At 35.9% G+C, this 72089-nt stretch overlaps 2 protein-coding genes, 1 non-coding gene and 4 pseudogenes across 6 annotated transcripts in view; 1 reads left to right on the top strand and 6 right to left on the bottom strand.

The window, feature by feature from the left end:
• Positions 1-18140: 18140 nt before the first annotated feature.
• LOC114190823 (flowering locus K homology domain-like) lies at positions 18141-23962 on the top strand. 4 transcript variants are annotated; one of them, XM_085675808.1, is made up of 8 exons: positions 19073-19336; positions 20106-20285; positions 20583-20741; positions 21316-21568; positions 21848-21996; positions 22414-22710; positions 22810-23004; positions 23548-23962. In XM_085675808.1, the coding sequence occupies exons 4-8, from the start codon at positions 21319-21321 to the stop codon at positions 23731-23733; spliced, it is 1077 nt and encodes a 358-aa protein (XP_085531934.1). In that variant the 5' UTR covers positions 19073-19336; positions 20106-20285; positions 20583-20741; positions 21316-21318; the 3' UTR covers positions 23734-23962. The 4 variants fall into 4 exon arrangements, with proteins under 4 accessions (XP_027935675.1, XP_085531934.1, XP_085531936.1 ...); XM_028079874.2 differs by lacking the exons at positions 20106-20285; positions 20583-20741 and adding an exon at positions 18141-18297 and having other exon boundaries at positions 18822-19336; XM_085675810.1 differs by lacking the exon at positions 20583-20741.
• Positions 23963-28289: 4327 nt separating this feature from the next.
• Positions 28290-30405, bottom strand: LOC114191254 (glycosyl hydrolase 5 family protein pseudogene; annotated as a pseudogene).
• Positions 30406-32284: 1879 nt separating this feature from the next.
• Positions 32285-34400, bottom strand: LOC114191253 (glycosyl hydrolase 5 family protein pseudogene; annotated as a pseudogene).
• A 1878-nt stretch (positions 34401-36278) lies between these two features.
• LOC114191252 (glycosyl hydrolase 5 family protein pseudogene) lies at positions 36279-38394 on the bottom strand (annotated as a pseudogene).
• A 1878-nt stretch (positions 38395-40272) lies between these two features.
• On the bottom strand, positions 40273-42381 carry LOC114191251 (glycosyl hydrolase 5 family protein pseudogene; annotated as a pseudogene).
• A 6802-nt stretch (positions 42382-49183) lies between these two features.
• Positions 49184-49290, bottom strand: LOC114192847 (small nucleolar RNA R71). The gene has a single exon (XR_003606166.1). It is a non-coding gene; the product is annotated as a small nucleolar RNA R71 (small nucleolar RNA).
• Positions 49291-71951: 22661 nt separating this feature from the next.
• The window catches only part of LOC114192004 (pfkB-like carbohydrate kinase family protein), a 5470-nt gene continuing 5332 nt past the window's right edge, over positions 71952-72089 (bottom strand). The window contains exon 5 of the mRNA XM_028081506.2: positions 71952-72089. This exon is cut by the window's right edge and continues 471 nt beyond it. The gene's annotated coding sequence lies outside the window, so the exon portion shown is untranslated.

Raw genomic sequence — 72089 nt, 5'->3', positions numbered from 1 at the left:
CTAACCCTAATTTTCTCCTCTCCTTCCATCACCATGGCAGCTGCCGCCACCATCCCCTCGTCGGCCACCACTGAAACTCGCCGGAAACAGCAGCAACCCCGCGTCGCACCTTCTCTGCACCACAGCAGCAACCAATCCGAACACCACCATCTTCTTCCATTCGCGCCGCCGTTTTCTACCACCATCGCAGCTCCGCGCACCACCACCACGAACCTGCATCTGCGCGAACCTTCTCCGCAGTGCCACCATCATCGCGACGCCATTTTCTTCTTCCCGCGAGCGTTCAGCCACTTCACGCGCAGCACACCTCCATCTTCTCGCGTAGAACAGCACCGCAACACCACCACAGGTCGCGCGCTTCACGCCATCTCCGTCAACCACCATGAGCACCGCAACTCCACCATTCACGTTCTCTGCACCTTGCGCATCGAGCTTCACACGCCACCATTGCAGCGCCGTCCATGCCACCATGAGCGAGAACGAACCATGGCAGCCACCGCACTCATCGGAAAACGGCAGCAGCTGCCGTCAGCCGCGCCGTCACGAGGGAGGGAGGAGGGTGTGAGAGTGAAACCCTAATTCTGGAGAGAGAATCTGCACTGTCACGTGTCAGCATCTGATAGGACAGTCAAACTGGTCAACTGGTCAACTCTGGTCAACTGGTCAAAGTCAGCAGTCAACTCTGGTCAAAACTGCAAATATGGTTAAATGAGAGGGGCAGAATTGGAAATTAGACAGGAATTAAGTTGCTAATTAATTAAATAAAAATAAAAGATTTTAGCAACTGACAGATAAAGCCCAAAGTCCAGTGGAAGCCTATATAAAGAGACTTAAGGGAGCAGAAGAGGGGGACACACAACTTACAGCTTAGACACTTAGAACTCTCTGGTTTTGGCAGATACCGTCTCCACCACATCTCTCATTCTTTCTTTTATTTTCTTTCTTTCATATCATCATGTATTCCATCAAAGCCATGGAGGGCTAAGCTTTTAGGGTTGATTCCACTGTAATTTCTTAAATGGATTCTGAGGTTAGATGAATTTATATGTTTTGTTATTTTGATTATTGTTGTGGTTTTTGTTTATCTATGTCCTTTGCTTCTTAATCGAATAGAAAATAATGATTTTAAATCTACATGCATGCTAATCATATGAGTTAAAAGGTTTTTAAATTAAATTGAGACTTTACTTTGATTTTGTTTAGAAACTTTCATTTGATTAAATAAGTTTTTGCCAATAATTGAGACTTTAATTTGATTAGAGGTAATTACTTTAACTAAAATTAGTCAAGACTTTACTTTGATTAATTAAGTTTTCTATTTGGTAAAGAAGCAAAGGAATAGACATGATTAGGCATAGTAAAATTAATTGAGACTGTACTTTGATTAAATTTACTATGGACAATCTAAACAATTCTCACTTTTAATTGAGACTGTACTTTGATTAAAAGTGAGGATGCCAACAAATGAATTGAGTCTTTACATTGATTTATTTGTAAATCAACAACAATAATTAATTTAACAATAATCTCTAGATAACCAATGAAGAATCTTATTTAGAAAAAACAGTGGAATTGACCTATTTACTATTACTGTGTTTACAATTTTCCGTGTCATTTTCTTTGCATATCAAAACCCCCCTATTTTATAGTTGCTAGTTTTAATTGCATTTTTGAGAATCAAATATTTGAGATCAATTCCGTATTCGTTGTGAGACAACTCAGGGTTATCTTAACCCTAACTATTTTCTTCACTACAAACTGGCAATACTGAAGTTGCTAAATAGTGATAATTTGATCGCCTAACGACAGCGATATCAGTAAGATGTTATGAGTGTCATTATGCGTAAAAGTGGTCGAGAGTGTTGATGGTGGGGCAATCAGCCAGAGCTCAAGAGTGATCAAGATAGTTGAGTGATTCTTAAAGGGGAGAACAAAGTGATATGAAGTGATAACTACATGTTTTAATTTGAGATTTGAAGTCATATGAGACTTTGATAAAAACCTACCAGAGGTAGCGGAGAGCATATGGTAGATGAGTCAGTATATCAGATACAAGTTAGTGGGGCAGGTATGGAGCAGCATTCCAATTTTAAAGTTAGAGGATTAGGAGTGCTTCGAAAGTAGTGACTAAACCAATCTACACAGTTGAACACACATCGCTTAGCACAGAGGCAAAGTTTCCAGTGACTATAGGTGTTGGAGTCGTTATATCAGTCGGGTTTAAGTGGTGGTTCTCAGAGGGTATAAGGAGAACATAGTTCCATCCTACCACATCGATGAATTTTCGAGGACGAAAATTTTTGTTGTTGGGGAGAATGTAATGTCCACTTTTTCTGCCGTAATTTAAAAAGGGCTGCCCCATGTGAGTTGGGCCTAAGGGTTGGCCCAAAGGGAAAAATAGACCCTAAGTCTGCCCTAACCCTAACCCTCTTACTCACTTTTAGAATCTGCCCCTTTGTTCTAAGAACTGCAGCCGTTACTCTGCTAGGGTTTGGAATCGTCATCGCTTAGCAAGCTCAGCCTCATTCTTCCATTCCGCGTAAGTCTCTCCCAACTCAAGCTCTATGTTCATTTTGTCTCTCCTTTATGTTCTCAGTTAGAGCTTTCTAATGAGCTCATTTTGGAACTTGTCCCACTGTTTTTCAGTTCGCGAAGCTGTTCCTTAAGCTATTGTCCTTCACTGTTCGAGTATCAAAGCCTTAGTTAACGTTTTCTAGGTACGGGAAAGTTAGAGCTTACTATTTTATTTCGTGTTCTTATATGCTTGGTCTTGTTTCGTGAGTTGAATGTTGGGTGCCACTATAATATGTGTGGGAGTTGTTAAAAACATGTTTTGGTCTGTTTGGATGCATCTGCTTGCGTGAATAGGGACAGGTTCTGGTTGTCTCGCCCAAGCGAGTACATCTCGCCTAGGCGAGATTAGCAGTAACTCGCCCAGGCTGCTTGATCGAACGGTCGCCCAGGCGACGAGCACCAATTTTGAGCGAGAACCCATCTCGCTCAGGCGAGGTGGTCTCGCCTCAGCGAGCGGGCGCGATAGTGCCTTTGTTCCTGACTCGAGCCCTCGCCTAGGCGGAGGGTGCTCGCTTGAGCGAGGCTCTTCTGCCTGAGTGAAGGGCTGAGTGAGGAGTATGTATGTTGACGAATTTCCTTGTTCTTGGATGTTGAATATATGTATGAATTTTGTATGCCCTTCTAAGTATGAATTGAGTGGCTTTGCATGAATAAGATGAATGATGAATTGTGATTCATGAGTTTTAACATGATATGAGTGTGCTTTTGGTATGGGATGATTCATGGAATTAAAGTGATGTGTTGGTATGGATTTGGCATGAGACATGAGTGAAGATTGGTTAATGAACGTGGCATGATGTCGGTATGAAACACACTCCTACTTTCGTGGTTTGAGATTGGTGAATGAAAGACATTGACATGGGATACAACGGAGGATGGAATTGCCAAGGTTGGCATGGGATATTTACATATGTGTGTGTTGAATAATTACTTGTTTTGATAATGTTTTGGTCTGTGGTCAGTGCGTAATTCCTTAAAATCCCTAGGTGGGGTTTTTCAGGGTTGTGCTTTAGTGGTCGGGACGTAATTCCATGGCCCCTGTTAGTGGGTGTCCATGGTGGTGCCCCATCTGTATAACTAGGTAAGGATTCAAGGTAAGGTTGCATCCTGACACTCTAAGGAGTCAGTTAGTCTCACCTAGAGCGGATTGGCTCCTGTGGTGAGAGTAGTAGGAGGCCTAAAATTCATTAAGGGCTAACCTTGTGGTGAGGGAAATTGATTCATTGTAACACTTGGAACACATAGCTGGAGGGTGAGCAGCTCGGGGGTGAGTAGAGGTATCCACCACAAGTGCAAGCATTCACTGAATCCGACCAGGTTATATGTATCCGGATGAGTCGAGTCGCGTCTTAGTGTATTGCTTGAGAAGTCATAACATGCTTGGTTGATATGTGTATATGGAGTGGTGAATATGTATTTGATCGTGTGGATGAAAACTTTTATGCTCTAGCTTACCCTACTTTTATTGTTGTGTGTTCTGTTGTGTGGTACTCTCTTTTGCGATGATCATCAACTTATTGGTGTGAGCAGATGCGAGGAACACCCGTGGACAACAAGGAGGTGATGGTTCTGTCGCATAGTCCGCTTGGACTGGACTTTAGTTCTTTGGGCTTTTCTTTAGGGCTTTGGCCCATGTATTACGACATGCTTTAATACGCTATCTGTATTATTGAGACTCTTCAACTGGTTTTCTTTCGGCATCGTGGTGTGCCTAGCTTTGTAGGGGTGGTGTTAAGTACCCCAAGACTGCGTTGTTGTACTTTTGTGTGTGGCGTTTCTTTTAATTACGTTTATAAATTAAATGGGACGTTACACAAATGATATATTATCAATTTCAGTGAATAAAATATATTTTAGATCTCACATTTGATTATTTTTACTCCTTCTTAATATTTTTATTTATTATTTATCTTGGTCACGCAAAAATGTTTGACTATTAAATGTTCAATCGCACAAGTCATTTATTTTCTAGGTAATATAAAAACTTATCTTCTTTGATCCTTAATTTTTGTTTTATTTGAAAAACTTTTGTTTTGCTTAAACAAATTTCATTATCTCTCATCGGTTCGACTATTATGATATTTGCAAAGCTTTCAAAGATCGTCAAAGTATTTGTATCTTATCATACCCTTAATTATCTAATTTTCCTTGGTGCAATTTTATTCAATGGCATATCAAATTGTTTTATCTTTTATACAATTTTTAATATTTTTATTTGTTGTTTATTTTTATTATGTAAAATATTGTTTTGATGATTTTATATTATTATTTTATTTTCTAATTATTTCTCATAAATGTAATTTTATCATCGCAATTGCATAAAGATCTTTCATTTATTATAATATAAATTTACTCTATACGACTATGTTATCCCTTGGACTCGACAAGAATCACCCATAATCGAGTACATATCGACCTACTGAACCAACATGTATTCAATCCTCTCTTATCTTACTAAGTTAGCATTATACTAGGTAATTGAGCCCACGTATAATTGGGCCTATCAGACAATTGGACTCATAAGTAATTGGGTCACGGGTAATTGTAGCCTCTTAGTTGATTGGACTTTACAAGTAATTGGGCCTTTTGGCTCAGACCCATCCAGGTAAAGATATACAAAATATAATAATAAATAACACGTCACACGAGGTAAATAATTACGTTTTCATTAATCACCACATTAATTGCTTGTTTAAGCAGTTGACTAACTTGAGCATAGGAGTGTTTACTGTAGGCACAACCCTACTCGGTGTTAGGAGGACGAGTACCCAAAAGGAGAGAAAGGAGTACCCAGAAGAAGAGAGACGAGTACCTAGAAGTTGAAGGTCAACAATGCTTTTGGAGTCTCCACAAAGTATATTCGATCCCGTAAGAACAATTGGCACCCACTGTGGGGTTCACCACCTACCACCATATTTTGTTGACTGCTTTTATACTCTGACTAAGTCTTTTCATAACGCAGTTTGCAGCAAGCAAACATTGCCACCTAACCTCTTTGGCACTTCTCAACATCGGGCAGAGAAGGGAAAGTCCCTCCAAACCTTCATAAACAAGTTTGGAAAGGTGGCCTTGAAGATCAGGAATCTGAATCTTTATGTACTATTATCTTTTTTCTTGTGTTTCTTTCTTCTTCCTTCACAAATATTTTACGATTTTTACAAGTTTTATTGTTCTGTGAGTATATTAGTTCTTCTAAAGTGAAGAGTTATCTTTCTAACTAATTAGAAGTTAGAATTGGGTAAGTTCATTTGCAAGCCTCCATTTTAGGTTAAAATGGTGTGGTGGTTTCATGTTGTTGGATCCTACTTGCTTATGGCTCTATTAGGTTCCAAATGAGTCTCTACATGTCAAATATCTTTAGGCATATTCATATCGCTGCTATGAGGGTTTTTTGTAAGTAGAGTAGAATTTTCTCGAGTTACGCTTTCGAATAAAGTTTAAAAGACAAAGGTTTCTAAGCCAGTGATGTTTGTAATGTTATGAAGTGTGATGATGATGCATTTTTTGTTATGGTGATTTACTTATTGAGTTTTTAAAAAGCTTTTGTATGTTTATTTGTTTACTTTTTATGCAAATTTGTTGAGATGTGATGTGTGGTGTAATAAAGATTATAAATATTGTTTGAGAATGATCAATGTGATGAATGAAAAGGATACTAATGTTCGTATGGTGGGTTTTCTAAATCTGTTATGCAAGTATTTATGAAGAACTCAAAAAGTTGAGACCTTAAGAATATCAAGTGAATAGGGTGGATTTATAGTAGATAGAATTTATTCCAAAGGCTTTAAGAAAAATCTTTTGAAACTTTGGAAACGGTTTGAAAACATACGCATAAATCACCGATGTCTTTCAAGAGTGTGTGGCTATTGCACAAGGAGGGAGTTTTAGTTTTGCATTGTTAAATTGATTTATACCTTTTAAAATGATTAAGACAAATGCTTTTGAAAATATTCAAAGAGGAGAAGGCAAGCAGAACTGATAAAGCCAAATTGATAGAAAAATAAAAATGTTAACCTATTTTTCTAAGCATTATTATAAAAGAAGTAACTAAAAATCAATGTGTTAATCCATATAATGGAATAGGCAAATAAATTAAGCATTTAAATAATTGAAATATAATTTAACAACATTGTAGTCTTTAATAACATCAAATTATCAACCTAATTATAGAAGTAAAAATAATTATACAAAAAAATTGATAAAAAAATGATAAAATCAATGACAAAGGGAAGGGTTATTGTTGTTGAATTATAGCTCAACACACTTTGAGTCCAACTTAGATCTACTTACATGTGAATTAAGTGATTTGGATTCAATTTCATCTACGTTTACAATTATTGTATTTTTTTCATTTCAACCCGGCTAAAACTCGTAATAAGTTTGGTTGCTCATAAATTTAAACCTACTTTGAAACTTCTATTATTAGAAAGAAAAAATACTATCGAGAAAATTTAATGAAACACAAGTTATTTGAAATTAAAAAAAAAACAAGAAAAAGTAATTAAATTTGAATTCCCTGTTAAATTTTTGAATTATTTTTTTATTACTTTCAAAATACAAATATATTGGTGAATATTGATATTGATGTTTTAAAATATATTAAAATTATTTTTAATATACTAACATTAGAATATTTTAAAGCTCAGTGTAGTGATAACTTAAAAAACATAGCAGAGGATATGGAATAAACAAAGATCATTAGTTAAATTTTGTACATTAAATGAAAAAGGGTGTATTTAATAAATTGGGTGTAAATAGTAAATGCCTTAAAACTTAATATTTAATAACTGATAGCCCAATAGAAATTTGACAGCAATTACTCCGTGTACCCTAATGTTTTCTTTTTCACCTTTATAAGGTGTGTTAAAGACAAAAGTACCCCTATCTTGATATATAAATTTTAATATGCCTTTTCCTTTTTGAATACCATAGTAACTTATTACATTCCATAAGGCATCTCATATCATACGTAAGTCATCGTTGTTATTGTCTTTGTCATATCTATTATTGATTTGGTTGTAATTGGTAGTCTTGAGTTCATGATGTTCATTTTAATTTTTTTGGTTGAGTTGTGTTGTTTAGACATCGTTTTTGGATTGATTGATTTGTAAAATTTATGAATTACACAATTTATTATATTGTTATATATTTTCTAATCAACATGCTTTTAACTTGTAAATATAATATTAACGAATCCTAAACTTGATATTTGTGTTTCACAATACATAATTCAAATGTCAATTTTTCACTTTCAGATTGAATAATATAAAAATTAAAATATATATTTTGTAATCCAAAGTATATTGAAGGATTAGGTTTAGTGTGTGTTTCTTGATTAGGATGTATTTGGGGTAGGATGGATTTTGGGGAGAGTGTGAAGATGGATTTGAGTGGATGGATATATGTATTTTCTTGAGTGAATTTAGAGGATAAAGTGAATGGATTTGGAAATGAATTTTGCGAAAGTTAGTGAGTAATGTGATAAATTAAAAACCTTTTAATAGATAGAATTTGAAGATTACTAAAATACCATTGATGGTAAAAATATATGAAATGATTTTTTGATTAGTTAAAAGTATTAAATTTTTAAAAATATTATTTAATAAATTTTAATAAAAAAATTAATAAAAACATAAATTACATTAAATTATTATTATTTCTTTTATAATAATTACTATTATTTGAAATATTATTATTAATTATTATATACACTATTTTTATTATTTATTGTTATATTTAATTACTATATATTATTTATTATTATTATGTAATTATATATAATTTAATATATTAATATTATATATTTAATTATTATACATATTTATATATTTTTATTATTAATTATTATTAAATATATATATATATATATATATATATATATTATTACACACACTACACAGTACACACAACATCGGTTACGTAATCAGTGTCACTCTAACACTGCACCGGTTACATAACTGGTGTCACACACACACATCACCGCACTGATTATGTAGCCAGTGAACAACCACCTCAAAAAGCACCAGTGTGCTCCCACTCACACCACCCAATCTTCCCACCCCACACTAGTTCACTCATACCCACACCCAAACATCTTCTATTCTTGACACTCACACCAATGCATGTTGCAACTTCATAGTCGGTTCACCTTAAAATAACACCAACACTCACCTTCAAACTTGAATGAGAGACAAACATGGGAATGTCCAGCTCCAAACCCTTCCAAGAACATTCACAATCACACACGCACAAAGCTTCCCATTTAATGGCAAACTTCAAACCCAACCAACCCAAGCAAATTCAAATAGGAATCTTGAATATGGTTGTATCACGAATCTTCAGGTAGAGCAGAAATCTTGGCATCGAGAAAAGGAAGCTAGGAAAAGACGTAGCAGCAACTAGTACACACTCACGTGCTTGGTCAAAATTATCCACCTACAAGGTTAATTTGGTAAAATAAACGATAATACTATCAAATCGTGGCATATCAACGAAGATGAAATATGGAACCCATCCCGCAAATCTGCTCTTGCAAATCAATGCACATCCCCTCTTGCAAATCAATGCACATCCCCTCAAAAGAACAATCGATTGTCCACAAATCCATTCGTACAAATCAAGGCAAATAGTGTGATCCATGCATTGGAACACTGCGTTACAGATATCAATAGGGCGGGTAGAGTACAGGTAGTAGCTCCCCCATACCCTACCAATAGGATAAATATCTATCTCATACTTGTACCCATATTCGTGCAGGTATCCATTATGCGAGTATCCACATATTTTTTTAATATTCACAAGTATCCACGGGTACCCGCGGGTATTTACAAAAAAAAAATTAATATTTAACAATATATTTTAACCATAAATTCAAAGAAAAAATACAATGCATAACATTTATAAATTTCACAAATAACTCGTTTAAACCGTGTTGAATGACAATTTACAATGAAATGGAGATTTTTAAAACCAATTGATAAAAAATAACCCATTCAATTTCAATGTGTTAATGTTTTAATCATGTTTTTTTTTTAATTTAAATTAAAATATAGCAGGTACGGGTATCCATGGGTACGAATACTATGATACATGTATCTGCCTCGTTAACATGCAAGTATAAAAAATACATGTAGGTTTTATCCACGAATATTTGCAGGTACGAATATTTTTGACATCCCTGATCTACTATAACTACAAGAAATCAAAGTACTATGGATAATTCCAATTTACCCTTACTTAAAATTTTGACACGTGTACATACTTTTGGTTATTTGGTCATTTTGCATCCCAATACTATCTAATTTACTAAAACGTCATTCCTACTTTTTCTGAATATACAAAAATGCCACTAATAAATATCCTTCCTACCATCCACTATCTACAAAAATGTCGCTATCAATATTTACAAAAATGTCACTACGATTATTATTATTATTATTATTATTATTATTATTATTATTATTATTATTATTATTATTATTATTATTATTATTATTATTATTATTAGATTACTTTTTTTTTATTATAATTGTAATATTATTATTGTTACAATTATTAATATTATTATTATAATTAATAATATTATAATTATTAATTTATTATTATTACTACATTGTAATTATTATTATTAACATTATTATAATTATAATAATTTTTGTTCTATTATTTTATTCATTATAATAATATATTATTATTGTTATTACGAATATAATAACTATTGTAATAATAATAAATATTATAGTTATTATAATTATTATTTTTATTATTATTAATGTTATTTTTTTATTATAATTATTACATTAATAATAATATTATTATTATTAAATAAAATTGATATTATTTATAATAATAATATTTTTCTTATTAATATTATTATGATTATTACTATTATATTTTTGTTTTATTTACTGTAACAAAAATTATTAATATTATTATGATTTTTTTAAAATAATTATTATTATAATTATAATATTATTATATTAATTTTTATTGCCATTATTATTATTTATATTGTTATTTTTGTTTTTAATATTATTTTTAATATTAATATATTAATTTTATACCTCAAATCATTATAATTTTTTTTAATATTGGGCAGCTTTTAAACTAAAATGGACAGAAACAATTGGACCTTACAGTAATACTATCATAATAATTATTATAATAATATTTGTAATAATAAAAATAACAATAAAAATATTATTATAAATAATATTAGTATTAACAATTCTAATAATAATAAAACAATATTAATAATAACAATAAAATTAATTGTAAAAATAATCTTAATAATAATAATAAAATAATAGAAAAAAATAACAAAAATACAAAAAATATTGAAATAATAATAATTATAATAATATTAATAATATTAAAAAGAATTATAATGATTTGAGGTATAAAATGAATATATTAATAATAAAAATAATAGAAAAATAAAAATAACAATATAAATAATAATAATGACAATAACAATTAATATAATAATATTATAATTATAATAATTATTATTTTAAAAAAATTCATAATAATATTAATAATTTTTGTTACAGTAAATAAAACAAAAATATAACAGTAATAATCATAATAATACTAATAAGAAAAAAATTATTATTATAAATAATATTAATTTTATTTAATGATAATAATAATATTATTATTAATGTAATAATTATAATAAAAAGAATAACATTAATAATAATAAAAATAATTATTATAATAACTATAATATTTATTATTATTACAATAGTTATTATATTCGTAATAACAATAATAATATATTATTATAATGAATAAAATAATAGAAAAATAATTATTATAATTATAATAATGTTAATAATAATAATTACAATGTAGTAATAATAATAAATTAATAATAATTATAATATTATTAATTATAATAATAATATTAATAATTGTAATAATAATAATATTACAATTATAATAATAAAAAATAAAAAGAGTAATCTAATAATAGTATTAATATTAATAATAATAATAATAATAATAATAATAATAATAATAATAATAATATAATCGTAGTGACATTTTCGTAAATATTGATATTGACATTTTCGTAAATAGTGGATGGTAGGAAGGTTATTTATTAGTGGCATTTTTGTATATTCAAAAAAAGTAGGAAGAACGTTTTAGGAAATTGGATAGCATTCGGATGCAAAATGACCAAATAACCAAAAGTATGTATATGTGTCAAAATTTTAAGTAAGGGTAAATTGGTATTATTCATAGTACTTTGATGTCTTATAGTTATAGTAGATAGTAGATAATAGATAATTTATTAAAAAATTATAAGATTAAAATTTATTACAATTTAAAATTGTAACATCTCATTTAATAGTATAAAACTACTAAATAAAACATTATAAAATCCATAAATTTAAAACAATGTGATTATCCAAAAAAATATATATAACTATAATAATAAAATATACCCAAACGAACTTTAAATAACATTGGTTTTTCAAAAAGAACAATCTCTTATATAGAATAACAATTAAGAGCCTAAAGAACTACTCAGCGACATCTCTGTCTTCCACCAAAGGTGCATCATCACTTAACTCCTCATATGCTCACATCGTGAAGTGATTATCGCAAAAGAAACAAACAAAACAAAACACAAGAAACACAAAAGAATCAACAAGGTAAACTAGTGTGCAAAAGAATTATCTTAAGACAATTAAAGCATATCAAATATAAGTTAAGCAATGGTAAAACACAATAAATCATATATGCACACAAACAATTGACATTAAACTCAATTGTCGTGATGCATGTTCTTGACATAGGAATTCACTCGAGGCGCGCTCTTGTAGTAGTACTTATGTTCTGCAGAGCCATAGACAAAGGAGTTATCACCATATTACTCACAAGGCTAATCCCCTTCGTGTCTAGGACTAAACAAGTCTAGTGGTTAGAATCTCTTGTGACTCTCACCACATAACCCACTTTAATCTACATGAGAGTGAATGGTTATAAGAGTTTAGGATGCCCCATTACTGAATCCCATACGTCAATGCATACACTAGACTTACCACTACTAAGAATTTCTCTTTGAAATTCCTTAAACACCTTCATCATTATACATGCTCACAACAACATTTTGCTCTCAATTAAACACAATCACAACCATAAACATACATAAGGTCCATTGTAGATATATCTCAAACAACTAAAGAAAAGAAAAACAAAGCCAACATACAAATTGGAGCTCAAAGGTGGCACTTGCGCCAAACCTCTCGCAGAGAGTGGCATTCAATGATAGTTTTGGCGCTCAATGTTACTCTTCCAGCAAAAAGGTTGTATTGAGTGACACTTTTCGATGCTCAATGTACTGGAGCTAGAATGCTCAAGACTTGTAGTACAAAGATGACGCTTAGTAGTGCCTAGGGATGGCAAAACAGGTCAGCCCGACCTGCACACCCCGCCAAAAATAGGTCACCTAGGTTGGCCTGCCATTGTAAAACGAGCCAAGAAATGCAACCTATCCCGCCATAGGACGGGCCGACAGGTTGGCGTCCTTGCCTGCCACTTTTTACTTTTATTTTTATTTTTTTAAAATGTTTATTTATAATATTTGTTTGTTTATATATACTTATAAAATAATATTTAAAGCATATCTAATCATACAAATATTTTTTAAGATTTTAATTGATCAATTAATATTTTTAATTTGATAAATTAAAATAATTTTTTCATTTACATGTTAAATTACTTTATCATAACTAATAATTGGAACTTAGTTTGTAAGAGTTAATGATTTAAATTATAATAGTATGCATATTTACATCTTTAGAAAATATAATATAAAAAAATAATTTTTTAATTTAAAAAAATAAAAAGAATAAAAAATGGGCCAGGGATGGGCTAGGCGGGTCGGGTCAAAATGGGTTAGTAGGTTAAAAATGCCAACTCAATCCATCCCATTTTCACGGGCAAACCCATCAAGCCCAACACATTTTGCCACCCATAGTGGTGCTTGCTACCGCTCAACGCCAAAGCATTCATAAAATAGGACGCTCAGAGGACTGAAGCTAAAATGCTCCCAGACTTGCACAATGAAATTGGCGCTCAACGCTTGTCTATTACCACTCAATGTTTTATCTAATATCAACAATGTTATTTTGTGTTTTTTAAGGAACTTGGATATGTTCAACTGATCAAATTGGTATTACTTTCTCAGTGCATTGATTCAAAACAATTTTAAACATGGAAACTCGTACCAATTTACTCAATTGCTTAAATTATAAACTCTCTCAATCACAAAAAACCAAGTCTAAACGAACAAAATTCTTGAATCAAGCATTCAAACCATACAAGTCAAATCAAATATTCTCACCCCAGATCCAATTCATAAAAAAAAACAACTAAAGTTCATTCCCAACATGAATTTAATCCTCAACATCCATTCATCAAATTTGTAAGAACACTACAAAACAATTAAAGACTAGCTTCCTTTACTTTGAAAAAGTTGCTCAACAAACCCCAGAAGCCAAAACGCCTCCTAACTCTTAGGGTACCTGATAATTGGAATTATCATGTTTTTATTATGTTTAATTTTTTTTTTATCTTTTATTGGTATTTTTATTATTATCTTTTTAATAATTATGGGTTTATTAAATAATTTTATGAAAAATAACTATTTTATCTTTTATTAGATAATTAAGGTTTTGTTTAATAAATTGGGAAATATAAGTATTTGGTTTATATTTTGCACATAAGTGAAATATCATAGATTTAAGAAGTTATCAACATAATCAATTGACAATAGAGTTAGTTACTTCAATTACAAATTCAAGTACAAATTCCAAGCCTAGTTTAGTTCCAAAAGTCTCTAAACAGAAAACCCTACATATTTTAAAATTAACACCCTTTTAGGGAATAAACCTCCCCTTTTGGGGGGAGAGAGGGAACTTAATTCCTTGATGAAGACTTATTCTAGAGGCTGGCATTCATCATTATTTTTTTCCCAGTGTTCATAATATACAAGAGTAACTTACTCCCTTATTTAAGGGGTTGGACGTAATGTATCTTCAATTTGTGTGGTTTTCACTATTAAATATATTTCTTTTCCATTACTCTTGTGTTCTATTATTGTTCTTAGCTGCATGAATTGGTTGATTGCATATTTGTGGGTATCTGATCATTGAACACGATATTAGAACCTAAACTAGAATAGAACAATTAATTGATTGAGCATTTAGACATGGAGTTCATCATTGGTCATTCCTAACACCTGAATTTGATGCTTAATGAAAACTTTTAATAAGAAAAGGTATAAGACATTAGGGTTTTTATTAACAAGTTTAGACTTGTCTTTAAGACATTAGTACTTGTTAAATAGTGGTCTGAATGCTAAAGTAAGAATTTGAGGTATATTGTTTAATGTTTTCATCTGCATGAAATCTAGCCCCGGTGAAGTCTCTACCATATATTTTAATTTCATAAATTTAATATCACTGCAAGGAGAAATTCTACCGTTTCCAATCTTCAAAATGATGAACAGATCATGAGCAAACTAGAGAGATTGGAGAGAGTTCTTTGAGAAGAGTTTCTAAATAGATAAAGTGTTTTTATGTAATGAGAGTCTTTATGAGTTTTTCATTTATATAAAGATGTTTTATCATTAAAATAATAAAATCTCATTATCTTAAAACACTGTCACTCTAAAAATACATTTTTTAGGTTCCCACATAATACAATTATTTTTAAACTTATTAAATTGTCAATAATTACAAATTTGAAAGTGGACGTGGGAAGAAAAAGCAGCATATAATGTTGTTATTTAAAAATAACCTATATAAAAAGATAAACCTTTTTCCAAAGACAAATAAATTATTGTAAGATAAATTTGTATTTTATTAAATATTAAATATTTTCTTAAAAATCATGTTGTATGATAGTAAAAAGGGGTTATATATATATATATATATATATATATATATAATTTTTTTCTTTTAAAACGAATAATGTATACATACCAAAACTTCATGCATATCATACACAAAATTTTACTCTTATACTGTATATCTTGTTTAAAAGAATGGATAATATATGTACAATGTACATAGCAAAACTTCATCCATATCATAATACAAGATTTTACTCTTATAATATATATATATATATATATATATATATATATATATATATATATATATATATATTTCGTAATATTTTAATATTTAAAAAGACTATTTAGTTTGATTTGACTTAAATAATAACTTGTCTAGTTTAAAAGAGTGGGTAATAGTCTAAAATTCAATAGTTTAACTCGTTAAAATTTTATATAATTTTCAGTTATTTCTTCCACTAAATTAAAAAATAGTTCTCTTAACTTATGGAAATGTGTTTCCTGTAGTGAACGACTTATTTTAGAAAGTAAAATTGTAACATCCCAAAAACTGGATAACCTCAGATTAATAATACGTCACATACATGAATATTCAAAGACTATAGAGTTTGAAGTATGAAGGTACACAGGACATCAAACATACCCATTTTACATAAAAAGAGGTCCTACACGGCCCAAAACAAAATACACAGGTGAAAATTAATTATACTAGGTCTTGTACGGACAAGAGAATCATAACTAATAAAATCCTTTAGCGATGGGCCCCATAGTGGGCCCAATACCCGTCCCATCCATCAAGCTGCAACATCTTTATTATCATTACCACTGCCAGGGGTTCTCATATCTGCTCACATCAATAGAATCGATGATCATCGCAAAGGAGTAAACCACACACAATCATATAAACAAGCAAAAGGGTAAGCTAGTGCAAAAATGATTCTTATATCATAACACTCAACACACGAGTTCAGAGTCAAGCATAATTAACGTACATTCACACAAGAAGTACCAAACTACATAAGACACCAAGACTTGACTATCCGGATACATACGATGAGGTACCACCACCAAACTGTGGAATTACGTCCTAGCAGTGAGGCATCACCACGAGGCCTTCGCGGAATTACATCCTTACATGAGGCACCACCACGAGGCCTTCGTGGAATTATGTCCTGACCTTGAGGCACCACCACGTAATCTCGTGGAATTATGTCCTGGCCTTGAGGCACCACCACGTACTCTCGTGGAATTATGTCCTGGCCTTGAGGCACCACCACGTACCCTTGTGGAATTACGTCCATTAGATGAGGCACCACCATGAACACTCCTTACGAAGGTCATGGGATTACGTCCTACCCACACTTTACCCATGTTTCACTGACCACTCTTAGAGTTCTCATACACATCAATCTCAAGCCAATATGTATATATATTTACCAAACCAATCAAGCATATATCACACCATGCCCATGCTAAACACATCAACTTACAGTCCCAATATACCATATACAATACATATAACATCATGGCTTAAACTGTCTTAAGCGTACATCAGCCAATCATGTGAGACATACATACATACATATATATATATATATATATATATATATATATATATATATATATATATATATATATACACTTAGAAATGCCCAAATCTCGCTCAAGCTAAAGAGACCTCGCTCAGGCAAGAGGAACCCATCGCTCATGCTACCTGCTCTCGCCTGGGCGAGACTGCAATAGGGAGCACGTCGAGGTCTCACTCAAGCTAGCCCAACTCGCTCAGGCGAGAATACTCTCGCTCAGGCGAGTGACCTTAGCTTAGGCGAGCTCTCGAAACAAAGATGGGAGTGAGCTGTTGCTGTTCTCGCTCAGGCGAGAGCTTTCGTTTTGAGCAACCAACCCACTCGCCTAGCCGAGTTCAGCAGAGCTCACCACTCTCTCTCGCGCAGAAACAGATCCACATCATTATAGCAGTATAATCCATGCATTGTCACACAACCAATAACATATATCAACCTTTCAGTACATAAAATCAACCAAACAGGCATCGAAAACTTAAAACAATAAAGCCCTAGCTTCCCTTACTTGGAAAGAGGCTAATAACAGACTATGACCTTAAGCCGATGAATCCAGCAGCTCCAAGAGCAAGGTTACGAACTCAAACAGCGGCATAGAAAGAATAACAGGGTTACTACGGTGAACCCTAACAGAAACCCCAAAAACAAACTTAGAAAGGAGGGAGTACGATTCAAGGATCAACTTACGTGAGACGAGGTGAGCTTTTGAGCTAGCACGAACAAGAGGGAACCAAACTCTAACAGAACTTCTGTTGATAGGAACAAAGGAGAGAGGAAGGTACTGTTTTTGCAAGAATGGAAAAATTGAGAGGGTTAGGCTGTCTTATGGGCTTTGGACACCCTATGAGCCAGTTCTTAGGCCCAACAAATAAGGCTAGGCCCCTTCAAATTTTAGGGCAGAAAAAGAGGATTTTATAAAAATTATGCACACATTAGTATATATATATATATATATATATATATTTATTTATTTTATCAACAATTAGTTAAATAAATAAAGGTTTAAAGCAAATTATTTTATTTACACTTAATTTTTTTGCATTATTTTTAAAAATTCAAACATCAATACTAATAAAACATAAAAATAAAAGAACCGCCAAAGTTGTGAATACGAGTAGGTTAAAGGCGAGGAAAGCAAATAAAATAAGATGTGGAGGTGTCTCCGTCTCTCATCCTTTACGAAAACCTAAATTCTGCACAGCACCGTTCTCTTCATATCCAAACGCCACCGTTGTTATTTTCTCTCCGTTATCCGAAGCTTCGAGAATCAAAGTAAGTTCTCTAACTCCGCTCTACTCGCGTGAGGGTTTCCACATTATCCTTTGTTTTCACTTTGCAATTTATTTATTTTTCGTTCGCTAAGAATATTCAAATGCGAGTTCTACAGTTTTCACTGTTCGTTAGGGTTGAATAACTGCATTCTGTCTCTTTGCTTTCGTATCTGAGCTTGTGCTCTTCGTCTTGTTCGGTTAAGTTGTTATTCTGCACTTCTTTCTGGTGTGGATGAACGGTGGATTTGATTATTTTTGTGTCGATTTGGGTTTTTCTTTTATTCAGCTGATGCAGGGTCTTGTTTTAGGGCATTGGAAGTTACGGAGTTTGATTTTAGGGTTTTGTGGATTTCAAACGGTGATTCTTGTTGTTAACTAGTCCTCTTCTTGATGAGTGTGTGTAGATGGAACAATTGATGTATTCTTTGCCCTCGTTTTATTTTTGTGTCATTTAATTAATTTGATTTTTGTGTTCTGTTGAAAAGGATACTGATGAGTTGTTGTTTCATGTGTTTGGTTTCGTAGTTGCTGGGATGTCTGGAGAAGTTTATGACGGACAAGATGCTGGCTATGTGCCCGAGAACCCTGAGTTTCCTCAAAATCATTCTGAGGAACATGATGGAGGAAATGTGATTGATGACTCAGGGTTTCAGCAATTGCAGCCTGATGAACACGATGAGGCCAATTTGGCCGTGGATGCTGATGTTCCTGAAAATAATTTTGATGGGAATGATGGAGAAGGTTTGCCTGAAAACCCTGATTTTCCTCCGCAAGAACATGCTGAGGAACAGCATGTTGAAGGAGATATGCCTGAGAATTTTGTCTCTGAGGAGAAACAGGAATCTCAGGAGGAGTTGAAAGTGGGTGAAGTAAAAAAATGGCCAGGGTGGCCTGGGGAAAATGTTTTCAGGATGTTGGTTCCCGTGCAAAAGGTTGGCAGTATTATTGGTCGTAAAGGCGAGTTTATTAGGAAAATTACTGAAGAGACTAAGGCTCGTATAAAAATTCTTGATGGCCCCCCTGGAACTGCAGAAAGAGCTGTGAGTGTATATTTTTCAGTTTCTTGTTATTCATGCAGTGATTGATGATGTTGGATTTTAACTGTTTCAAGCACATTATGTATTTTTCCTATCTATCTATAGGCTTATTAGAATTATTTGAATGGATTTATTTTATGGTTTTCCTGCAACACCCTCCCTACAGTTAAGCTTTATGATCTTCCCTTTTCTTCATTGATCCATTGTCTTATTGAATATGTGCATAGTTAACAATACGGAATGCCTTACATGACCTACATCAAAGTTGCTATAGTGGGTAGGGGATTGGTTACTTTTGCTGAACTATAGATTCAGGATAACTGATGCATAATTTATAGTATAGAATATATACAAATGCTTAAATATAAAGTATTATCTAAAATAATGATATATTCTTAATTCTTAAGCAAAAAGTTAGTCTAACGCACATTGTTCATTAATTTGAGCTATAACATTGTGAGAAATGAAACTACACGAAATTAAATGAAAATTAGGAAGATGATGGAGTTTATAGAAAAACAGAGGGCCATGACAAAAAAGATAGTGGAATTTGATGTACTATGAATAATACACTACACGAATAAACAGTGGTAGTCATATATGTCTTAGTTAAGTTGCAGCAGTTAAGTGTTTTTTGAATTGCAAAAGAGAATGGAGGTGAACTTGGCAAGAAAATGAATGGGCATTGCAGAAAAGGGGTTGATTATGCAAAATGTTAATATATGTTGTAGTTAAGTTGCAGCAGTTAAGTGTTTCTTGAATTGCAAAACAGAGATTGGAGGTGAACTTGACGAGAAAATGAATGGGCTGGAAAAGTGGTTGATTGTACCAGAAAGGGTGGATCCTGCCATCATATGGAACATGGCCACTATTGTTTCACGCAAAAGTGGTGTACTATGAGTTTCTTGTGGCCACCAGCTGCTCTGATGCTCTGCTGCAGTGTTATAGTACCGTATGAATTCTTTGCTCGATCATTATGAATCAGAGTCCTATATTTGTTAGTATCTTATTAGTACCTTGATGTAGAAAACATATTTTGATAAAACGAAGTTACATACTAGATTCGAGTCATGATAACAAATGAATATTATTGCTAAGAAATTATTTTATAAAAATAAAACAAACCATTAAGAAGGAGTGAAAGCAAATAATAAAAATAATCTAGTTGAACCCAATAAATAATAAATAATCAAAATTAATATATAAAAAGAGATGTCTTTTGTCACGATGACCAAATGGGTGTGTGCAGGTGGTCAGCTAATATGAATGACTAAAGTGACATCAATTGAAGTGCCAAAGTTCAAGTTGAAGGAAACGCTCATGAGCATTTACAACTGCTGAAACTGTTTTTGACTTAAGAATCAAATAGTCTGTGCAGATTTTGGTGGAAAGAAGCGTTCACTTCCTGGTAACTTCAGAACTTGGTCGATTGGTGTCTTGCCACACTCCCTGAAACACTTTCCTCGGAACATTCTTAAGTTACTAAAATAAGAATTAAAAAAGCTTATGAAATTTGAAATATATCTAATGTGTAGATCTGAAACTATATGGAAAAATTGTAAATCTGAAATATATCTAATTAATAAAACTGAAATATGTCTTGGTCCATTTAATTACTTCATATCATTATCAAATTCCTCTTAAGATTTACAATTATTAAATACAGTGTTTATGCTAATTTTTGGATTAAGGGATGATGCATTCTTCCTAAGAAATATAAATAATGTTAAAGAAAATTTAGTTTAGTAGAGTTGCTTATTTGTGGAAACAAAGACACCGATTGTTAGAAATGAAAATAAGGTTAACAGCTAGCATATTTGTTTTTTCTTTTTTTGCTAGTTATGCAATATTGATATGTATTTTTGCACCGAGGTGATGAATTAGCCATGGGTCAAGTATATAAAATTAGCTTGCTTTAAAATTTAAAATTTAGCTGCTTATGTTGTGTTCCTTTCTCAATTCTCCTTTTACGCTTTTTAAAGGTAATGGTTTCTGCAAAAGAAGAGCCGGATCGCACCATCCCACCTGCTGTGGATGGTTTGTTAAGGGTTCATAAACAGGTTGTCAATGTAGAGCCTCAATCTGCTGATGGTGGTGCATCAGGTGCAGGACGCACAGTTGTTACAAGGCTTCTAGTGGCAGATACTCAAGCAGGGAGCTTGATTGGGAAACAGGGAGCCACTATAAAATCCTTTCAAGATTCCACGGGTTGTAATATACGTGTTCTTGGTTCAGGTGCGCCTTCAAGCACTGTAAATTATATTAGGAAGTGTTACTTTTGTTTGTCAATGAACACATTTTCCTTATCAATATTTCCCCAAGTTTCCTACATATGTTATCAGTACCACTAGATCTATGCTTAGTAGGTTGGCTTTAGTTTTGTTCTGCTAGTCTTGTTATGTATGTGAAAAGTTGGATGTGTTGTCAAGTAATGAACTAATATTTTAGTAAACATATATTTATGATATCCAAGTTAACAATTATGGTACCTGAATCATATATTATATACAACAGAACACCTCCCAGTATTTGCTTTGCGAGACGACAGTGTTGTTGAAATACAAGGAGAATCCTCTGGGGTTCACAAGGCAGTTGAACTTGTTGCAGTTCATCTACGTAAATTCTTGGTTGACCGCAGCATAGTTGGTGTATTTGAAACACAGGTGAGTTCATTTTACTTTCAGTTTTTTATTCAAAATTGAAAGGTGCCAATTACCAAATTAAGAATGTAAATTGAGAATTTATCTCACGAGTTTAATCATGTCATGATAATTAAGTCTGATTTGAACACTCTAAGCTATATACAGAATGTTGTTTTCAAGCTTGGGTTATTGTTGAGGATAATTGATTGTGATAGGTTAGTCATAGGGTTGGATGGAAAGCGTTAGACTAGGCTTCCTGTAAATTGTATATGTATTCCTGTTTTTTTATCATTAGTTGTCTATGTAGTTTGAGAAGGAGTTTCAATGTTTTCCAAGTGTCATCACTTTATTTTCATGTGCTTTGAATTTAAGGGAACTTTTCGATTTTATACCATTCGTTTTGTGGATAATTTTTATTTTCTTCCCCCAAAACTTCAGATGCAAAGGCCAGATGTTCGGGCAAACCAGAATGTGCCACATGGTCCACCACACCAACCTTGGGGTCCTCCTCAAGGTTTTCCAGCTCCTGGACCTGTTAGTGGTGGTGGACCTGCTTTCCCACCCAATCCTCAGTATATGCCCCCTTCGCATAACTATGATAATTACTACCCACCTGCTGACCTGCCTCCCATGGACAAGCACCTTCATCAGGGTCCTGCACCTGCCTACGGAAGAGATACTTCTATGGGAATTCATTCATCCAGTGTGCAACCGCAGCAATCTGTTGTGACTAAGGTATCCTTTTTGCCAAGCTTGACTATTTCAGAGAGAGAAACATTGATTTTAAAACATTTTTTTTTTTGTGGTTTATATGATTTCTTTTGTACTATGTAGGTCACGCAGCACATGCAAATTCCTCTGTCCTATGCTGATGCTGTTATTGGAGCATCAGGGACAAACATCAGCTACATCCGTCGTGCCAGTGGAGCAAGTATTACAATTCAGGAGACCAGGGGTGTGCCCGGAGAGATGACTGTTGAGATAAGTGGTACTGCTTCACAAATACAGGCTGCCCAACAGCTAGTGCAGGTATTTTGTTTTAAAGGCTTTTGGCATTGTTTGATAGACTAGCTGGTTTTTTTTTTGGTAATTGGAAGTGGGAATGGTTAAATTTGTTTGGTATGTCTTTTCTTGTACGCATTACTAGCTTCCAAACTAGTTAATTCGCGTGGGTATATTAATTTCAAATACAAGTATGTTGGGGTTAACTTAAAGTTTATGTTTTCAATATTCATTCTTTTACATAAGATTATAAGTGAATGGTATAAAGAAAGTGTCCCACGAGGAGAGGAAATGTAGTTGACATCCAAGTATTTGTTGATGTCTAGTGTTTGTCATGAGGTTTGAATGATAACTGCTGTAGTTAGGCTTAAAAGAATATTGTTAATGCTGCGCAGGATAGAATAGATTGTAATTATGATTGTCCTGTTAATTATTTTTTTCAATGAACATGGAGTTAATGAATGCTTTATCTTAAGAAGTTTAAACATTGTTGGGGGCAAGGAGTGGATGGTCGTTGTTAGTTACGAGTGTTTTTGTTGTCATTATTATGGTTGCTTTTTTCTGATGCAGAATTTCATGGCTGAAGCTGCTAGTGCAACTCAGGAACATATGGGGGGATCAATGAACCAAGGTTACAATTCCTATCCTACCAGTGCTCCTGTGTACGCATCTCCGCCCTCAAGCGCTGCTGCTCATGCAGGCCATGTACCTTCAGCAGATTATGGACCCGTTTATGGCACCAATTATGGCTATTGAGAATATCACATTCAATTTTAGATGAGGGGCCATATCATTTGTAAACATTGAGCGTTCAATTTTAGCTGTACTAGTTCTCTTCCAGTCTCAGCTCCTATATTTTCACTGTATTACAGTTCGTATAATGACTCGATAGGATTTAGAGGATATGATAATGTGCTAGTTCTTTTTGTGGGCTTAACTAGCTTTCTAATCTTTATAAAGTAGGTTTTTTTGTTTTCGTCTTAAATTATTTCCCCGTTTGATCTTTATTCAAATGTTCATGCCGTATTTATAAAGTTTTTCTAATATTGGATGATTTATATTTAATCTTTATTATTAAAAAGGGAGATGGTTGATGTCATTACATAAAAGATATTTTAATGAGTACAGTAAAAAGGAAAAGTTCTTAGTGCCTGTAAAGTTTCTAAATTTGGGTAAATTGTGTACTTTTAGTTCATGGCTTATTTTATGTCAACAATATTAGTATTAAAACTAAATTATAATATTTAAATGCCTGGAGCTGCACATGTCGACCTGTGCGAAGTGGGATTGTACATTGGATATTCCATGAGGCTGTCACATAAAGGTTTCATCTGGCATTTGCTATCTGTCTTTTTAGGAAAGCAGTGCTTAGAAGATTTTCAAAATTTTGTTTGCTATAGAAAATGTTATTTTTTAAGTTTTATTTTAATCCTTATAAAAGTCAAACTTCAGCTTTACCTTTTATTTTTTGTCTCTGGTTATCATTACACTATCGTTAAAAGTATTATTAGGAATACACAACGAAAGTAAAGTGCAGGGCACAATACAAAAAATCAGTTTAACATGTCTGAACTTGAAAAGAAATATTTCGGACTACCTCATATGTCCCACCATTTTGGAATATTAACATTATTTATAAAGATTGTTTATTGATTGATTTTGTTTGGTTGAAGTTTTTATCTACTTCCTCCTTAACTTTCCGAAAGTAAAGAACGCTCTTATAATAGATATTGAAATCGGATCTAATATTTATATATGAGAAGTATCTTATGGCACTTAGCTCAATGTATAAAATAAATACATGCATTATCTAAATAAAGTATTAATTATTTATCTCTTTTTTTCAATATTATTATTGTTTAATGTTCTTAGTAAATAAAGTGTTAAAAATGTATTTTGAGTAATTTTTCATTTGGTATCTGTGTTGAAGTTCATTCTTAAAGAGTTTACAGTTTAACAAGGATTGTTTTTCTCTCCACAACTCATCTTAAGACTCTCCATTACTTAATAAAAACATTTGGAGCTCATGAGATTTGGACAAAATTTATTCACGCTTCTTTGGATTTATGATTCTTACTAGAAATCATAATATAATCTCTTTTTCATCCAATAATGAGACAAATCCCTCAACAATAATTAGCAATCTTAAAACACAAATGAGACACCTACTTCAAAAGAACAAAATAATACAAAACATAATTGCAACTATGTAATAGAAGAGTGATGATAATATTTGAATTCAACTAGCTAAAGACCAAAGTCTTGTTTGTCGTATTAGTGTATATAGGTTTATATTTTACAATTTGTTTTGACTCAGATTTCGTTTTTTTTTATATTTTTTATTTTGTTATACGGTTATAACAACTTTGACAACTCACTTCTAGGGATTATAATCCATTTTCTTCTAAGTTCTTTACATTTAGAGAGCCTTTCGTCTATGATTAATAAGAATAACTTTTTTATATTCACTACTTGTTTTGCTTTATCTATTATAGTAGATTTAATTCTAATATGGTATCTAGAGCGTGAAACCTAATTTATGAGCATCAATTTTGAGCTCACGAACCCTCCTTCTCCAATGGTGTCTTCGACTCCGGTCATGTTCTCGTATGCTATATCCAAAAAAATATTTGATACTAATTTTTTACTCTGGAAGCAACAAGTTGAGCTTCATCAAAGCGCATCGACTTCATCGATATCTTGTCAATCCTTCCATCCCTTCCCAATTTCTATTCCTCTCTAATCATGATTTAGGGATTAAAAATCTAGAATATACTACTTGGGAGACCCAAGATTAACTTTTACTTTCATGGTTGTAGTCCTCTTTATCTACCCTATTCTTAGTGCGTATCTTTAGTTGTAACCATGCGTTTCAAGTTTGGGATAAAATGCATACCCACTTCAATTCTTAGACAAAGGCTAGTTGCGTACAAAACTACGTACCATGAAGAAAGGTGATAACTCTATCAATGAATTTCTTCTACGTATCAAGGCTCTCGTTCACTCTTTTAATTAAATTAGTGATCTTGTATCTAAGCACGAACAAATAGATGTTCTCTTTGAAGCCTTTCCTGTTGAGTATAAAGCCTTTCTTTCTTTTATGCATAGAACACCTGAACTATTCTCGTTCACCAAAATAGTCACTACTTGTTGCTTAAGAAGCACGCCTTGAGAGATTCAAACATGATAATGATAGTGTCTCTCTTAATCTCACTCACGCACATTCACAAATAGCTTCAAACCCAACTGTTCAAGTCACAAAGATAAGCTCGCAATCTACTCCGCATTTTCCCCATCCCCCTTTACATGGGGGTGGTTATCATTAGTGTAGCAGATCCAGTTGGGGTCGCAGGGGTGGGCGCTCTGGTATGTGGTTTAGTCATATACTTTTCATCCTACGCCACCTTAATAAAAAAATTATTCCTTTTATCCACCTCATTTTCAAGGAAATCAATTTACAAGGACCTGTTTCTCACCACATCCTCATCGACCATAGGCGTATTCTCATCATCCTATGCCACATATTCCATTGCCTAAACTGCATGCATATGTTACTCATGCCACACCTATCCCTGTTCCTGCACAACACTCTTAAAACTAGTTTGCTGATTTTGGAGCGTTGCAACATATAATCCCTGATGCCACCAATGTTATTGACCCTATGCCCTCTTCTAGGAAGACCAATCTTCCTTAGTATTCGACAGGGTTTAATCGTACATATTGTTGGTTCACAACCTTTTCTTCTCCTCACAATCCACACATTTCTTTACAGCTTAAAATTTTGTTACATGTTCATGCCCTTAATAAAAACCTTGTATGTGTCAGTCGGTTTGCCAAACATAATAATGTGTATTTTGAATTTCATGAAGTCCACCTTGTCAATCTAATATAAAATAATTCATCTTTAAAATGTACTGTTTTCATACTTCTTTTAATCTTTTTTAAGTGTTACATGAATTACATTTAAAGTAAATTAGTTGTCAAAATAGTGATGAAATAATTTTAATACTAATAATTTGTGCAGTGACCAAACTGGCAATCAATTATGTTAGCAACTAAAATATTTGTCACTAAATTAATGATTATATAGGTGAAAAATGAAAGTCATGCTTTTTGCAACCAAAGTTCTTTTTATCTTAGCGGCGAATTTAAAGATTAGTCTGATTTATTGTCTTTATCTTGATCGAGTTTCTGTCAAACCATGCACTATATCTACAATGTGTAAAGTGTTACGTGCCACATGTCCTTTGATCCACCAATTAAGGATATCTAGACCTAGATCTAGAATAATTGTGCACATGCCTAATTAGTATGGTTAGCCAATATACTCGGCTATGTAATCAAGCCTCCACACTCTTTGTAAGTTTACTCTTGAATTATTAGTGCAAAATACATGTCGAGATCACTCCATGACTTGCATTTTGAGAGTGCAGATTGCTAGAGCCTTCTCTTAGATTTTTCCTCTAGCCCTCCTCCCTATGTTGGCCTTACTCTTAGGAACCTTCTCCAAATCACTTTCACTGCCATTACCTCTCCAATCTTCGGTGCATCCTCCTCCTTGCTGCAAGGAAGCTTCATTCAACCATCAAAATCATCCATGGAGCTTCATTATCTACTATATCAAACTCGTAGCATTATATTTATTTATATAAAAAATGATAAAACACATTTAGCTAAAGGATGGTAGATTATTCTTTTTCTTTTTCGAAATTCAACTCCCTTATTTTATTATTTCACTTAGGAAGTTTTAATATTAGGTAATACAAATAAAAGTTAAATCCTCCTAAGTTTAAATTCAATCATCTAAAAAATCTTATGTTTTTTTCTTAACATAATACATGTTCTCCAAGTTAAGTTAAGTTCAATAGTTTTTTCATCTCAATATTTTTTAAAATGCTTGCAACACTACAACAAGCATTTCAACTCAGAATAGGTGGCCAAGTTGGTTTTGGTTTAATATAAGGTAATTTTTATTTGTCAAATGTTCGTCGTACTCAAAGCCATGGAAGATGCAAATGAAATGTTTCGTTGTGAGATTAGATACTCCCTTTTAAAGGTAATGAGATATTTATTCTCTATTAGTATTGTATCAATTTTGGAAACAAAATACTTGTAAAATAACCTTGATCCAGCTAAAGAAAATTAAATACTTATTTTATTAGAGATTTAACTTAATTATCCTAAACATATTACCCAAACACATTAGTAAATGCTGAATTGAACTAGGCAAAATGAAAATAATAAAAACAACATAAAAATTGAAAAAGGTTTATGCAATACTAATCTTAAACTCTTAAGGTAGATAACCTAAGCTACACATTGGTTTGAACAAGTTGGAACCACTGGCTTTGAGGGTCATCAAGACATAAAGAATCATCTTTTACGCAAATACACTTTGAAGTGACAATGGTGGATGAGTTAGAATCCTTTTGCAAGCAAAGTTGTCCCTTGTGTTGATTCATAGTTGCCAAGTGAAGTTTAGACAGAGATACAAATTTCCAAGAGCTGATATTCCCTTCACAATCGGAAACTACAACTGCAATCCCTTCACCAGCTGCTGTTAAGCACTTCTTAGTGCCATGTAAAAGGATTTTAGTCGCATTCTCTCCACGAACCCATCTGTTTTTGGTCTTACAACTTCCAAGTTCAACTTCATTCTTGTCATTCACTTGAGCACATTGACCAGATAGTGGGTGGTACAAGATATTTACAATGGGGTCCTTAGAGATAGGTTCTGCATCAAGAGCACACAACTTAGAAATAAGATAGGATATTATGTGTTTGAAAAAAAATGATAACTGATATCATAAGTTATTGAAATTTGATGATAACTATGTTATTTTAAAACCATCTTATGAGTGATGTCAATCTAAGAGTGCATGATATAACTGAACTTATTCGTTTAACTCAAAAAGCTTACCGAGATTCTTCCTTTGCAAAAGCTGGAACTTGTCAGTGAAGTTGGGATATCTAAGGTGATGCCATGTTTCATCCATTACACCAAATGACTCATCAACTTGAACCTGGTCTTTCTTAATATAGTAGGTACCCTGGAAAGCCCAAAATCCCCAGTCCAAATCCTTTCCAAGAAGATAGGTTTGGAGGCATGTCAAGAACCTGTTGTCTTCCACTGAAGAACCTTCCTCGTTGAACCCAAACTCTGTAAAAATCAAAGGAGTTGCATTCTTGCCCGTGGTAAGGAATCCAGCTCTATAGTCTATCGCTTTAACGTTGTTGGCACATATCCTATTCAATGGTTGCTTTGTCCATATCTCTTTCAATTTGAGTGTCCCAATTCCAGACCATGAATACAAATGTGTCTCAAACACCATTTTCTTACCCAAGTCTATCTTCAATGGTTTTCTCCTTAAGAACTGCAACTCAGTGTCATAGTTCAAACCTGAGATAAGCACAAGCACATTTGGATTTGTCTTGTGAATAGCCACTGCTCCTTGGCTCATGTACCTGTACCAATCCTTCAAATTTTGGCGAGGACCATGCAACTCATTCCTCAAACTCATTGCTACAACCTGTTAGTAAACCAAAAGTAATAACAAAGTCATCTTGTATTCAATTTTATCCAAAGAGAAGGTAAAAAGTCAAACTATTATCTCTAAGTTCAGCCCTATACTAAAATCTGTGAACTTTTAGTCTATAAATATAAAGGTTACCTGCAAAACTTTGGCAACACGTATGAAAACTTTCTAACAGAGATAAAGTTCTAACAGGTCGTGTAAAGAATAAAACTTCTACTTCTTTTTTACAGGGATTAAAACTAAAAAAATAGAAAAATTAATAGAGATCAAAGAGCATAGTTGAGCGAAAAAAAGGAAAAAGAAAAGTACATACGACATGATTTTCGCTGAAGTGTTTGGCTGCCAAAGTAAGGCCATGCACCCATTCCTGAGGATTGAAATGTCTGTCATGGAAGAAGCCATTCTCATCATCATCATCGCAACACCACATTGGCTCACTCACATGGTTATCAAGCAAGACTTTCATGTTCTGAACTCCAAGTTCATGAACAACAGCATCAAAGGCCTGAACATGTGTCATGGACAACACAGAAGGATTGTTCTTGGCAATGCCTTCAACCACTTCGGGTACATCCAACGAAGCAAAGGTGGCATTCACATTCTCATCGGCATAGCGTGTCCACATGTAGATTGCATAGGTGAGACGTACGCAGTTGAACTTGTGCTTCACAAGTTCACCAACAATGTCCTTCATGGCCCTTTTGTCAAGACCCTCAGGGATCATTGGTTGAAGGTGGCCAGCCCAATTGGCACATACCAACTTGACACGTTGTCCTGTCGCTTCATCCATGATCCATCTGTTGTAAGTAGATAAAGGGTATGCATTGCAATGCGACACATAGATGACTACAAGGAGGAGAATAAAGACAAAACATGAACGTATTCTAGACATTTTGGCTTTGAATTGAAAAGAACTTTGATGTTTGAGAAGAAAGCATGCAAAATAAATATATAGAGTTTTTGTGTTTACATTTAGTAACAATGGTAACAATATTTTTTCATCCCAATCCTTTTTTGTTAACAAAGTTTCGTTGTAACTTATTAACTCTTTATTTTTCTATCACCGTCATCTACTTGTTATTCATGTTGAAAAACAATAAATTGTATCCTTTGTTTAGGTCATTAACTACCTGTTAAGCTTAAACATGGCATTCAAAAAAAGTATTAGGTTTGAATTATGTAACATAGTTTCTAAACATATCAATGACATTTTGAGTTTCCTAGTTTCCGTTGTCAGGAATTCAATTAGTCAATGTTGTAAGCAATTTTCCATGTTATATGTTAGAGGCTTAATCATCAAAATTATAGATTATTTAGTAAGTATATACGTTTTACGTTTATATAAAATAAAAAAAAAATGTTATTTAATGGTCGAAATAAATAAGTTCCAATCTATGATAAAGAGTCGTCATTAAATTACATTTAAAGTAAATTAGTTGTCAAAATAGTGATGAAATAATTTTAATACTAATAATTTGTGCAGTGACCAAACTGGCAATCAATTATGTTAGCAACTAAAATATTTGTCACTAAATTAATGATTATATATGTGAAAAATGAAAGTCATGCTTTTTGCAACCAAAGTTCTTTTTATCTTAGCGGCGAATTTAAAGATTAGTCTGATTTATTGTCTTTATCTTGATCGAGTTTCTGTCAAACCATGCACTATATCTACAATGTGTAAAGTGTTACGTGCCACATGTCCTTTGATCCACCAATTAAGGATATCTAGACCTAGATCTAGAATAATTGTGCACATGCCTAATTAGTATGGTTAGCCAATATACTCGGCTATGTAATCAAGCCTCCACACTCTTTGTAAGTTTACTCTTGAATTATTAGTGCAAAATACATGTCGAGATCACTCCATGACTTGCATTTTGAGAGTGCAGATTGCTAGAGCCTTCTCTTAGATTTTTCCTCTAGCCCTCCTCCCTATGTTGGCCTTACTCTTAGGAACCTTCTCCAAATCACTTTCACTGCCATTACCTCTCCAATCTTCGGTGCATCCTCCTCCTTGCTGCAAGGAAGCTTCATTCAACCATCAAAATCATCCATGGAGCTTCATTATCTACTATATCAAACTCGTAGCATTATATTTATTTATATAAAAAATGATAAAACACATTTAGCTAAAGGATGGTAGATTATTCTTTTTCTTTTTCGAAATTCAACTCCCTTATTTTATTATTTCACTTAGGAAGTTTTAATATTAGGTAATACAAATAAAAGTTAAATCCTCCTAAGTTTAAATTCAATCATCTAAAAAATCTTATGTTTTTTTCTTAACATAATACATGTTCTCCAAGTTAAGTTAAGTTCAATAGTTTTTTCATCTCAATATTTTTTAAAATGCTTGCAACACTACAACAAGCATTTCAACTCAGAATAGGTGGCCAAGTTGGTTTTGGTTTAATATAAGGTAATTTTTATTTGTCAAATGTTCGTCGTACTCAAAGCCATGGAAGATGCAAATGAAATGTTTCGTTGTGAGATTAGATACTCCCTTTTAAAGGTAATGAGATATTTATTCTCTATTAGTATTGTATCAATTTTGGAAACAAAATACTTGTAAAATAACCTTGATCCAGCTAAAGAAAATTAAATACTTATTTTATTAGAGATTTAACTTAATTATCCTAAACATATTACCCAAACACATTAGTAAATGCTGAATTGAACTAGGCAAAATGAAAATAATAAAAACAACATAAAAATTGAAAAAGGTTTATGCAATACTAATCTTAAACTCTTAAGGTAGATAACCTAAGCTACACATTGGTTTGAACAAGTTGGAACCACTGGCTTTGAGGGTCATCAAGACATAAAGAATCATCTTTTACGCAAATACACTTTGAAGTGACAATGGTGGATGAGTTAGAATCCTTTTGCAAGCAAAGTTGTCCCTTGTGTTGATTCATAGTTGCCAAGTGAAGTTTAGACAGAGATACAAATTTCCAAGAGCTGATATTCCCTTCACAATCGGAAACTACAACTGCAATCCCTTCACCAGCTGCTGTTAAGCACTTCTTAGTGCCATGTAAAAGGATTTTAGTCGCATTCTCTCCACGAACCCATCTGTTTTTGGTCTTACAACTTCCAAGTTCAACTTCATTCTTGTCATTCACTTGAGCACATTGACCAGATAGTGGGTGGTACAAGATATTTACAATGGGGTCCTTAGAGATAGGTTCTGCATCAAGAGCACACAACTTAGAAATAAGATAGGATATTATGTGTTTGAAAAAAAATGATAACTGATATCATAAGTTATTGAAATTTGATGATAACTATGTTATTTTAAAACCATCTTATGAGTGATGTCAATCTAAGAGTGCATGATATAACTGAACTTATTCGTTTAACTCAAAAAGCTTACCGAGATTCTTCCTTTGCAAAAGCTGGAACTTGTCAGTGAAGTTGGGATATCTAAGGTGATGCCATGTTTCATCCATTACACCAAATGACTCATCAACTTGAACCTGGTCTTTCTTAATATAGTAGGTACCCTGGAAAGCCCAAAATCCCCAGTCCAAATCCTTTCCAAGAAGATAGGTTTGGAGGCATGTCAAGAACCTGTTGTCTTCCACTGAAGAACCTTCCTCGTTGAACCCAAACTCTGTAAAAATCAAAGGAGTTGCATTCTTGCCCGTGGTAAGGAATCCAGCTCTATAGTGTATCGCTTTAACGTTGTTGGCACATATCCTATTCAATGGTTGCTTTGTCCATATCTCTTTCAATTTGAGTGTCCCAATTCCAGACCATGAATACAAATGTGTCTCAAACACCATTTTCTTACCCAAGTCTATCTTCAATGGTTTTCTCCTTAAGAACTGCAACTCAGTGTCATAGTTCAAACCTGAGATAAGCACAAGCACATTTGGATTTGTCTTGTGAATAGCCACTGCTCCTTGGCTCATGTACCTGTACCAATCCTTCAAATTTTGGCGAGGACCATGCAACTCATTCCTCAAACTCATTGCTACAACCTGTTAGTAAACCAAAAGTAATAACAAAGTCATCTTGTATTCAATTTTATCCAAAGAGAAGGTAAAAAGTCAAACTATTATCTCTAAGTTCAGCCCTATACTAAAATCTGTGAACTTTTAGTCTATAAATATAAAGGTTACCTGCAAAACTTTGGCAACACGTATGAAAACTTTCTAACAGAGATAAAGTTCTAACAGGTCGTGTAAAGAATAAAACTTCTACTTCTTTTTTACAGGGATTAAAACTAAAAAAATAGAAAAATTAATAGAGATCAAAGAGCATAGTTGAGCGAAAAAAAGGAAAAAGAAAAGTACATACGACATGATTTTCGCTGAAGTGTTTGGCTGCCAAAGTAAGGCCATGCACCCATTCCTGAGGATTGAAATGTCTGTCATGGAAGAAGCCATTCTCATCATCATCATCGCAACACCACATTGGCTCACTCACATGGTTATCAAGCAAGACTTTCATGTTCTGAACTCCAAGTTCATGAACAACAGCATCAAAGGCCTGAACATGTGTCATGGACAACACAGAAGGATTGTTCTTGGCAATGCCTTCAACCACTTCGGGTACATCCAACGAAGCAAAGGTGGCATTCACATTCTCATCGGCATAGCGTGTCCACATGTAGATTGCATAGGTGAGACGTACGCAGTTGAACTTGTGCTTCACAAGTTCACCAACAATGTCCTTCATGGCCCTTTTGTCAAGACCCTCAGGGATCATTGGTTGAAGGTGGCCAGCCCAATTGGCACATACCAACTTGACACGTTGTCCTGTCGCTTCATCCATGATCCATCTGTTGTAAGTAGATAAAGGGTATGCATTGCAATGCGACACATAGATGACTACAAGGAGGAGAATAAAGACAAAACATGAACGTATTCTAGACATTTTGGCTTTGAATTGAAAAGAACTTTGATGTTTGAGAAGAAAGCATGCAAAATAAATATATAGAGTTTTTGTGTTTACATTTAGTAACAATGGTAACAATATTTTTTCATCCCAATCCTTTTTTGTTAACAAAGTTTCGTTGTAACTTATTAACTCTTTATTTTTCTATCACCGTCATCTACTTGTTATTCATGTTGAAAAACAATAAATTGTATCCTTTGTTTAGGTCATTAACTACCTGTTAAGCTTAAACATGGCATTCAAAAAAAGTATTAGGTTTGAATTATGTAACATAGTTTCTAAACATATCAATGACATTTTGAGTTTCCTAGTTTCCGTTGTCAGGAATTCAATTAGTCAATGTTGTAAGCAATTTTCCATGTTATATGTTAGAGGCTTAATCATCAAAATTATAGATTATTTAGTAAGTATATACGTTTTACGTTTATATAAAATAAAAAAAAATGTTATTTAATGGTCGAAATAAATAAGTTCCAATCTATGATAAAGAGTCGTCATTAAATTACATTTAAAGTAAATTAGTTGTCAAAATAGTGATGAAATAATTTTAATACTAATAATTTGTGCAGTGACCAAACTGGCAATCAATTATGTTAGCAACTAAAATATTTGTCACTAAATTAATGATTATATATGTGAAAAATGAAAGTCATGCTTTTTGCAACCAAAGTTCTTTTTATCTTAGCGGCGAATTTAAAGATTAGTCTGATTTATTGTCTTTATCTTGATCGAGTTTCTGTCAAACCATGCACTATATCTACAATGTGTAAAGTGTTACGTGCCACATGTCCTTTGATCCACCAATTAAGGATATCTAGACCTAGATCTAGAATAATTGTGCACATCCCTAATTAGTATGGTTAGCCAATATACTCGGCTATGTAATCAAGCCTCCACACTCTTTGTAAGTTTACTCTTGAATTATTAGTGCAAAATACATGTCGAGATCACTCCATGACTTGCATTTTGAGAGTGCAGATTGCTAGAGCCTTCTCTTAGATTTTTCCTCTAGCCCTCCTCCCTATGTTGGCCTTACTCTTAGGAACCTTCTCCAAATCACTTTCACTGCCATTACCTCTCCAATCTTCGGTGCATCCTCCTCCTTGCTGCAAGGAAGCTTCATTCAACCATCAAAATCATCCATGGAGCTTCATTATCTACTATATCAAACTCGTAGCATTATATTTATTTATATAAAAAATGATAAAACACATTTAGCTAGAGGATGGTAGATTATTCTTTTTCTTTTTCGAAATTCAACTCCCTTATTTTATTATTTCACTTAGGAAGTTTTAATATTAGGTAATACAAATAAAAGTTAAATCCTCCTAAGTTTAAATTCAATCATCTAAAAAATCTTATGTTTTTTTCTTAACATAATACATGTTCTCCAAGTTAAGTTAAGTTCAATAGTTTTTTCATCTCAATATTTTTTAAAATGCTTGCAACACTACAACAAGCATTTCAACTCAGAATAGGTGGCCAAGTTGGTTTTGGTTTAATATAAGGTAATTTTTATTTGTCAAATGTTCGTCGTACTCAAAGCCATGGAAGATGCAAATGAAATGTTTCGTTGTGAGATTAGATACTCCCTTTTAAAGGTAATGAGATATTTATTCTCTATTAGTATTGTATCAATTTTGGAAACAAAATACTTGTAAAATAACCTTGATCCAGCTAAAGAAAATTAAATACTTATTTTATTAGAGATTTAACTTAATTATCCTAAACATATTACCCAAACACATTAGTAAATGCTGAATTGAACTAGGCAAAATGAAAATAATAAAAACAACATAAAAATTGAAAAAGGTTTATGCAATACTAATCTTAAACTCTTAAGGTAGATAACCTAAGCTACACATTGGTTTGAACAAGTTGGAACCACTGGCTTTGAGGGTCATCAAGACATAAAGAATCATCTTTTACGCAAATACACTTTGAAGTGACAATGGTGGATGAGTTAGAATCCTTTTGCAAGCAAAGTTGTCCCTTGTGTTGATTCATAGTTGCCAAGTGAAGTTTAGACAGAGATACAAATTTCCAAGAGCTGATATTCCCTTCACAATCGGAAACTACAACTGCAATCCCTTCACCAGCTGCTGTTAAGCACTTCTTAGTGCCATGTAAAAGGATTTTAGTCGCATTCTCTCCACGAACCCATCTGTTTTTGGTCTTACAACTTCCAAGTTCAACTTCATTCTTGTCATTCACTTGAGCACATTGACCAGATAGTGGGTGGTACAAGATATTTACAATGGGGTCCTTAGAGATAGGTTCTGCATCAAGAGCACACAACTTAGAAATAAGATAGGATATTATGTGTTTGAAAAAAAATGATAACTGATATCATAAGTTATTGAAATTTGATGATAACTATGTTATTTTAAAACCATCTTATGAGTGATGTCAATCTAAGAGTGCATGATATAACTGAACTTATTCGTTTAACTCAAAAAGCTTACCGAGATTCTTCCTTTGCAAAAGCTGGAACTTGTCAGTGAAGTTGGGATATCTAAGGTGATGCCATGTTTCATCCATTACACCAAATGACTCATCAACTTGAACCTGGTCTTTCTTAATATAGTAGGTACCCTGGAAAGCCCAAAATCCCCAGTCCAAATCCTTTCCAAGAAGATAGGTTTGGAGGCATGTCAAGAACCTGTTGTCTTCCACTGAAGAACCTTCCTCGTTGAACCCAAACTCTGTAAAAATCAAAGGAGTTGCATTCTTGCCCGTGGTAAGGAATCCAGCTCTATAGTCTATCGCTTTAACGTTGTTGGCACATATCCTATTCAATGGTTGCTTTGTCCATATCTCTTTCAATTTGAGTGTCCCAATTCCAGACCATGAATACAAATGTGTCTCAAACACCATTTTCTTACCCAAGTCTATCTTCAATGGTTTTCTCCTTAAGAACTGCAACTCAGTGTCATAGTTCAAACCTGAGATAAGCACAAGCACATTTGGATTTGTCTTGTGAATAGCCACTGCTCCTTGGCTCATGTACCTGTACCAATCCTTCAAATTTTGGCGAGGACCATGCAACTCATTCCTCAAACTCATTGCTACAACCTGTTAGTAAACCAAAAGTAATAACAAAGTCATCTTGTATTCAATTTTATCCAAAGAGAAGGTAAAAAGTCAAACTATTATCTCTAAGTTCAGCCCTATACTAAAATCTGTGAACTTTTAGTCTATAAATATAAAGGTTACCTGCAAAACTTTGGCAACACGTATGAAAACTTTCTAACAGAGATAAAGTTCTAACAGGTCGTGTAAAGAATAAAACTTCTACTTCTTTTTTACAGGGATTAAAACTAAAAAAATAGAAAAATTAATAGAGATCAAAGAGCATAGTTGAGCGAAAAAAAGGAAAAAGAAAAGTACATACGACATGATTTTCGCTGAAGTGTTTGGCTGCCAAAGTAAGGCCATGCACCCATTCCTGAGGATTGAAATGTCTGTCATGGAAGAAGCCATTCTCATCATCATCATCGCAACACCACATTGGCTCACTCACATGGTTATCAAGCAAGACTTTCATGTTCTGAACTCCAAGTTCATGAACAACAGCATCAAAGGCCTGAACATGTGTCATGGACAACACAGAAGGATTGTTCTTGGCAATGCCTTCAACCACTTCGGGTACATCCAACGAAGCAAAGGTGGCATTCACATTCTCATCGGCATAGCGTGTCCACATGTAGATTGCATAGGTGAGACGTACGCAGTTGAACTTGTGCTTCACAAGTTCACCAACAATGTCCTTCATGGCCCTTTTGTCAAGACCCTCAGGGATCATTGGTTGAAGGTGGCCAGCCCAATTGGCACATACCAACTTGACACGTTGTCCTGTCGCTTCATCCATGATCCATCTGTTGTAAGTAGATAAAGGGTATGCATTGCAATGCGACACATAGATGACTACAAGGAGGAGAATAAAGACAAAACATGAACGTATTCTAGACATTTTGGCTTTGAATTGAAAAGAACTTTGATGTTTGAGAAGAAAGCATGCAAAATAAATATATAGAGTTTTTGTGTTTACATTTAGTAACAATGGTAACAATATTTTTTCATCCCAATCCTTTTTTGTTAACAAAGTTTCGTTGTAACTTATTAACTCTTTATTTTTCTATCACCGTCATCTACTTGTTATTCATGTTGAAAAACAATAAATTGTATCCTTTGTTTAGGTCATTAACTACCTGTTAAGCTTAAACATGGCATTCAAAAAAAGTATTAGGTTTGAATTATGTAACATAGTTTCTAAACATATCAATGACATTTTGAGTTTCCTAGTTTCCGTTGTCAGGAATTCAATTAGTCAATGTTGTAAGCAATTTTCCATGTTATATGTTAGAGGCTTAATCATCAAAATTATAGATTATTTAGTAAGTATATACGTTTTACGTTTATATAAAATAAAAAAAAATGTTATTTAATGGTCGAAATAAATAAGTTCCATTCTATGATAAAGAGTCGTCATTAAATTACATTTAAAGTAAATTAGTTGTCAAAATAGTGATGAAATAATTTTAATACTAATAATTTGTGCAGTGACCAAACTGGCAATCAATTATGTTAGCAACTAAAATATTTGTCACTAAATTAATGATTATATATGTGAAAAATGAAAGTCATGCTTTTTGCAACCAAAGTTCTTTTTATCTTAGCGGCGAATTTAAAGATTAGTCTGATTTATTGTCTTTATCTTGATCGAGTTTCTGTCAAACCATGCACTATATCTACAATGTGTAAAGTGTTACGTGCCACATGTCCTTTGATCCACCAATTAAGGATATCTAGACCTAGATCTAGAATAATTGTGCACATCCCTAATTAGTATGGTTAGCCAATATACTCGGCTATGTAATCAAGCCTCCACACTCTTTGTAAGTTTACTCTTGAATTATTAGTGCAAAATACATGTCGAGATCACTCCATGACTTGCATTTTGAGAGTGCAGATTGCTAGAGCCTTCTCTTAGATTTTTCCTCTAGCCCTCCTCCCTATGTTGGCCTTACTCTTAGGAACCTTCTCCAAATCACTTTCACTGCCATTACCTCTCCAATCTTCGGTGCATCCTCCTCCTTGCTGCAAGGAAGCTTCATTCAACCATCAAAATCATCCATGGAGCTTCATTATCTACTATATCAAACTCGTAGCATTATATTTATTTATATAAAAAATGATAAAACACATTTAGCTAGAGGATGGTAGATTATTCTTTTTCTTTTTCGAAATTCAACTCCCTTATTTTATTATTTCACTTAGGAAGTTTTAATATTAGGTAATACAAATAAAAGTTAAATCCTCCTAAGTTTAAATTCAATCATCTAAAAAATCTTATGTTTTTTTCTTAACATAATACATGTTCTCCAAGTTAAGTTAAGTTCAATAGTTTTTTCATCTCAATATTTTTTAAAATGCTTGCAACACTACAACAAGCATTTCAACTCAGAATAGGTGGCCAAGTTGGTTTTGGTTTAATATAAGGTAATTTTTATTTGTCAAATGTTCGTCGTACTCAAAGCCATGGAAGATGCAAATGAAATGTTTCGTTGTGAGATTAGATACTCCCTTTTAAAGGTAATGAGATATTTATTCTCTATTAGTATTGTATCAATTTTGGAAACAAAATACTTGTAAAATAACCTTGATCCAGCTAAAGAAAATTAAATACTTATTTTATTAGAGATTTAACTTAATTATCCTAAACATATTACCCAAACACATTAGTAAATGCTGAATTGAACTAGGCAAAATGAAAATAATAAAAACAACATAAAAATTGAAAAAGGTTTATGCAATACTAATCTTAAACTCTTAAGGTAGATAACCTAAGCTACACATTGGTTTGAACAAGTTGGAACCACTGGCTTTGAGGGTCATCAAGACATAAAGAATCATCTTTTACGCAAATACACTTTGAAGTGACAATGGTGGATGAGTTAGAATCCTTTTGCAAGCAAAGTTGTCCCTTGTGTTGATTCATAGTTGCCAAGTGAAGTTTAGACAGAGATACAAATTTCCAAGAGCTGATATTCCCTTCACAATCGGAAACTACAACTGCAATCCCTTCACCAGCTGCTGTTAAGCACTTCTTAGTGCCATGTAAAAGGATTTTAGTCGCATTCTCTCCACGAACCCATCTGTTTTTGGTCTTACAACTTCCAAGTTCAACTTCATTCTTGTCATTCACTTGAGCACATTGACCAGATAGTGGGTGGTACAAGATATTTACAATGGGGTCCTTAGAGATAGGTTCTGCATCAAGAGCACACAACTTAGAAATAAGATAGGATATTATGTGTTTGAAAAAAAATGATAACTGATATCATAAGTTATTGAAATTTGATGATAACTATGTTATTTTAAAACCATCTTATGAGTGATGTCAATCTAAGAGTGCATGATATAACTGAACTTATTCGTTTAACTCAAAAAGCTTACCGAGATTCTTCCTTTGCAAAAGCTGGAACTTGTCAGTGAAGTTGGGATATCTAAGGTGATGCCATGTTTCATCCATTACACCAAATGACTCATCAACTTGAACCTGGTCTTTCTTAATATAGTAGGTACCCTGGAAAGCCCAAAATCCCCAGTCCAAATCCTTTCCAAGAAGATAGGTTTGGAGGCATGTCAAGAACCTGTTGTCTTCCACTGAAGAACCTTCCTCGTTGAACCCAAACTCTGTAAAAATCAAAGGAGTTGCATTCTTGCCCGTGGTAAGGAATCCAGCTCTATAGTCTATCGCTTTAACGTTGTTGGCACATATCCTATTCAATGGTTGCTTTGTCCATATCTCTTTCAATTTGAGTGTCCCAATTCCAGACCATGAATACAAATGTGTCTCAAACACCATTTTCTTACCCAAGTCTATCTTCAATGGTTTTCTCCTTAAGAACTGCAACTCAGTGTCATAGTTCAAACCTGAGATAAGCACAAGCACATTTGGATTTGTCTTGTGAATAGCCACTGCTCCTTGGCTCATGTACCTGTACCAATCCTTCAAATTTTGGCGAGGACCATGCAACTCATTCCTCAAACTCATTGCTACAACCTGTTAGTAAACCAAAAGTAAGTCATCTTGTATTCAATTTTATCCAAAGAGAAGGTAAAAAGTCAAACTATTATCTCTAAGTTCAGCCCTATACTAAAATCTGTGAACTTTTAGTCTATAAATATAAAGGTTACCTGCAAAACTTTGGCAACACGTATGAAAACTTTCTAACAGAGATAAAGTTCTAACAGGTCGTGTAAAGAATAAAACTTCTACTTCTTTTTTACAGGGATTAAAACTAAAAAAATAGAAAAATTAATAGAGATCAAAGAGCATAGTTGAGCGAAAAAAAGGAAAAAGAAAAGTACATACGACATGATTTTCGCTGAAGTGTTTGGCTGCCAAAGTAAGGCCATGCACCCATTCCTGAGGATTGAAATGTCTGTCATGGAAGAAGCCATTCTCATCATCATCATCGCAACACCACATTGGCTCACTCACATGGTTATCAAGCAAGACTTTCATGTTCTGAACTCCAAGTTCATGAACAACAGCATCAAAGGCCTGAACATGTGTCATGGACAACACAGAAGGATTGTTCTTGGCAATGCCTTCAACCACTTCGGGTACATCCAACGAAGCAAAGGTGGCATTCACATTCTCATCGGCATAGCGTGTCCACATGTAGATTGCGTAGGTGAGACGTACGCAGTTGAACTTGTGCTTCACAAGTTCACCAACAATGTCCTTCATGGCCCTTTTGTCAAGACCCTCAGGGATCATTGGTTGAAGGTGGCCAGCCCAATTGGCACATACCAACTTGACACGTTGTCCTGTCGCTTCATCCATGATCCATCTGTTGTAAGTAGATAAAGGGTATGCATTGCAATGCGACACATAGATGACTACAAGGAGGAGAATAAAGACAAAACATGAACGTATTCTAGACATTTTGGCTTTGAATTGAAAAGAACTTTGATGTTTGAGAAGAAAGCATGCAAAATAAATATATAGAGTTTTTGTGTTTACATTTAGTAACAATGGTAACAATATTTTTTCATCCCAATCCTTTTTTGTTAACAAAGTTTCGTTGTAACTTATTAACTCTTTATTTTTCTATCACCGTCATCTACTTGTTATTCATGTTGAAAAACAATAAATTGTATCCTTTGTTTAGGTCATTAACTACCTGTTAAGCTTAAACATGGCATTCAAAAAAAGTATTAGGTTTGAATTATGTAACATAGTTTCTAAACATATCAATGACATTTTGAGTTTCCTAGTTTCCGCTGTCAGGAATTCAATTAGTCAATGTTGTATGCAATTTTCCATGTTATATGTTAGAGGCTTAATCATCAAAACTATAGATTATTTAGTAAGTATATACGTTTTACGTTTATATAAAATAAAAAAAAATGTTATTTAATGGTCGAAATAAATAAGTTCCAGTCTATGATAAAGAGTCGTCATTGATAAGTGTTTAGAATGCGTAAATTTTTCATATAAACATGAAACTTATCATGCTTTAATTTATTATATTTTGTAAGTAAACAACCCATTTTAGCTTATAATTATAGAAAGAGGTATTAAAAAGAAGAAAAATAAGAAATTGATGATTTTTTGATGATTTAACAACAATTTTTCGAAGAGTTAAAAATGATGGAGCTGAGTGTAAAATCCCGACCGGATATTTTTGATTCAAATATATTTATTAATAAATAATTGAAAAGATAACATTTATTCAACACATTTCCCAAAACGTGGAAAAGAAAAACTTTATCATAATTGCCAAAATATTTAAAACATAAAATTTAGTTCAACCTTACATATCCAAATTCAAATCGAATTTCATATCCAGATTACAATGTAATAAAAATCATAGTAGAAATAAAACCCCAAGTTACCCGCTCCAATGCTAAGTCTCACCAGCATCTCCTGCAACATCAACTGTTCCCATGTAACGAGTTACATGATCATCGCTAATCACAAACAGATTGGGTTTCTCGGTGTTTGTCGCGCCAACCTCATACTGGCATAATACTAGGATTCTATAAAATTGATATGTTTTTTTAACATTTTCCCTTGTCTAAATTTTGTGGATAATATAGACTATTAAGGAAGTCATTATGGAGCTTGTCTGCTACTAGTTGGATTGGAGATACATGCTATGGAGAGAATTCATTAATTTTGATTTGTAGAAGAGAATATCAACAACAATGATGTTGAAAGGACACGCTATTCCATTAGCCCACGGGAGAGAGTAATAATATACTTGTGAAGTAATGATTAAGAGGAATAGGGAGGAAAATGATTTTCTACACCTCAATAATTTCTTTCGCACCCCATAAAAATTTGTAATGTGGAATAACTATCTGAAATGTCAATTTTATATTTTAGATTATACTATTCAAAATACTTTTTATTTTCTATTATGAAATGGTTCATCTTACGGTGTAGGACCCCCTTTAACAAACTCTAACCCTATAAGAATATAATGCAACAATACCTCAAACAAGGTAACTTTATATTTACTATACAATATGCTACTTTCTTTACTAGGATTCATTGGAATCTCTAGCAGAAGGGCGTCTTTTAGATGCCAAATAAGGTAAATCACTGTGTTGTTTATTTTTTCTACAATTTTCTATCATTTGGTAGATAAAAATATTTTGAAGACATCATTTCAAATATGTCTCCATGCATGTTTATATTTGGTTAACTTTGGTCTTTTCATTTGATTCTTGTAGAAAGTAAAACACTCATTAATTAATGCACTTAGTCTTCTTTGTAGCAATTGTGTATTTTTTTATTAACTTACCCAAGGTATTGTATAGTGAATTTTTAGTTCTAGTTATTGAGAATATGTATGGAAGAATTTTAGGTGCATCACATTTAAGAGAAATCTTTTATCGCATGGGGCTAAGTGACAAAGACATTGTCACACTATCTAGAGGCACACACTACTAAAAACTGTTATAGATATCCAAGAGTTCTTATTAATTAGTCAATAGTTAAAGTGTTAACTTAATCTTTTTCATTAATATTATTAACTAATCAGGGAAAGGCATATAGAGATGGTTTTGATAACTCGTATTTTGTGTAAGATGTTTACTTGCATGATTACCAAAATATTTACTTCTAATTTATTCAAAATCTTAAAACATTGAAATTTTGATATATAAACATAGTTACTGAAAGGGAATCATAAGATTTATTGTCTGGCCAAACAAACCAATATAAAAGTGAAGTGTGTATCTTATCCTTCTTCTTATTTTTTACATTGCATGTTATTTTTATCTACACTAACTTAGAAGGAGAGTCGATGAAAGAATATGTATAGCGAAAATAATTTTAAAAAATCAGTTCATAGAAGAACTTCTCCCTAAGTGCCTCCCAAGTCACTGGTTCTCATCGCTCCTCCGGTAAGCATGTACACTGTGAAGGCCAACCTGTTCTCTACGGGGCACATCTTTGCATAAAAAATCCTCTCCATGTCCTTTAGCCATTAGTCCACGGCATCAGGACTTGTCTTACCTCCAAACTTCACCAGGTGGTGTTTTAGAAAGTCCTCCAGGCTCCACTCCCTGACTGTAGGTTGTGGCTCAAGATCAAAGACAAGTGCAACCGTTCTGTTCTCCTCCAGCTGCCAGAGGGCTTCCATATGTTGCTTGTGGGCATCCTCATCAGCTACCCTTGCAGTCTCCATCTGCTGCATTACTAGTTGTTGTTGCTTAAGTGATGCAGCCTATCGTTGCATTGATGCCTCATGTTGCTGCATCATAGTCGTACTTTGCTATGTCATAGCAACCACCATCGCTTCTATTGCCCTGGTGATATCAGGTGCATCGCCTTGAGAGGATTGCAGAGTCCTACGAGGATGTGCCATAGTTCACTGACACATACGAAAACCGTTTGTCAGATTGATAAGACATGAACTTAACTAAGAAGACTCAAAATGACATAGAGAAAGCTAAGTGGACATCCAAGTTCACAGACCTAATACCATAAATGTAACACCCCATTTAAAATATAACCCTAATTAAAGAGGTATCACACATGCATAAAATGGCGCGGTCCTGGAGTATAAACTTCACTCCACACAATTGTTCAAACGGAGACAAAAGAGGAACTAGGCACACCACGATGCTAAATACAGAAATAATAAAAAGGACATAACAGTAGTTGATGATACATCAAAAGCCAAGACAATACATGGGTCATAGCCCTAGGGAAAAGCCCAAATAAAAGAAGTCCAGTCCAGGTAGACTATGCAGCGGAATCATCCCTTCCTTGTTAACCTCGAGTACCTCTCACATCTGCTCACATCAATAAATTGATAATCATCACAAAGGAGAAGAGCCACATACAAAGCAACCAAACAAGCAAGAGGGTAAGCCAAAGTATAAAACATTTTATCATACAGATACATATTGTTTCACAGGCAAATGATTATGTCAACCAAATTATGTTTTGACTCGCAAACCATACACTAAGACTCAGACTCAACTCATCCAGATACATATAATCTAGTCGGATTCAGCGGATGCTTGCACTTGTGGTGGATTTTCCTTCTCACCCCCGAGCTAAATGTTACATTACACATGTTACAATGTCTCAATCCCCCACATAGAAGGTTAGCCCCTCATGAGTTTCAGGCCTCCTGCTACTCTCTCCACAAGAGTCAGTCCGCTCTATGTGAGACTAACTGACTCCTTAGAGTTTCAGAATGCAACCTTACCTTGAATCCTTACCAAATTATATAGATGGGGCACCACCATGAATTCCTACTAACAAGGGTCATGGAATTACGTCCCGACCACTGAAGCACAATCATGAGGTCTCGCCTAGAGGCTCATGGAATTAGGCACTGACCATATACCAATCATACTCAATCAATCAAGTAATATTTATTACACATATAAATATCATGCCCACCTTCATAACCATTCCTCATTCATATACCTTGTTGAATCAATAACAACTCATCCTTCCTAAATTCATGAATATAGAATTTTACCTCATGCCAATACCATGCTGATGAGTCATTATTTTCTTCCATTCCACTAGCCTTTGTGCACCCATTAGACAGTTGATTAGTGCTTAATTGTTCATCATTAGAGTGTTTTTCATCTGTTGGGCTTTATTGGACCACTGTTCCGAATTTGGACTAATTTCACATTATTTGGCCTAATTTTTGTTTTTAATTATTTTTAGGTATTTGGGTGAAGCAATTTTGGAGCTTGGACATTAATATTTAGTTTCCCACATCATTGCCACATCATTTCCATGTCATTTCCACGTTAGCAAAGTCAATGGGTCAACATTTGAGGCCCAAAGTGGCATTTTTGTAAATTTGAGTGGTAGAGTGGCAGTTTTGTAAATATGAGTGGCAGGGGTGATATGACCACGAATTAGGTCTGCATGAAAGGAGACCAGTCACTCCATCATCTTCAACCTCTCTTCAAAACCTCCATTTTCGTTCTCCAAGCTTCCATGGACGTGCCCCTTGCGGTTTTTCACGTTTTTGGCTCATTTTTACCGTTTTTATGCATATTTGACAGCACCCATTGAGGGTTTTACGTTTTGAATTCGTTTTCTTGCTTGGGCAGTTCGTTTTGTGGGTTTTATACAACTGGAACAACATCCATTAATGGGGTTTTCACATTTATATATGATAGCACCGTTTTGCATTCCATTTAAGCTTTGAAATCTCTATTTTTGCTCTTAAATTGCGTTTTCAGATTTCATAAGTTAGGGTTCTTGGTTTTGTTTTTGTGATTCTAGTTTTGAAGTGTTTAATTGCTCATTTCCATGTCTAGCTAAATTCGTGTATTGACTCCTTGATGAAGAATGCAATGAAGCTTTGAGGTTGTGCTTGTTTTGTGAAATCTGCCATGTTTTTGTTCTGAATTCGTGGAATGCATGTGTTGAATCTGTTAATGCTTAATTTACAGAGTAATTGAATATGTTTTGGTTAAGATACGTTCATGCTTAATGTATGTAGCTGAGCTGTTACGAATTTAAGGATGTGTGCATTGCTTAATTACATAATGAAGCTAGATTGTAATTTTTGCTTAGTGAATTATTATCTAGTGGATTGAGATAAGGCGAGTTGGGGTTAATTTGGTGGCCTATGATAAGTGAAATTGCGTTTGAATCAAGGATGTCAATACGATTTTAATCACTGTAGCATTTAATTTAATCTGTTGATTAAGATTCTGAATCTGTCTGCCAATCCCCCCCTGTGTTTTATTGTTGTGTTCATATGGAAATTTCGCTTTGAATGAAAATATTGGTCGTTGGGAGACGACTTGGTTCACTTTCATGTACTGCATTTTATATGTTTTAATTTGGTGGGGTACGACCTCTATCAAATTTTGCGCCGTAGCCGGGGACCAATCGTTTCGTTCAAAGTAAAATTTTCAGTGTGTTTGTGTTTCGTGTTTTGGTGTGTGTAGTTCAAGTGTGGTTGAGTTGTGATGTTAATGTTGTGTTAAGTTCAGTGCCTGTTTCCATTCCTATGTGTTTCTTTGTAGTGTAGTGTGAATAGTGTCGCGGCGCGCATGAATAGTGTCATCTAGTGTAGTGAATAGTGTCCGAATTTGGCATTTAACTTCTGGATTTTTGTTCTGGTAGCTACGGTGCTTGTTTTGACTTGAAATTGTTTCCCCCCACTTCTAAGACATTGAACTTGATAGTAAAAATAGCTGGAGCAGTTGGTATGGTCTGAGTTAAGAGATTCAAAAAAATTTTGGACTGATTTTTAGTGAAACTTCAGAGGACCATAACTTTTGCTTTGGTTATCAGAATCACTATTATTTTATATGCATTTGGGGTGGAATTTGATTTCCCACCTTGCTTAGACCCGCTCTGGCAGTTTGCAAACTAAGATTCTCTAGAAAATGCCATTTTCTACATTTCAGCAATGATTTTTGTGATTTTTCTTCATTTTTTTTACTTTTGAAAAATTGTTAAAAATACTTGTGCTTTGAGTTTTGATCTAATTTTTTTTGTGCTTCTGTTTGACCACTCAAAGGAATAGGCTACCAAATTTCAAGTCATTTGGAGTTTGTTTGAGTATACTTGTAGTTATACCCTATGTTATGCCAATATCACTAAAATTAATGCTTTTTGGTGCATGACTAGGGGAAACCCAAGTGAATTACAACCATTTGATCCTGAGATTGATAGTGACTTTTTGGTGCATGACTAGGGGAAACCCAAGTAGGCATCTTAGGAATCCGTCTTTGCATGCTCAATATTTAGTGACTTTTTCTGACTCTTCTGATTCTCATCATACTCTTACACTTCTCATTCCTTGCATTCTGAGCATACTGTTTATTCTGAGCATTTTGATTTTGATATTGATAACATGGCTCAACCTCCTCCACCTCATAAGAGAACCATGAGTGAGCTCACTGCACCAGAGTTCACTTATGATAGTTTATGTATTCAATACCCTGAGGAGGAGGTTCCATATGTGCTGAAAACTAGTTTAATACACTTGTTGCCAAAGTTTCATGGTCTTGCAGGTGAGGATCCGTGCAAACACTTGAAGCAGTTTCATGTCGTATGTTCCACCATGAAGCCTGCAGATGTACAGGAGGACCATGTATACTTGAAGGCTTTCCCTCATTCTTTGGAGGGTAATGCGAAAGACTGGCTGTACTACCTAACACCCAGGTCCATCACAAGCTGGGATGACCTGAAGAGATTATTCCTTGCCAAGTTCTTTCTTGCTTCAAGGACAACAGCCATAAGGAAGGAGATTTTTGGCATCAAGCAGCAATCTGGGGAGACCCTTTATGAGTACTGAGAGAGGTTCAAGAATCTCTGTTCAAGTTGCCCACACCATCAGATCTCTAAACATCTCCTTTTGCAGTATTTTTATGAAGGTCTGCACCACATGGATCGAAATATGATTGATGCCGCAAGTGGTGGTGCCCTTGGTAACATAACCCCAACTGCAGCCAGACAACTAATAGAAAACATGGCTTCAAATTCTCAACAATTTGGCACTAGGAGTGATGCCATAGTTGTTAGAGGTGTTCATGATGTAGGATCAGCCGAGTACACGAAGAAGTTGGAGAGTAAGATTGATGCTCTTACCACACTGGTCAACCAACTTGCTTCCAATCAGAGAGCTCCAGCTGCAAGAGTTTGTGGCCTTTGTACATCTGTTGATCATTTTACAGACTCTTGCCCAGCATTGCAACAACAATCTTCTTCTTCTACACCAGTGGATACCCCTCAGGCCTATGCAACAAATATTTTCAACAACAATAGGCCCCAACAGCAAAAACAAAACCACCATGATTTGTCAACCAACCGATATAATCCAGGATGGAGGAATCACCCTAATTTGAGATGGGGAAACCAGGGTAACCAGCAGCAGCCCCAACAATTTCAAAATGTGCAACCACCTCCACAACAAGAGTTGCACCTGCACCACAACCTGCTCCTGTTCCACCTATACCCACACCAGCACCTGCTGCAGCACCTGCACCTTCTTCTACTTCATTGGAGGAGTTAGTCAAGATGATGACCCTTCAAAATATGCAATTCCAGTAGGAGACTAAGGCCTTAATCCAGAGTTTGACAAATCAAATGGGGCAGATGGCCACTCAGCTAAACCAGGCACAAGCTTAGAATTTTGACAAGCTTCCATCACAGACGGTGGAAAATCCGAGGAATGTGAGTGCCATTACATTGAGATTTGGGAAGAACATTGAAGTTCCCAGTCCCGAGCCTACACCTTCAAAGGAAGTCGACCCTGCCACACTTTAGAGAAAGCGTGATGCTCATGCAACTGGTCCTTCCACATCTGGTGTGACTTCTACCCCTTCCACCTCTACTGTTGCACCTTCCATACCTCTTCCTTTCCCTCCAAGAGCCATTCCAAGCAAAAAGATGGAAGAGGTTGACAGGGAGATCTTAGAAACATTCAGGAAGGTTGAGGTGAACATACCTCTGTTGGATGCCATTAAACAGATTCCCAGATATGCAAAGTTCTTGAAGGAGTTATGCACGCACAAGAGAAGGCTAAAGGGAAACGAAAAGATCAGCATGGGCAGAAATGTGTCAGCATTAATAGGTAAATCTGTTCCTCAAATTCCTGAGAAGTGCAAGGACCCAGGTACATTTTGTGTACCCTGCATCATAGGTAACAATAAATTTGAAAATGCAATGCTTGATCTTGGTGCTTCAATAAATGTAATGCCTCTGTCTATTTTTAAATCTCTTTCTCTTGGACCCCTGCAACCTACGGGTGTGGTGATTCAATTGGCAAATAGAAGTGTTGCCCACCCCGCAGGTTTGGTTGATGATGTTTTGGATCGTGTTGGTGAATTGATTTTCCCTGCTGATTTTTACATTCTTGATATGGAAGAGGGATTTTCAGATGGTTCTGCACCAATCATTTTAGGCAGGCCATTTTTGAATACTGCACGAACCAAAATTGATGTCCATGCAGGTACTTTGTCCATGGAGTTTGATGATATTGTTGTGCGATTTAACATTCTGGATGCCATGAAACATCCTTCAGAGGATCATTATGTTTTTCACATGGATATTATTGATGATGTTGTTGATGGATTGATTTCTGATTTTCACTCTTTGCATGCATTAAATTATTCATCTGTGTCTGAGTTATCTGAATTTGCATGCATTGATGTTTTTGATTCTAATTTTGATTCTGATTTTGATTCTGATGATGCTGAATATGATGTGGATAATGTTGAATCTACTGAGTTTGACTCTCTGGATGTTGTACCTATTGACTTTGATGTTATACAATCAGGTTGCACTAACCATGTTGCAGGAAGTACATATGCATCTGATTGTTATGCTCAGGTACAGGCTGTGGAACCCATTTCTCCCTCCCCTCTAGTTCCTGATATTCAGCCAGCATCCAGTACTCCAGAGTTGAAACCACTGCTAGGAAACCTCAAGTATGTCTACTTAGAGGAGGAGGACAAACTGCATGTCATCATTTCCACCTCCCTCACTGCTGAATAAGAGCAGAGGTTGTTGCACGTTCTTAAAAAGCATAAAAAGGCAATTGGATGGAAATTAGCTTACATCCCTGGTATTAACCCATCAACATGCATGCACAGGATATTGTTGGAAGATGGAGCAAAGCCAGTGAGACAGCCACAGAGACGACTAAAACATGTCATCTCGGATGTTGTAAAGAAGGAGGTGACCAAGCTTCTACAAGCTGGGATCATCTACCGCATTTCTGACAGTCAGTGGGTCAGCCCCATCCATGTTGTTCCAAAGAAGACCGGCCTCACTGTAGTCAAGAATGAAAAAGAGGAGTTGATTCCAACAAGAGTGCAAAACAGTTGGAGAGTTTGCATTGACTACAAAAGGCTAAATCAAGAAACCAGAAAAGACCACTTCCCCCTGCCTTTTATTGATCAGATGCTTGAGCGTTTGGCAGGTAAGTCCCACTATTGCTTTCTTGATGGGTTTTCTGGTTATTTTCAAATTCACATTGCACCTGAGGACCAAGAGAAAACCACATTCACCTACCCCTTTGGCACTTTTGCCTATAGGAGGATGCCATTTGGCCTATGCAATGCCCCTGGTACATTCCAGAGGTGCATGCTTAGCATTTTTAGTGATTTTCTTGAAAAATACATAGAGGTGTTTATGGACGACTTTACTATATATGGGTCCTCATTTGATGCATGTTTGGATAGTTTGGGCAGAGTTTTAAACAGGTGCATCCAATCTAACCTTGTTCTCAATTTTGAGAAATGTCATTTCATGGTAGAACAAGGCATAATATTGAGGCACATAATTTCAAAAAAGGGCATTGAAGTTGACCTTGCCAAGATCTCAATTATTTCACAATTGCCTTACCCCTCTTCTGTGCGAGAGGTTCGTTCTTTTCTTGGCCATGCAGGGTTTTACAGGCGCTTCATTCAAGACTTCAGTAAGAAGGCTCTCCCACTATCCAACCTAATGCAAAAGGATGTTGACTTCATCTTTGATGAAGGATGCAAAGAGGCTTTTGATTGCCTCAAGAAGGTCCTGACCACAACTCCAATCATTCAGGCGCCCGATTGGACAACCCATTTGAGCTTATGTGTGATGCATCCAACTATGCATTAGGGGCTGTTCTAGCTCAAAGGATTGATAAGCAGCCGAGGGTAATCTACTACGCCTCCAGGACATTAGATGCTGCCCAATCAAATTACACCACAATAGAAAAAGAGCTCCTTGCGATAGTTTTTGCACTTGAAAAGTTTTGATCTTATCTGCTTGGTTCTCCTGTTGTTGTGTTTACTGACCATGCAACTCTTAAGTGCCTATTGAAGAAGGTAGAATCAAAACCTCGGCTGATAAGATGGATGCTCTGGCTCCAAGAATTCGATTTGGAGATCCCTGATAGGAGTGGAGCACAAAACCTGGTTGCAAACCACCTAAGCAGGATTGAGAGGTCTACTGATGATGCTTCACCAATCCGGGATGACTTTCCCGATGAAAGTTTTTTGACACTCTCTACTTCTTCCTCACCTTGGTTTGCTAACATTGTTAATTATCTTGCTACATCTGTTTTTCCTCCCCTAGCATCCAGAGCTCAATGTGATAAACTCAAGAGCGATGCTAGGTATTACATTTGGGATGACCCCTATCTGTGGAAAATATGCAGTGATCAGGTTACCAGGAGATGCATTCCGAACCATGAGATTACCTTGGTCCTCAAATTTTGTCATTCATCTGCACCTGGTGTCACCTTGGCACACAAAGGACAGCTCGTAAGGTGCTAGATTGCAGATTTTATTGGCCCACCATCTTCAAAGATGCATGGAGGATTTGTAGCACATGTGAGGAATGCCAACGAGCAAGAGGAGCCATTTCTTGGAGACAACAGATGCCTCAACAACCCATGCTATTTTGTGAGGTATTTGATGTCTGGGGTATAGATTTCATGGGCCCTTTCTTTGTCTCTTTTGGTTTGACTTACATCTTACTTGCTGTTGATTATGTTTCAAAATGGGTGGAAGCCAAAGCCACTAGAACTAATGATGCTCGAGTTGTTGTGGACTTTGTTAGGTCTCATATATTTTGCAGGTTTGGAGTTCCTCGAGCTATTGTTAGTGACCAGGGCACCCATTTTTGCAACAAATCCATGGGGGTTTTGCTTCAAAAGTATGGGCTCGTGCACAAACTTTCTACACCATATCACCCCCAAACTAATGGGCAAGCCGAGATCTCAAACAGAGAAATCAAGAGGATCTTGGAGAAGATTGTGCAGCCCAACAGGAAGGATTAGAGCAATAGACTTGAGGACGCTCTATGGGCTCACAGGACTCCTTACAAGGCACCTATAGGGATGTCTCCTTATCGGGTTGTCTTTGGTAAGCTATGCCACCTTCCAGTGGAAATAGAGCATCGAGCATACTGGGCTGTCAAGTCATGCAACTTCTCTCTTGATCAAGCTGGGGAGGAAAGGAAGCTGCAATTGAATGAATTAGATGAGATCCGTCTAGAGGCATATCAGAACTTTATGTTCTACAAGGAGAAGACCAAGAAATTCCATGATAGCTCCATAGCTAGAAAGGAGTTTGTTGTTGGTCAGCAAATTTTACTATATAACTCCAAACTTGGACTCATGGGGGGTAAGTTGAAATCAAAGTGGATTGGTCCTTTTGTTGTTACTAATGTTTATCCTTATGGTGCAGTTGAAATCAAAAGCCAGTCCACCGATAAGAGCTTCAAAGTGAATGGGCATTGTTTGAAGCCATTCCTCAGCAATCCTGCCTTGGTGGATACTGTTGTGGAGGAAACTTCCCTGCTTGACCCCACTGCTGTTTCACCATGATTCAGGGAGTTTTCTTTCCCCTCTTCTTTACTTTTATTGCACTTGTCCAGGTCTGTCTGTCTGTTGTTGTTTTCGTTTGTTTGTTTCATTTTTGTTAATTTGTGTTAGTTAGTGTTATGTTTTTGCTTTTTGTTTGGAACACTCACTTCACTCATGGAGGATGAGTTGTTGGTTACTCTGTGGACTGATATCCTTGCTTTCTCTTGGTATGTCAAGTTGCTTTTGGAATTATTTTACCCTGTGTGAGAATTTGAGCCACTCTCTATTCTTTGATTGTGTGATATATGCCTCTTGAATGCTTGCACAGTGGCCTTGGCTTGACTCTTTCTGATGCTTTTCTAATTCACATGCACATTGGGATATGATTTAGGCAATTTTGTTCTGTGAGCCTATAGCCAGATGAGCCTACCTTGAACTGTTTTCGTTGATACCCCTTTTTGAGCCTGCATACCCTTTCATTGCTCTACAACGCATTACAAGCCCTTAGCCTGAAAAACCATGATTATTCCTACCTTAGGAAATTTTGGAGCTTTGGAATTTTTTTGGGAATGGGTGCTCAATTAAGTGTGATCGCGCACAACAAGTGTGGTTGTGCACATGCTTGTTATCGGTTCTTGGGATTGCTCATTTGTATGCCCATGTGGGATTTCAAAATTGTTGTTTCTCTGCATGTTCTTTGTATAGAAAAACAAAAAGAAAAAGAGAGAAAACAAAAAGAAAACAAAAGAAAAGAAATAAAAAGGAGTTTGGATTTGAGCATTGTGTGAGAACTGAAGTTGGAAGTGTTGGTGTTTGGGATTACTTTCATGCTTGATTGAGACTTATTCCCCATTGCTCCTCTATTTCCTTGGTTGCTTAGCTACTTATCCATACGTTCCACACCTTGTCCTCAGCCCCATTACAACCTTGAAAAGTCCTTCTGATCTTGACTTGTATGTGTTTCTGGTTTGGTTGTTGGTTCTAGAGGCTTGCCAAGTCTGTTTGATGTTTGTTTTTCAGGGGTGCTTTGAGAGTAAACAGTAGCCTAGAGATTTGAGTGATACAGTGCATATTTCGTGAGGTTATGTTGCTTTCAATTATCTCCTTGAGCTGAACTGAGTACTTGACATGTTTTGAATTGCTTGGATGATGTTCATGGATACCTTGCAGCTTTGAATCCTTCTGTGTTAGATGTGTTTCCATTTGTCTGTGTCGAGTCTGTTTGTCATGTGTCTGTTTGTCTTGTGTCTTTTTGTCTCTCTTGTTATGTTTGTGATGTCCTTGCTTTGCTTTACTATTTAATTTTGCCCAGGAGTGCAAAAGGGTAAGTGTGGTCGATTTTGATGAGTCATTATTTTTTTCCATTCCACTAGCCTTTGTGCACCCATTAGACAATTGATTAGTGCTTAATTGTTCATCATTAGAGTGTTTTTCATCTGTTGGGCTTTATTGGGCCACTGTTCCGAATTTGGACTAATTTCACATTATTTGGCCTAATTTTTGTTTTTAATTATTTTTAGGTATTTGGGTGAAGCAATTTTGGAGCTTGGACATTAATATTTAGTTGAAGAGACTTTCCACATAATTGCCACATCATTTCCATGTCATTTCCACGTCAGCAAAGTCAATGGGTCAACATTTGAGGCCCAAAGTGGCATTTTTGTAAATCTGAGTGGTAGAGTGGCAGTTTTGTAAATATGAGTGGCAGGGGTGATATGACCACGAATTAGGTCTGCATGAAAGGAGACCAGCCGCTCCATCATCTTCAACCTCTCTTCAAAACCTCCATTTTCGTTCTCCAAGCTTCCATGGACGTGCCTCTTGCGGTTTTTCACGTTTTTGGCTCATTTTTACCGTTTTTATGCATATTTGACAACACCCATTGAGAGTTTTACGTTTTGAATTTGTTTTCTTGCTTGGGCAGTTCGTTTTGTGGGTTTTATACAACTGGAACAGCACCCATTAATGGGGTTTTCGCATTTATATATGATAGCACCGTTTTGCATTCCATTTAAGCTTTGAAATCTCTATTTTTGCTCTTAAATTGCGTTTTCAGATTTCATAAGTTAGGGTTCTTGGTTCTGTTTTTGTGATCCAGTTTTGAAGTGTTTAATTGCTCATTTCCATGTCTAGCTAAATTCGTGTATTGACTCCTTGATGAAGAATGCAATGAAGCTTTGAGGTTGTGCTTGTTTTGTGAAATCTGCCATGTTTTTGTTCTGAATTCGTGGAATGCATATGGTGAATCTGTTAATGCTTATTTTACAGAGTAATTGAATATGTTTTGGTTAAGATACGTTCATGCTTAATGTATGTAGCTTAGCTGTCACGAATTTAAGGATGTGTGCATTGCTTAATTGCATAATGAAGCTAGATTGTAATTTTCTCTTAGTGAATTATTATCTAGTGGATTGAGATAAGGCGAGTTAGTGTTAATTTGGTGGTCTATGATAAGTGAAATTGCGTTTGAATCAAGGATGTCAATACGGTTTTAATCACTGCAGCATTTAATTTAATTTGTTGATTAGTATTCTGAATCTGTCTGCCAATCCTCCCCTGTGTTTTATTGTTGTGTTCATCTAGAAATTTTGCTTTGAATGAAAATATTGGTCGTTGGGAGACGACTTGGTTCACTTTCATGTACTGCATTTAATATGTTTTAATTTGGTGGGGTACGACCTCTATCACATGCCAAAATTCATCATTTCTTACCCATGAATCATTCCATATCTCATATCAAATCCATACCCAACTCATCATATTCAATCCATGAACCAATCCCATACATACACATTATGTATTTCAAGCCTCAAACAAATCAAATCACCCAAAAATATAGCGACCATACAAGGACAACAGAGGGAATAAAACCTGGTGCATTCACGCCCAGCCCCTGGCTCAGGCAGAAGAGTCTCACTCAGGCGAGAGACTCTCTCGCTCAAGCGAGCTCCCTCCGCCAAGGCAAGGGCTCTAAAAGAGGAACAGTGGCGCTGTCACGCACTCTTGCTTAGGCGAGACCTCTCATCGCCTGAGCGAGACGTGCTCTCGCTCAGTGTTGGAGCTCGTCGCCTGAGCGACAACTTGCATAGGCAGAAATGGGCGAGTATTGCTAATCTCGCTTAGGCGAGACAGGCTCGCTTGGGCGAGAAAAACAGAACCCTCCACTGTTCACGTACGCATAGATCAATCATCCAACCACACTAAACAAACAGTCAATATTCATATCATCAAAACTTCACTCATGCATACAAAGTCACGAAAAAGGCAACAGAACTCATCAAATATAACTAAAAATGCGAAACCCTAACTTTCATTACTTGGAAACGGGCTAATAAGGGACTTTGGCAACCAAACGTGGAGAGCACAACAACTCTAGGAACGAACTGAAGAGCTGAAAGAAAAAATAGAACGAAACTAAGAAATGGGTTACCATGAAACCCTAACTGGAATTACAAAGAGTGATTAACGTGGACCAGTATGAGCTAGTAAAAATACTTACATGGAGTAGAAAATGGGTTTGAGCTAGCTTGAAGATGACGAAGCTCTAAACCCTAGCAGAGCTTCTGTTGTGGAAAGGAAAGAAGTCAAGGCTTGGTTTTGGCAAAGTGAGAGCACAATGGGAGTCTTGGCTGCTTTAGGGGCCTTGGCACCCTATGGGCCAGCCATTAGGCCCATCTGCTTAGGACAGGCCCTTGAAACTTAGGGCAGAAAAGGAATGGAAATAAAATGGGTCTTACATTCTCCTCAACAAGAAAATTTTTGACCTTGAAAATCAAGACTCACCAGCTGAACAAATGCTAGTGTGACTTCCTCATATCCTCCTCTAACTCCCAAGTAGAGTCACTTGTCCTCCGATCCCATATTACCTTAACTAGACAGACTGGTTTTCCTCGACGTTCCTCTACTCGACTATCCTCTAAAGCCACGACTGGTACCTCCATGGTGAGATCCTCCTTAATCTATACATCCTCTGCTTCTAACACATGAGAGGGATCAAAGACATACTTCCTCAACTATGACACGTGGAACACCGGGTGGAGATTTGCCAATTGGGAAGGCAAAGCAATCTCATAAGCCACTGGCCCAATCCTTCTCGAGATTTGATAAGGGCCAAGAAAATTAGGAGAGAGCTTCCTTGAGTGGAGAGCCCTTCCCACACCAGTGGTTCGGGTCACCCTCAAGAACATGTGATCTCCAACCGTGAATCCCAAGGGCCTCCTCCTACGGTCTGCATAAGCCTTCTGCCTACTCTGAGAGGCTTGTATCCTATCTCTCTCCATTCTTACTTTCTCAGTAGTTTGTTCTAACACTTCTAGTTCGACTAGCACTGCTTCCCCATCCTGATACCAACATAGAGGGGTCCTACACTTCCTGCCAAAAAGAGTCTCATATGGTGCCATGCCAATGCTCGCGTGAAAACTGTTGTTGTAGGTGAATTTTATCGAAGGAAAGTTTTTGTGCATCAATACATTCGATCACCCTGCATATCTTCTCACGTTCCCTGAGCCAAGCATTTGCTTCGTCAGGAGTGACCTTGCTTGTAACATCCAGTCAGGATATTACGAATTTAATAAAAATAAAAATAAAGAATTAATTACACAATAATTAATAATGCCTCATTTCCCAAAACACAGGGAAATTTAAAACTGTTAACATCGTATAATAGAACATCGTCTCATAGCTCATAAAGTGAAATAATGTTCCAGAGTCTCTCAAAAGTTTACATATCATTTAAAAATCCAAAACTAATAAACATAGTAATAAAAATCCCATGATCATCCCCTCTCGCAGCTAAGCCTCACCAGTTCCACCTGCATTATCACCTGCTCACTTGTACCGCTTACACGATCATCGTCAAACACAAGCAGATAGGGTGAGCTAACAGAAGAAACACATAAAAATGTACCAAACACACATATACATGTATAATAGATAAAACATTTTATCAATAACACAACTTTTCCTATATACCGCATGGCCACAACCATATATAATATCCTTTACTTTCCCACAACGCTTGCTCCATTCCCATCACATTGCCACTACCATGTACATCAATACACCTCGTGGAAGACTCGTTACCTTCCCTCCACATGGCCACCACCATGTATAGTAAAGTATATCAAGGAATCTCGTCCAGTTCTTTCACACGGCCACAACCATGTTAGCAGTGTTCTACATCTTCTTTTAAGTATCTCAATGTGCCTTGCTGCCACACCTATCGGCCACAACCGATAGAGCACGTGCAAAAACCATGCCACGGATCACACACCGTACACTAGGTGGAGTTCCCAAATACGAATAGAGTCCGTAACGTCTCAAGACTACCAAACTCGTCAGTGACTCACTGAGGAGGGCAATCCATAAGGACCCATCCGTACTGGCCACAACCAGCACACTCACATCGGCACACTCGCCAACCCGAGCCACAACTCAAGGTCCCTCGTGTTCATCCGCTATCCCGAGCCACAACTCAAGGAAAGTCATTTTGGGCCACAACCCATAGAATGCCATGTGCTTAACCCCTATCCCGAGCCACAACTCAAGGATACGTTCCGGGCCACAACCCATGGAACACCAGCAAGCCCACCAAGAAGATATTTTAAAAGCCATGTAGAACACCTCTCGCAAGTTTCATCTCAGCTTATAAACACAACAGGTACACCTTCCTTAAACGTACATCTTCACCTTTGCTTGCTTAAATTAAGAGCCTTTGTTTAACCACTCCAGCCCACCTCTCTTAAGTTAGGCCCCCAACTTGTGCGAGCCTCCAGAACCATTGCAGCCTACGTATTCTCGCTTAAGCGAGGTCATGCTCGCTTGGGCGAGACCCTCGTTCGCCCAGAATAAAAATGCCTCGTCTAGGCGACGAGTCCCACAAAACCACAAACCTTCCCTCGAGATCTCGCTTAGGCGAGAGGGTCTCGCTTGGACGAGATGTACTCCTGCTCAAAACAACAATCAACCTCGCCTGCGCAAGTTGTTCAATCAAATCACACAATTGCACACGAATTCTCGCTTAGGCGAGTCTCACTCGCCTAAGCGAGATGAACCCTCGCCCAAACCCCAAAACCCTCCGCCTGAGCGATGGCCACGAGTAGATAGAGGGTACGCGTCCCTGCATATCTCGCCTAGGCGATCCTGGCTCGCCTGAACGAGAATTGCAGGTTTTGGCACTGATTCACGCACACACACACACTGCTCCAGAGACTCAAAACACAAATCAAAACTTACCAATTCATTCAACACCATTTCATTACACTTATAAGCACATTTGGACTCGAAAATATACCCCCAACCACTCCACTTTGCATACTCATAATATTTACAGAACACAACCTCAATATATACATACATTTAGGGCCAATTCCAATGCAACAGTATCCAAAACCCACAACCCCCAATGTCCCTCATTTTCAACACGTAATTCACCACATGAAAACTAGTACACGCAACACTTACGACCAAAAGCATACAAATTCGGTACAACTCCCCTAACCTAAAATTTCCCCGCTTAAAGCTTGAAATTGAAGGATTCCTTTGATCACCAATGACTGACCGTACCACCACTTTTGTTTCCCCTTCTACTTCACTCCCAATTCTCCTTTCACTCTCAAATTTCGTCCTCCCTCTAAAGCTCTCAGAAAACAGCTTTCCAAATCCTATTCTCTTCTCAAAAGTTGCCTTTTATAGGTCTTAATACTTGGTAAAGTAAAAAAAAAAAAACGAGAATGTGATTGAATTTTGGGTTTTATTGCTATTCAAGGGTCATTACTTGATTATTTCTCAGCCCTTTAGCTACCCCCTTTCTGCTTGGTCTTTACCACCCTTTCCTATTCAGCCCACAATTAATCTTTTAACAAAAAGAGTTAAATTTTGACTCACCAAGGTTCGAACCCATGACCTTCCCAATGCCAAATCAAAGCTAAACCACCAAGCCAACTTATGTTTCTTGCTAACACACAATTCAAGCATTATCTCATACAAAAATGTGGCCCAACATATTATTAAAATAATAATAACAAACACACACAATTGGCATACATAAGACTCGAACCCAAGTCCTCTTACACAAACAAAGTATTCTCAACCACTTGAGCTAGTACTTTTCCACGTCATACATAACAAAATTTAATGTCATAAATGCACTACCTTCCCGCATTTATTAATTATTTATTTATTTAATTAATTAAATTTTGCGGATCTTACATTGCCCGTGAATTTAGCGGGCTTATGCCTCATAAAGTCCTCCATAGTTATCGAGCGAGCGGGTGCGACTATGGCCCTGGGTTGCACTGTGATGGATTGCATCGCGTCCACCATACGATGAATCGCTTGAGCAATGTCATCCGCCCCAACAGCATTCCTCCTCCTCCTCTTGTTTGCCATAGCCTACGCACGCCACATTTTCAGTTGTTCAAATCACACAGCTTAAGTTATGACTATACAAGACAAAATAGCACAAGAATATATCAAATAGTCACGCAAGCGTAACACGATAAGCTCACTCGCCACAGACCCCAAAAATCATTTTGAAAACCCTTGGCTCTGATACCAAATGTCACATCCCGACTGGATATTACGGATTTAAATAATAAAAATAAGGAATAATAATTAAAATGCATTTAATGAAATATGATTTCCCAAAAATGTGGGAAAATTTAAAACTTTAGTACGTATTTATGAAATACCTCAATTCATAATTATAGAAATAAGCTCAAATACATAACCAAAGTCTGATATGGTAAATATACAAATCACTAGAACCAAAAACATTAAAACTGCAGATAAAACTTTTCATCCCAGAATAGCCCCGATCTGGCTCTATGCCTCACCAGAACCACCTGCAATATCATATGCTCCCGTGTATCGCGTACACGATCATCACCAAACACCAGCAAATAGGATGAGCTAATACAATCAACACATATATATCGATTCATTTACATATAAGAAAACACATCAAAAGAACTCTTATTTCATTCCACATGGCTACAACCTTGCTGATATCAATTCACATCAAGGAACCTCATCCTTTCCTTCCACATGGCCATAACCATATGATGTCAACCTAAATCAAAGGAAACTCATTCCTTTCCTTCCACATGGCCACAACCATGTCAACAGTGTTCTACATCTTCTAGTGAGTATCTCAAGGCGTCTTGCTACCACACCTATCAGCCACAACTGATCGAGCACGTGCGAGAAACCATGCTACGGATCACACACCGCAACGGCAGGTGGAGTTCCCAAATACGAACATAGTCCGTAACGTCCTAAGACTACCAAACTCGTCAGCTAATCACTAAGGAGGGCAATCCATCTGGACCCATCCGTACTGGCCACAACCAGCACACTCACATCGACAACACTCGCCAACCCGAGCCACAACTCAAGAGTTCCTCGTGTTCATCCGCTATCCCGAGCCACAACTCAAGGGACGTCATTCCGGGCCACAACCCAAGGAATGCCACGTGCTTAAGCCCTATCTCGAGCCACAACTTAAGGGATACGTTCAGAGCCACAACTCAAGGAACACCAGCAAAACCCACCTTTAAGGTATCACCAAAGCCTTATAGACCACTCATCATGATTCATACTCCCATTTAAACCAATACCGCATAATCAATCTCCTTTGATTGCCCAATTCATCCATCCCTAGCCTAAACTTCCAGATTTCGCTTAAGTACTCCAGTTCATCTCGCTTAGGCTAGGTTACCCCGCCTAAGTGAGCACCTCGCACAAAACCACCTCGCACTCTCGCTTGGGCGAGCCTTCCTCTCCTGGGCGAGACCACCTTTTTCTTAGAAGCTAAAACTCTTGTCTAGGCGACGAAGTGTACATAGCAGCAAAAACCTTCATCGAACTCTCGCTTAAGTGAGGGATACTCGCCTAAGCGAGATGCCCCATCGCCTAAGACCTGAGTCCTTCGCCTGAGCGAGATGCTCGGGCAGAACAAAATTTGAATCTCTGCTGATCTCGCCTAGGCGAACCGGGCTCGCATGAGCGAGAAATGTAGACCCCTACACTGTTATGCACACAACACAATGACCATGTCCAATTTTCACACTTCCAATTCATAACAATTCAGTTTGAAAACATTATACCAACAATATACGCATAGTTTCGACGCAATATAGGCCCCCAAGACCCAAACTTGCACAATAGCAGCATACTCAGTGCAAAAAAATCCATCATATATACAATTAGGTAAGAATCTCAATAAAACAGTACCAACACACCCAAACTTCAAATTCACCACATATGCAACACAAAATTCATGGCTTAGCATCATCAAGTTCATGCAATATTTTCAAAATATAAAATTCACAGGTTCAACTCCTCTAACCTAGATGCTTTTTCTTAGAAAAAATGCAGATTGTTGAGAATCCCTCCTTGATCACTAGGTAGCCTAACACCTTCCCTTCACTCCGCTCTCAATTGCCACAATCCTCTCAACTCACTCTAAATTTTCGCACACCTCACAAAACCCTTAGTAGTTGTTTTTCAACCCCTCTTGGCTGACCCTTCTGCTAGGGTTTTCTATGCCCTTTCACATTCAAGCCATATGAATTATTAGCAAAAAGAGAGTCAAATTCGAGTTCACCAAGGTTTGAACCCATACCCTACTCATCATCAAAATCAAGGCACAACCACTCAATCAATTTATCTTTTGTGATAATTCACATAATTCTATAATTATGTTATCACTCAACATAATCATGCATATTATTAAAATTAATAATAATCAAACAACACAAAAAGGGCATACAAAGGACTCAAACCCAAGTCCTCTCACACAATCAAAGTACTCTCAACCACTTGAGCTAGTACGCTCCCACTACCCGCATTTATTAATTAATTAATTATTTAAGTAATTAATTTTGACGGGTCTTACACCTCTCGCATCTGCTCACATCAATAAATTGATGATCATCGCAAAGAAGAAGAACTACATACAAAGCAACCAAACAAGCAAAAGGGTAAGCTAGAGTATAAAACATTTTATCATACAGATACATACTATTTCACAGGCAAATGAATATGTCAACCAAATCATGCTTTGACTCGCAAACCACACACTAAGACTCAAACTCAACTCATCTGGATACATATAATCTAATCGGATTCAGCGAATGCTTGCACTTGTGGTGGATTTTCCTGCTCACCCCTGAGCTAAGTGTTACAAGTGTTACAATGTCTCAATCCCCCACACACAATGATGTGACCCCAATAAGTCTTATAGCATTAGGCCAACGCCTAGGCCCATTCCTTTTTAATTTCTTTTAATTTCTGTTATTTTTAATTAAATAAATGATGATCTAATTTGGTTGTTTGTTAATTGTAGCTACTTTTCCAAACTCCCCAATTGGTATTGGGCCTGCGGCCCAAATTCATTCATGTTGGCAGCCAACATTTTTCAAAAGCGGTGTCATTTGGGCTTGCACTTAGTAGCCCAATTACATCAAGAAAAGTCTCCAATCTTCTATTACAGCCATGCGTCCCAGACCCTTTTCAACATCTTCAATATTGGGCATGTATTGACATCACCAAGCCAGCATCATGCATTCAACGCTTTTTGTTTTATGTGGGCATCCATCTGTTACGTGCATCCCAATATTTTTGCCAACACATCCAATGACTTAGCATAATCAGCATGTGTATTTCGAGCCATCAAATTAAGTCTAGCCCATGTGCTTATTGGAGGAATGCGAGCCACACGTCACAAGCATTGTTCAGCTAGGGTTTTTCACCTCTGTGTCGCGCTTTCTCTTGGAGCACTGTTAGGGTTCTCCTCTCCTGCGTGCCAACCAAAGTCTGCATCCAACCCATAGTCGCTTGGCTCCTTCACTTGTTTTCACCATTTGTTAGGGTTTCTGTCGCAGCCCTCATGAGAGACCCTTCTTTCTTCACTCCCTCATTCTTTGCCGTTAGGTCTATGTTAGACGACATCTTTTCTGTTGGTTTTTCCGGTTCCCTTTTCACCTATATAAAGGCAAGCCAATCTCATCTAATAGCTAGCTTTGATGAATGATAGTTCGGTTGAGATCACTCCCACCGTTCGTCTTAGCTCCCCTTTCCCTTTTAGATGAGGATTTCTCCTCCTAGGGTTCCAAATACAGTGTGTGTGTGTGAGTTTAGTGTGAGAACGAGAGCGAATCCAACCATTTGAGAGTCCTCCGCTGCAATTCCTGTCGTTTCCACTGAACAAACGACTGCTAGAGGCAGTTCCAACGATTTGGCCGTCGTTTGGAGCCATAATCCCACCGATTAACGGCGTCGATGGCCTCATCACACAAGGTTAGCACTTTATGAGTTTCAAGCCTCCTGTTACTCTCCCCACAAGAGTCAGTCTGCTCTATGTGAGACTAACTGACTCCTTAGAGTGTCAAGATGCAACCTTACCTTGAATCCTTACCAAATTATATAGATGGGGCACCACCATGAATTCTCACTAACAGGGTCATGGAATTACGTCCCGACCACTGAAGCACGACCAAGAGGTCTCGCCTAGAGGCTCATGGAATTACGCATTGACCACATACCAATCATACTCAATCAATCAAGTAATATTTATTACACATATAAATCTCTTGCCCACCTTCATAACCATTCCTCATTCATATACCTTGTTGAATCAATAACAACTCATCCTTCCCAAATTCATGAATATAGAATTTTACCTCATGCCAATACCATGCCAAAATTCATCATTCCTTACCCATGAATCATTCCATATCTCATATCAAATTCATACCCAACTCATCATATTCAATCCATGAACCAATCCCATACATACACATTATGTATTTCATGCATTAAACAGATCAAATCACCCAAAAATATAGCAACCATACAAGGACAACAGAGGGAATAGAATCTGGTGCATTCTCGCCTAGCCCCTTGCTCAGGCAGAAGAGTCTCGCTCAAGCGAGCTCCCTTTGCCTAGGCAAGGGCTCGAAAAGAGGAACAGTGGCACTGTCACGCACTCTCACTTAGGCGAGACCTCATCGCCTGAGCGAGACGTGCTCTCGCTCAATGTTGGAGCTCGTCGCCTGAGCAACAGCTCGCACAGGCAGAAATGGGCAAGTACTGCTAATCTTGCTTAGGCAAGACCAACTCGTTTGGGCGAGAAAAACAAAACCCTCCACTGTTCGCGTACGCACAGATCAATCATCCAACCACACTAAACACACAGTCCATATTCATATCATCAAAACTTCACTCATGCATACAAAGTCACGAAAAAGGCAACAGAACTCATCAAATATAACTAAAAGTGCGAAATCCTAACTTCCCTTACCTGGAAAGGGGCTAATAAGGGACTTTGGCAACCAAACGTGGAGAGCACAACAACTCTAGGAACGAACTGAAGAGCTGAAAGAAAAAATAGAACGAAACTAAGAAATGGGTTACCATGAAACCCTAACTGGAATTACGAAGAGTGATTAACGAGGACCAGTATGAGCTAGTAAAAATACTTACATGGAGTAGAAAATGGATTTGAGCTAGCTTGAAGATGACGGAGCTCTAAACCCTAACAAAGCTTCTATTTTGGAAAGGAAAGGAGTCAAGGCTTGTTTTTGACAAAGTGAGAGCAGAATGAGAGTCTTGGCTGCTTTAGGGGCCTTGGCACCCTATAGGCCAGCCATTAGGCCCATTTGCTTAGGATAGAACCTTAAAACTTAAGGCAAAAAAGGAATGAAAATAAAATGGGTCTTACAGTAAATGTTAAAATGGGACTGCAAAAGATGCTCTGATCCTTAAGTTAGCACCGGTGATATCAAGGAATTTCAGAAAATAATACCTTTTTATCTATTTTTTGGGTCCAACAATAATGGTAAAATTACCATGGAAACCTTACTGGTTGTCGATCTTCAATAGTTGGTTTCCTGAGTGGGTGTTGGTTCGAGAGTCGATATGCATAACCTTCTGAAGTAACCAATACCCATTTCTCGACCTTGATGAGGTAGGACCAAGTACGAGTATTATGGGAGTGTCAGCTTTGGGAGTAACCAATACCTAGTACCGACCTTGGTGGGATAAGGCTGTTATGAAGGATTGATCCCAACCAAGGATGGAGGCACATGCTTAAAAAGACTAAGCATGTTTAGAAAGGAAATTCACTAATCCTTCATCCTTTTCATTTGTGTTTGTTATTTTTTATTCCCTAAGTTGACTTAGTTGAATCAACTTTAGTTGACTTGTTGACCTTTGACTAGGTTTGACTTTTTGACTATAGTTGACTTGACTTAAGCCAACATGCTAATCTATGTTTATTTGCTTTGTAGGTTAATTAGGAGTAAGAAAGCAATGCTAGGTAGCGCATGGTGATTGGGGAGCATATATGATGTGGAGGAGAGAGTAAAGCAAAGGCATAAAGCATAAAGTAAATGGCATAAAACAAGTGTACCTATGTACCTTTGGTCTCCTTTGATTTTAGCACACTTTGGCCACTTTTTGGAGACATATGAGACACATTCTTTGTCTCCTTTTGTGCTAGAACGAAATTAGCCTTGCACACACCATCGTTAGCTCTTTTGTCTCTCATTTTTGTAACCTTATTTGACCTAGTTTCTAGAAGCTAGGGTTAGGTTTTTTTAGAGACATCCTTAGGTATTTTTTATTTGCTTAGAGGCCCCTAAACTCTTCTATATAAGGGGTGCTCCTAGACATGTAAAAGGGTTGAACATTTTGAAGTAAAAACACTCTTGTGTCTCAACCATTTGTGAGAGTTTCCTCCTTTGGGAGTGAATACTTTTAAGCCTTATCTTGCATAGCAAGTGGCGGCACACATCCACTCATCTTCAAGGTTGCCATGGCTTCTAGCCTAGCCTTGTAGTGGCGTGCTTCTCACATTTTTACCATTTCTTTCCTTTCCATTTTATGTTTTCTTCTTCCTTTAATTGTTCTTGGTTTTCTATGGTTTATGTGCTTTCCATTTCCTTTTTGTTTTGAATCAATCCATCATCTTCTTCTCTTGAGCTTTGTGAAAGGAACCTTCAAATCTAAATAGCTTGTTATCTTAATGTCCAGTGAGGATTTCACTTAGCTTTCTTAATCAACTCACACCATATTCAATAATCTTAAAAAGGAACAAGATAATCCTTCATCAGGCTAGGTGTGGCATGATGGACAAATGAAGGAGAAGATTTAGCCATAGCAAGGGCAATTGGATGTGTGGCCTCGGGTTTAGATTTTGAGTGAGAAGAAAAAGGGTTAGGTCAATTCACGATTCGAAATTCGAAATTCGAGATTCGAGAGATAGAAAGAGAGAGGGAGGGAGAGAGAGAGAGATTCGAGAGAGGGAGAAGAAGAGAGAGAGAGAGTGGCAGAGAGGGAGATTCCAGAGAGAGGGAAAGAGAGAGGGAGAGAGAGAGAGATAGAGAGAGTGATAGGTTATATATATTTCATATAGGTTATGGTCATGGTCATGGCATAGTTATGGTCATTGAGAGATTGTGGTTCTATATGGTTATATGACATTAGTCTTACACATATAAGACCTTAGACACCACTTTTACACCAAAACCTTAAGGCAATGTTGTTATGGGTCTTTATTCTTATATAGTGTTTAACTTTGTCTTTTCTATCCAATGTGGGACTTTTTGACTCACACTTGGACTATTCCCAACAGAGAGGGAAGGAAGGAGAGGGAGAGAGAGTGATTTGAGATGAGAGAGATGAGAGAGAGAGAGAGATAGAGAGATAGAGAGAGGGAGGGAAGGAGAGGGAGAGAGAGAGATTCTAGAGAGAGATTTGAGATGAGAGATTTGAGATGAGAGATGAGAGAGAGATGAGAGAGAGAGGGAGAGAGAGGGAGGGAGGTCGAGATGAGAGAGAGAGATATAGAGAGAGAGGGAGAGAGAGAGAGAAAGAGAAAGATAGATAGAGAGAGGGAGGGAGAGAGAGAGGGAGAGAGAAAGAGAGAGAGAGAGAGTATTTTGCAAGGGGGTTTCTCACGTCCGACGAGCACAAAGTAGCCGACGATATTGGGTCTCCTCCGATGTATTAGGTAGCTCTACTTGGTTCAACCAAGCACAAAGTGGTCGGAGTTGTTCTGAAGGAGATTCCTTGCACCATTTTAATTTGTAGAACTCTCATTGTCTCTTGTGTTTTTACTTATTTATAATGAAATACACTTTGTAATTCAGTTTCAAATCTAATTTCCAGCTTCTAAATATTACTTGTTTAAGCTTTGATTTCATTTCATGATTTTCAACCTTTAAGCTCTGAATCCTTTAAAGTCCATTTACAACTTTCAGGTTTTTGATTCAATTATGTTTCTATGATACTGTTTTTGATGTTTATGGTCTAGTAGTGTGTGATATGATGATGTTTTGAGCATGGTTCATGATCTGCACACAGTTTTGGTTCTTTTTGGAAACCATGTGACCCCAAAGTGGACACAACTTGTTGAGATGTCTTCTTGGGTGCAGAAGAATCCTTGTTCAATCACTGAATCAATTTTTGAATTAATGTTTATCCTGCAGTGTTGATGTTTTAAATCTGTTTTAATTTATGCATTTACTGTTTTAGAATTTAGGAATATATCTTTATTTTTTAGAACTTGTTAGCTTCAACTAATTTTTAGTTTCCTTGCATTCTGGATGTCATAATGTTTGATTGGTATTTCTCCTTGATTCAGCATGGTAGAATAGCATAAATTCATTCATAATTCCGCTTTGTGCATTTGTCCTGCATCCCATTCCGAATCCGGTAAGTATAGAGCATACTATGACATTTAAATTTTGTCTGCTATTTGGAGATTCGGATTTCACTGTTCGAGACTTATGTTGTCACGTTGGAGTTTTAATTGATGTCATTTTTTCTTTTAACCAGTCAATTTGAAAATCTAGCTTTGTTTCAACTCAACTCATGCATTGGATTTCTAATTTTAGTTTAGCATTATGAACTTATTTGAATCCATTCATTAGCATTCTAACTTCATTCACCTTAGTGATTCTGCATGTATTTAAAATAGTGCATAGGCATCATGGTACTGCATCTGTCTAAAAATGGGTTGCTTAGCATTCATGTTAGGGGTTCATCTGTAAACCAACATTGTGGTAGCCTGAATGGTAGTTTGTGTTTGTTATTTTAAATTCTGGATTTCCAGCATTTTATTTCCCTTAGCACTCTGCATCTGCATTTTATGAATAACTTAAATTTCTTGTTGTAATATTGGAGCCATTTTGAAATGCATTCTGCATGCGCATCTATGACTTGATCATGCTGTCATAGTCTGGATTTTCATTCATTCATCATCAGCCTAGGCTATTGTAGATCATCTTAGTATCCACATTCCATGCCTATAAGTTCTGAAATGAATTAAAATTTATGTTGTGCATACGAATTCTGTTCTTGGCGTGAGCATTGCAACAGAACCTGAATCTGATTTAATGTGTTAATGTTGTGTTCAAATTTTTGAAACTGCTTAAAGGACATTTTACATCAATTCAATCTGGCATAGAGTTTTGTGTGTAAACGTGGCTACAATTGGTTTTATATTCAGCTTGGGGGCAAATTAATATCCTACTTTTGATGTCACGGTTAGATTAGTTTCGTGATTTAATCCTGCATCCATATTTCATCATGAAAAATTTGAACATGACCATCATCATTCCCGTAGACTTCACACATGCACTGCATTCATGCATATTAGAATACAACGTCTGTTATTTCATTTTCATGCATTTAGGTTAGTTTAGATTTAGATACACTTGCATTTTTGCTTTTATTTTATTTTCCCCATTTGAATTGTTTTTATTTCATTTTTTGCAAGGTTTAATCTGAATTTAATAAGTACCATTTCCTTATATTTTACTCGAGTCTTCCTTCCTATACTACATTAGGAGGAAATTTGGTTTTTGTTAGCCTTTAACACGACTAGAGGCGAGTTTAATGAAATTGAAGTGAGAACATATCAAACGGTGTAAACAATTCAAACACTAGTATGAAACACGTTTGATACATAAAAAAATTAACATAATTGAATTAAACGAACTATATCTATTCATTTTTAAAATTTGAGAACCAAAATATAACATCAAGAATATTTGGAAAAAAAAAGTTATAAAAGAATACACATATTAGTTAAAATTATATATAAAATTCACAAACTAATGAAGAACCAAGATATTATTTAAATATAACGATAAAAAAATCATTTGGTTTCCGTAGAAATGAGAAAAAAGACAAATTCGTTTATTCTAGATAAATAAAATTATTAGTTTAAAATACTTAATTACCATTCTTATGTCATTTTCTTTATTAAACTGAATTTTGCAATTAATATAAATCAATATGATTAAAGACCAATGCAGAGAGGAGTCGATGGTTTGGTTTTCTATTTATGGTAAAGCACACTACGGCGTGCAAAATACCATTGTTTTGGCTGGTCATAAACGAACGTTACACGTACTTGAACCTACTGAATTTAGCGGGAAAAAAATTCTAAGGGAGAAAAGTAAACAAGAATTGCAAAGTAATATATTGGAGTTATGCCAACAACCTTTTCGTGTCAAAAATCAACTATGTAAAAATGAGACTATTACATATCAGTGTTTGAAAAGCATTCACACAAAAATGAAGCAAAAAAATTGGGGTCTCAGGATAAAAGCTCTGCCCCACTGGTTCTGGTTCTGGTTCGTGGAGTAAAAATCCCTTTGAAATCAAAATCAGAGGAATACTGTTGAGACTGAAATGCCAAAAATCCGTTAAAATGCTTGATGATAAGCTAGCTACCTTTCATGTATTTGCTCAAAGCATTTTAGCTACGGCAATTTATGTAACCTTGTTGAGTGATAAACTGTTATATAAATGCTTAAGCTTTAACTTTTAC

The sequence above is a fragment of the Vigna unguiculata genome, chromosome 7 (genome assembly GCF_037176805.1).
Source record: "Vigna unguiculata cultivar grain cowpea cultivar isolate G323 ecotype 2 chromosome 7, ASM3717680v1, whole genome shotgun sequence".
NCBI classification, from domain to species: domain Eukaryota; kingdom Viridiplantae; phylum Streptophyta; class Magnoliopsida; order Fabales; family Fabaceae; genus Vigna; species Vigna unguiculata.
This window is presented reverse-complemented; position numbering and strand designations above follow the sequence as displayed.

What these genes read in the sequence shown, in the direction of transcription:
- LOC114190823 (XM_028079874.2), top strand. Translation starts at nt 18,830, where the DNA reads ATGTCTGGAGAAGTTTATGACGGACAAGATGCTGGCTATGTGCCCGAG. An exon ending in TTGGTGTATTTGAAACACAG is followed by an intron (nt 21,997 to 22,413) that starts GTGAGTTCATTT and finishes CCAAAACTTCAG; the next exon opens with ATGCAAAGGCCAGATGTTCG. An exon ending in CTGCCCAACAGCTAGTGCAG is followed by an intron (nt 23,005 to 23,547) that starts GTATTTTGTTTT and finishes TTTCTGATGCAG; the next exon opens with AATTTCATGGCTGAAGCTGC.